Source organism: Dendrobates tinctorius, unplaced genomic scaffold, assembly GCF_039654945.1.
Source record: "Dendrobates tinctorius isolate UK_male_01 unplaced genomic scaffold, ASM3965494v1 ptg000047l, whole genome shotgun sequence".
Classification (NCBI taxonomy): Eukaryota; Metazoa; Chordata; class Amphibia; order Anura; family Dendrobatidae; genus Dendrobates; species Dendrobates tinctorius.
Window position 1 is genome coordinate 3,903,311 of NW_027361715.1, and position 72,089 is coordinate 3,975,399.

The following is a 72,089-nucleotide window of genomic DNA, read 5'->3' on the forward strand; positions in this document are numbered from 1 at the left end:
CAAGAACTAGAAAAGCATAGACCACCACTTTCCCCAAAAGGTTTCAATGTCAGGGCTGGGGTCTGCATTTCCTGCTCGCCGGGCAATCTCCTTACAATAGCCACTTACACTCACTTTCCTGCTTGTCTCTTATCATCAGAGCCAATGAGGGAGCGCACTGTCACTGTACATTAAAAAGAATATTGTACAGTGAAAAGACACTACTGAGTATATGTTGGAATTGACATTTGACACATGCTCAGTAGAGCAAGACTAGCCAAGTCCTTAAAATGGATATCACTGAAGACACTTTGTTTCAAGGTGTGGATTGCCCCCTGATGACATCACATTTATTAATAATAATAATAATAATAATAATAATAATACATTTTATTTCTATAGCGCCGACATATTCCGCAGCACTTTACATTTCAGAGGGGACTTGTACAGACGATAGACATTACAACATAACAATAATCATATAGATCATAACAGATACCAAGAGGAATGAGGGCCTGCTCACAAGCTTACAATCTATGTGGAAAAACGGGAGACACGAAAGGTGGGTGGTAACAATTGCCCTGATTGTATGGACCAGCCATAATGTTAAGTGTGTAACAGTACAGACACAGAGGGCTAATGGATGCATAAAGCATGTTGGAACATGATGTGGGGAACCTGGTTATGGTAAAACCTTTGGCTATGCCACACAGGGATAGATTAGGTTAATGTGTTGAGGCGGTAGGCCAGTCTGAATAAATGCGTTTTCAGGGCACGCTTAAAGTTTTGGGGATTGGGGACTAATCGTATTCACCTGGGAAGTGCATTCCAAAGAATTGGCGCAGCATATTTATAGTCTTGGAGACGGGAGTGGGAGGTTCTGATTATTGAGGATGGTAACCTCAGGTCATCAGCAGAATGGAGGGCACGGGTAGGGTGGTATACTGAAACAAGGGAGGACATGTAGGGTGATGCTGAGCCATGGAGGGCTTTGTGGGTGAGGGTAATAAGTTTATACTGAATTCTGGAGTGAATGGGTAGCCAGTGTAATGACTGGCACAAGGTAGAGGCATCGGTGTAACGATTGGTGAGGAATATGATCCTGGCTGCAGCATTCAAGACAGATTGGAGGGGGAGAGTTTGGTAAGAGGGAGACCGATTAGAAGAGAGTTACAATAGTCGAGACGAGAATGAATAAGAGAAACAGTAAGAGTTTTTGCAGAGTCAAAAGTGAAAAAAGGTTGAATTCTAGAAATGTTTTTGAGGTGCAGATAACAAGAGCAAGCCAGTGATTGGATGTGGGGGGCAAAGGAAATCTCGGAGTCAAGTATGACCCCAAGACAGCGGGCATGTTGCTGGGTAGTAATAGTGGAACCACATGGAAATGGCAATGTTGGGTATAGGTACATTAGTAGAGGGAGGAAACACCAGGAGCTCAGTCTTTGACAGGTTCAGTTTCAGATATAGTGAGGACATGATGTTAGACACAGCGTTTAGACAATCGCTGGTGTTTTCAAGAAAGGCTGGCGTGATTGTTTGACCAATAGGGGCAGTGTACAAAGAGAAGAGGAGGGGGCCTAGAAACGATCCTTGAGGAACCCAACAGTAAGGGGAAGATGAGAGGAGGAGGAACCAGCAAAAGATACAGTAAAGGAGCGGTCAGAGAAATAGGCGGTGAACCAGGAGAGAATGCTGTCCTTGAGGCCAATGGAACGGAGCATAGTGAGGAGGAGCTGATGATCCACCGTGTCGAATGCTGCAGAGAGATCCAGGAGAATTAGCATGGAGTAGTGACCATTAGATTTAGCTGTTAGTAGATCATTAGAGACTTTAGTGAGGGCAGTTTCAGTAGAGTGTAAAGAGCGGAAACCGGATTGGAGAGGGTTGAGAAGAGAGTTATCAAATAGATAGCGGATAAGATGGGAGTGGACCAGGCGTTCCAGGAGTTTAGAGATGAAGGGAAGATTAGAGACAGGTCTATAGTTAGCGGCACAGTTTTGGTCAAGGGATAGTTTTTTAAGTAGTGGATGTATGATGGCATGCTTAAATGAGGAGGGAAAGATACCAGAAGAGAGAGGTTAAATATTTTAGTTAGGTGAGGGGTGACAGCAGGGGAAAGGGACTGGAGGAGATGTGACGGAAATGGGTCACTGGTGCAAGTGGTTGGGCGAGAAGATGCAAGGAGCCTGCTTACTTCTTCTTCTGTGACTGGTTCAAAATCAGAGAGTGAGCTAGATGCAGTGGGGGAGGGAGGACAGTGCATGGTATGAGGTGATAGGGAGATAATTTCCTGTCAGATCTGGTCATTTTTTCTTTGAAGTAATTGGCCAGATCGTCAGCTCGAAGCTCCGTGGTAGGGGCCTGTGCTCTTGGGTTGAGTAGAGAATGAAAAGTGTCAAAGAGACGTTTAAAGTTATTGGACAGTGAGGTGATGAGGGTGTTGAAATAGGTTTGTTTTGAGAGGTGAAGGGCAGTGTTGTATTTTCTAAGCATAAACTTATAATGGATGAAATCTTCGTGTAGATTGGATTTTCTCCACAGACGTTCATCGCACCTGGAGCACCACTGCAGGAGACGTGTTTGCAGGGTGTGCCAGGGTTGTCGCCGTCTGTGTTGTGGTGTTCTATTTATAGGGGGTGCAAATTCATCCAGGACACTTTGAAGTGTTTCATTGTAATGCTTCAGTGCAGAATCAGGACATGAAAGGGAGGAGATAGGGGCCAATGAACACTGCAAGTTCTTTATAAGTTTCTGAGTGTTAATGGCCTGTATGTTTCTATAAGCATGGACAGTGGGGGGTGACCTGAACGGCTTGGCAGTTCTTGTTAGAGAATGAAAGAAGGTTGTGGTCAGAGAGTGGGAAAGGGGAGTTTGCAAAATCATCCATTGCACAAAGCCGAAAGTAGACCAAGTCGAGGGAGTTTCCGTCTTCATGCATTGGAGAATTAGTAAGCTGTGAAAGGCCAAACGAGCAGGTTAGAGATAAAAGGTGAGTAGCAGATGGGGAGAGGGGAAGAGCATTGGGGATGTTGAAATCGCCCATTTAAGTATCTCAGCATGCACTGGGGATTCTTAAACAAAATGGCAGCAAACAGGAATTTAGTAAAATAAAAGCAGTTAGAGTATACAGAGAACAGTAGGGAATTTTTAATTAAAGTATGTTAGAAAAGCAATTAGATTAGTATGTTAAATAGACATTTAGGATTAAATCAATGTTAAGTTCAGACCACCCCTTTAAAGTGCTATTCCCAAGATCTCTCAGGGTTACCTTTCTTTGGGAGCAATGTCATACTTTACAGACTCTTTACAGTTATCATATCACAGTCCCTCACATCAGTTTCCAAGTTATCTCTGGATTGGCACTCGGTTTCACACCCAGGCATTAGCTTCTAGATTTCTAAGGTTCTCACTTTTGGATAATCAATTTCTTAAGCCTCACAGGCAGATTGTTCTCTTCTGCAGTTGCATACCTCTCCTCTCTATTGACTCAACTTTCTTGTGCAGTTGGACTGTTCTCCTAAATCTGGGACAAACATCATTGACTGCAGACTGGAGTTTTTATATGTTTTCAAGTGTTTTTCTAAGCAGTGGAAGAGCACTACTCACCCTAACTTGCTAGCTAACTGTGATTCAGGCATTTCTCTATTTAGTACATCTTCTTCCTCACTGCTTTCCTGTACTATCTGCAGGTAACTGTTCTGGACCTGAATAGTTACTATATATCCAGAAAGTACAAGTAAGCAGTGAGGAAGAAGCTGTATTAAATAGAGAAATGCCTGAATCACAGTTAACTAGCAAGTTGTGGTGAGTAGCGCTCTTCCAGTGCTTAGAAAACCTAGAAACGTTGGCAGCAGATTAATCAGGATACTCTCCAAGCATGTGACAACAGAGCTTCTTTATTCAGGAACAATATGCTTAATAGATCAGGAATAAATCATTTGTGCTTCTCTATCTGTGCAGCATCTGCAGCAGGTTGCTTCTCTCATACACAGACACAGGAAAAACAGGAAATACAGTCACATGCTCTCCCTGTGTGAGCCTCTTTTTTTTTTGTTCTAACTTTATAAACAGCATACAAATCTAGCAACTTAACACTCATAGACAGTAAAGGAGTTGTTTCACCAAACATATTCCAACAGAAAACCACAGGAAAGCATATAAAAATTCCAATACTTCCTTCCATGCACTTACTCTCCCAAATGCTGTCAAGATGGGGTGTTTGACCTGACCCTGTCTATCCAGTGCACAGTTCAATGCTACTGCAAGCTCTTTACTATTCACTTGCATAGGAAAGAACTTGCAGTCAGACTTCCATTAATCTGATATTGATAGGTCATCAGTAAGGAAATCCTGGAAAACCCTTTAATAATTGGTATATTCAGAGTAGACAAAATGTCCTTATTTTACTTTTACATCAAGTTACCAGAGGTGCTTCAGACTTCAATTACAATGTAGAATAAATAATATTATAAGAGTTTAATTTAAAAACCCAGAATTAAACAAATATTGGCCAGTTTGTTCTTACAACCATGAAGCATCCCTCTCATTGTTATTATTTCTTTTTAATCTACTGTCTGAATGTTACTCCATCTTATCAGGATGTAATAAATGTACCATCAGTGCAGATGGTGACTGGTGTGTAAATAATTCCGGGAACCTGAAACATTACTTTAACAAAATGGACTCTTTTAATATCCTCACCTCCTATTAAATGGACAAAATGAATTTTCATTTTGAGAGGAAACATGCTACATTGTCTGGAAATACCAAGGCAAAAATGAACTCGCAGGTTTCCGCGACCGTCTGTCCTGTCATCTCTTGTATATTGGACCCTTTTCTGTCAAACATTGCAGAGTTGCTTATTGATCTGTGTCTGGTATAAAAAATAAAGGTCATTTTGATCAACTTGCTACAAAACCAGAAAAAAAAAAAGAACTATGCTGACATTTCATTACCTGAGATAGGAAAAAGTAGGCATATGTTAGCGATCTGGACAATTCAATATCTCAGCGTGCTGCATCTGTAATTAACAAAGGAATCCGTTCTGTATGGAGCAAAGGGGAGGGAAAACAGGGCACATTCTGCGGGTTCTGGCCTAATGTTGTAATCTGGCTCCACTGATCTTATTGAAAGCTTTGCGTTTATTACAGGTTGGATGCTGGTATTTAAAAGCCTCAATTCAACGATCAGAATGGCTCCATTTCCTCCATACAACACTTCAGAACATACTAACTAAGCTTACCATGCAATCTACGACGTAAAGTCCTTGCGACATTAGCAAAGTGTTCTTTATATCTAGATCAACCAATGAGCCACACTGCAACAGTATGTTTTGATTACTTTTTTACACACAGAAGTAAGAAGGAGACAGAGAATTTACCAAACCATATTTGCAAAAACTAAATGGATTATAACTTGCAGATTTGTCAACCCTTCTGACAGTCCAAGAGGTCCACCATTTTATCTGGGACCCTCCTGGATGTTCCAGCATAGTTGGAAAATATGACATTACTAGTGATGAGCGAGTATACTCGTTGCTCAGGTTTTCCCGAGCATGCTTGGGTGGCCTCCGAGTATTTTGGCGTGATCGGAGATGTAGTTTCTGTCCACGCAGCTGCATGATTTGTGGCTGTTGGACAGGATGAATACATGTGAGGAATGCCTGTTTGTTAGGGAATTCCCACATGTATTCAGGCTGTCCAGCAGCCGCAAATCATGCAGCTGAGGCGACGAAAAGTAAATCTCCGAGCACACCAAAATACTCGGAGGACACCCGAGCAACGAGTATACTCGCTCATCACTAGTAATGTCATATTTGCCAATGTGGCGCCACCAGGAGTATGGTCGCCACAGTGGCATTGCCTTCCTCCAGGGAGGGTGATGTCAGGCTTGGAGGCAATGAAGGGTCTCTCTAACAGTTAACCATGTCATACAACACAGTTCTCACTCCAGGCCAACAGAGGGAGCTCTGAACCAGGATTGGGGGAGGAGTGCTCTCTTAGGGCTAGGAAGGGAAATGAGGAGTTAGTGTGAGGAGGGCAAAGAGTGTAGACGTGTGGAGAGAAGCTGGAAGTTGAGCTGAGGATAGAGAGCTCCCTCCCGGTGATAGCGCATGATCTGGAGCCTGGTCTCCACGGTTGTATGAATACTGAAGGTCCTGCAACAGAAACCAGAGGAATAGGAAGTTGTAAATGCTCTATTCCCAACTAAGACTCGGAGGCACAACAGCGACGGGTGAGCCAAGAGAGATAGAGGGCTACAGCTGTCTGCCATACGAGGTAGTTCTAAGAGAAGATAAGAAGGAGGAACTTCAGTGTAACACGTACTGCATGTACCTCAAGCCAGCGCTAGGAAGGAGACTACACAACCATCTGATATAGAGATCCCTGAGTTGCTTCCTGGCTAGCCTGCTCCTGTGCCATCTGTAACCAGGACCCTGGACTGCGTTTGCCAAGTAAAGGTAAAGAAACTGCACCCTGTTGTGTCCTTGCCTCCTTCCTGCAACATCCTCAGCACTGCTACATCTCTGTGCCAAACACTGCACCCTCTTCCTAAACCTTTAGCTACACTGCCCTGGGACCAACAGCCCTACCTGTGGAGGGTTATAACATCATTTCTGCACTACACCATCTGTCCCAGAGGATCTGCTTCCAGCGTCGGCTTAACACCTCCCTTGCCGAACACCACAGGTGAGCTGAGAGACCGGCCCGGTACCGAGTACCCCACAGCCCTTGGAGGGCGACCCACCAACTATGCTGGAACATCCAGGAGGGTCCCAGATAAAATGGTGAACCTCTTGGACTGTCAGAAGGGTTGACAAATCTTCAATCTATAATCCATTTAGTTTTTGCAAATATGGTTTGGTGTTGTGAGTTCATTTTCCCCTTCACTACTGAGGCCCGAGGAACTCCCTCTTCTGGTGAAGAAAGGTAGTGAGCCTGATTGTCAAACACCTGGGGCTGATGATGATGACTGGCTGAGTGGAGTTAATGACTGGATATAAGGCTGCCGACGCCCTTCTGGCCTGCGGGTGATTTCTCTGTGGACTTCTAGGAAACCAGTCTGATTCCTGCTCATCTAAAGCTAAGATTTCTGCTTTGCCTTTTTGCATTAGTGTTTTGTTTTCCTTGCTTTTCTGGATTCTGCCATTCCCTGCTGGGGTGAGCTGAATCTCCTTTTGCCTGTTGCTCTGTCTTCAGAATATTACTGAGTACTGACATAGCCTTTTTTGAAGCCTAGCATCTTCAGGGCCTTTTTTACTGTCAGTTTGTTGGCTCTTATTTTCATAGGGTTTTTTCACGGATTGCAGACAGCAGCCTTCCTGTCCTTTCCTATTTAAGCTAGCTTGGGCCCCATCTTTGCTCAGTCTATCTTTCTGTCTGTGTTTTGTTCTTTCTTCTTGCTTCACCGTCATTATATGTGGGGGGCTGGCTTTTGCTTTGGGGTCTGCTCTGGGGCAGTTTAGATTTCCCTTTCTGTCTTTAGGCTATGTAGTCCTCCAGCTGTGATCGAGGGGCCTAGGGCATCGTAGGAGCCCCCCACGGCTACTGCTAGTTGTGTTGATAGGTTCAGGGGTCTGCAATCCGATAGCTGCCAACTTCTCTGGTTTTCTGGACTTAGCTAGCATTTCTATTTTTGCCTCCTACGGTGACTCAATCATAACAGAATCACCCGCCATACCGCAAATCCTAGGGTACTCAATTGCAGGAAAGAATTGTATAAAAAAAAAAAAAAAAAAGTGTGTATATTTTTTCCTCTATATCTCTGAGGCCGTAGGGGGAATTTTTTTTTCTCTCAATGGAGATAAAGCAATTGTCTGATCGTGTGGAGCAGCTCGCTGCGGAAGTGCGGGGAATTTCCGCCTACCTTGCTCATTCACATGCTGCTGAACCAAAGATTCCTACACCTGATGTGTTTTTTGGGGATCGGTCTAAATTTTTGAATTTCAAAAATAATTGTAAATTATTTTTTGCCTTGAAGCCTAACTCGTCAGGGAACTCCGCGCAGCAGGTTAAAATTGTCATCTCTTTGCTGCGTGGCGATCCCCAGGATTGGGCGTTTTCTTTGAAACCAGATGATCCTATTCTATCCTATGTGAACGCATTTTTTCAGGCCTTGGGGTTGTTGTATGACGAACCTAATGCCATTGATCAGGCGGAAAAGACCCTGCTGGCATTGAACCAGGGTCGTGATTCTGCAGAATTGTACTATCAAAAATTCCGAAAGTGGGCAGTACTTACTACCTGGAATGATAATGCCTTGGCTGCTCTCTTTCGGAAGGGGTTGTCAAAAGCCGTAAAAGATACTATGGTGGGATTTCCTGTTCCCTCTGGTCTTGACGATTCTATGTCTTTAGCCATTCAGGTTGATCGGCGTTTGCGCGAACGCAGAGCTGCGCGAGAGGTGTTGCCACCTGTTGAACAGATGTCTGAACATATGCAATGTGATAGAGTTTTTTCCAGAGAGCAGCGTCAGGAGTTCAGAAGGCGTAATAAGTTGTGTTTTTTCTGTGGAGATGCCTCGCATATTATTTCTGTCTGTCATAAACGCGAGAAACGCCTTGCACACACGTTTTCTGTTGGTGGTGTTCAACCTAAGTTTCTTCTGGCTATTACTCTGATCTGCTCCCTGTCCACATTTTCCGCCAAGGCTTTTGTGGATTCGGGAGCAGCTCTAAACCTAATGGACTTGGATTTTGCTAAACGTTGTGGATTTCCGATGACACCTCTGCAGACGCCTATCCCTTTGAGGGGGATTGATGCTACTCCTTTGGCTAAAAATAAACCTCAGTTTTGGACCCAGGTGGTAATGCGGGTCGCCCCAGACCATCAAGAAAATTGCAGGTTTTTGGTGTTACATAATCTGCATGATACTATTGTTCTGGGGTTTCCCTGGTTACAAATTCATAATCCAGTTTTGGATTGGAAATCTGTGTCTGTGGTGAGTTGGGGTTGTCGGTGTGCCTTTAGTGAGGCTCCGGTGTTTTCCACCTCTCCTCAGTCGCATGATGTTCCTGATTATTTGGCGGACTTTTATGATGTATTTAGTGAGAATGAGTCTGCGTCTCTGCCTCCTCATAGGAGTTATGACTGTGCAATTGAACTGAGCCCGGGGTGTAAATTTCCCAAGGGTCGGCTCTTCAATTTATCTGTACCCGAGCACGAGGCTATGCGATCCTATATTAAGGAGGCGTTGGAGAAGGGTCATATTAGACCATCCTCGTCACCCTTAGGTGCCGGTTTTTTTTTTGTAGCCAAAAAGGATGGATCATTAAGACCTTGTATTGATTATCGTGCACTCAACAAAATTACTGTTAAATATCAGTATCCGTTACCCCTGATTTGGGATCTATTCTCTAGAGTTAGAGGTGCTTGCTGGTTTACCAAGCTTGACCTCAGGGGGGCGTATAATCTTATCCGCATTAAGCAGGGGGATGAATGGAAGACGGCGTTTAATACTCCGGAGGGACATTTTGAGTACCTGGTGATGCCTTTTGGGCTCACTAATGCCCCTTCTGTCTTCCAGTGCTTCATGAACGATATTTTCCGAGATTTTGTCGATAAATTTTTGATTATCTATCTGGATGATATTTTGATCTTCTCCAAGGATTGGGATTCTCATGTGGAACATATTCGGACTGTGTTCCGGATCTTGAGGGAGAATTCCCTGTGTGTCAAAGGATCTAAATGCCTTTTTGGAGTACAGAGGATTTCTTTTTTGGGATTTATTTTGTCCCCGTCAACTATTGAAATGGACCTGGCCAAAGTACAGGCCATTTACGATTGGGTTCAGCTCACTTCTTTGAAGGCCCTCCAGAAGTTTTTGGGTTTTGCTAATTTTTATCGGAAATTTAGAGCAAAATTTTCTAGTATTGCCAAGCCATTGACTGATTTGACTAAGAAGGGTGCTGATGTGTTAAATTGGTCTCCGGAGGCTGTTTCTTCCTTTCAGGAGCTGAAGCGAAGATTCACCTCCGCCCCGGTTTTGCGGCAACCTGATGTCTCACTTCCGTTCCAGGTAGAGGTGGATGCTTCTGAGATTGGTGCAGGAGCTGTTTTGTCCCAAAAGGATCCTGTAACATCTAAAATGAATCCCTGTGCTTTCTTTTCCCGAAAGTTCTCTCCATCTGAACGTAACTATGATGTGGGGAATCGGGAACTGTTAGCCATGAAATGGGCATTTGAGAAGTGGAGACATTGGTTGGAGGGAGCTAAGCATCAAGTCGTGGTCCTCACTGACCACAAGAATTTGATTTACCTAGAGTCGGCTAAGCACTTGAACCCTAGACAGGCTAGGTGGGCCTTGTTTTTTACACGTTTTGATTTTGTGGTTTCTTTTCTTCCTGGAACTAAGAATGTCAAGGCTGACGCCCTCTCTAGGAGCTTCTTTGCTGATTCTCCTGTGGTGACCAAGCCTGCTACCATCTTAGGCGAAGGGGTAGTTCTTTCTGCCATCTCGCCCAATTTTAGACGTGCTCTGGAAGAGTTCCAGGAGGACAAACCTGAGCGTTGTCCCAGTGGAAACTTGTATGTTCCTGACCAGTGGAAGAAGAGAGTGATGTCTGAAGTTCATTGCTCTGCTTTGGCTGGTCATCCAGGTATTTTTGGTACTAGAGATCTGGTGAGTCGGTCTTTTTGGTGGCCCTCCTTGTCTCGTGATGTCAGGAATTTTGTGCAGTCCTGTGGGACGTGCTCCCGGTCTAAATCGTGTTCTCGCTCTAGTGGGTTGTTGATGCCTTTGCCTGTCCCCAAGAGGCCATGGACCCATATTTCAATGGATTTCATCTCTGATATGCCTGTCTCTCAAAGGATGACTGTTATTTGGGTGATTTGTGATAGGTTCTCTAAGATGGTTCATCTTGTACCACGCCCTAAGTTGCCATCTTCCTCTGAATTGGTGCCCCTGTTTTTACAACAGGTGGTTCGCTTGCACGGGATTCCTGAGAACATTGTATCTGACAGAGGAGTCCAGTTTGTGTCTAGATTTTGGAGAACTTTCTGTTCCAAGCTGGGAATTCAGTTGTCCTTCTCCTCTGCTTTTCACCCTCAGACCAATGGGCAGACAGAGAGAACAAACCAGACCTTGGAGTCATATTTGAGATGTTTTATTTCTGCTGATCAGGATGATTGGGTTTCATTTTTGCCCTTGGCCGAATTTGCTTTAAATAATAGAGCTAGTTCTGCCACTTTGATGTCACCTTTTTTTTGTAACTTTGGGTTTCATCCTCGATTTTCTTCAGGGCAGGTGGAGCCCTCTGCCTGCCCAGGTGTTGACACTGTGGTGGAGAGAATGCACCAGATCTGGGACCAAGTGATGGATAAGTTATCTCTCTCCCAGGAAAAGGCCCAGCGGTTTTCCAACCGACATAGGACCATTGGTCCCCAGTTTAAGGTTGGTGATATGGTGTGGTTATCATCAAAAAATATTGCTATGAAGGTGGCTTCTCCTAAGTTTAAGCCTAGATTTATTGGACCTTACAAGATTTTGGAGATTATTAATCCGGTCTCTTTTCGTTTGGCTCTTCCTGTCACATTTAAAATCCATAATGTGTTCCATAAATCTTTGTTGAAGAGGTTTGTTGAACCTGTTGTTCCGGGGGTTGCACCTCCAGACCCTGTATTGGTTGAAGGTAACATGGAATATGAGGTAGAGAAAGTACTGGATTCCCGTCTGGCTAGACGGAGACTCCAGTATTTGGTTAAGTGGAAGGGTTATGGTCAGGAGGATAATTCCTGGGTCTCTGCCTCTGATATCCATGCCAAAAGATTGGTGCGTGCCTTTCATCGGGCTCACCCTGATCGTCCTGGTGGCGTGGTTGAGGGTTCGGTGACCCCTCCTCAAGGGGGAGGTACTGTTGTGAGTTCATTTTCCCCTTCACTACTGAGGCCCAAGGAACTCCCTCTTCTGGTGAAGAAAGGTAGTGAGCCTGATTGTCAAACACCTGGGGCTGATGATGATGACTGGCTGAGTGGGGTTAATGACTGGATATAAGGCTGCCGACGCCCTTCTGGCCTGCGGGTGATTTCTCTGTGGACTTCTAGGAAACCAGTCTGATTCCTGCTCATCTAAAGCTAAGATTTCTGCTTTGCCTTTTTGCATTAGTGTTTTGTTTTCCTTGCTTTTCTGGATTCTGCCATTCCCTGCTGGGGTGAGCTGAATCTCCTTTTGCCTGTTGCTCTGTCTTCAGAATATTCCTGAGTACTGACATAGCCTTTTTTGAAGCCTAGCGTCTTCAGGGCCTTTTTTACTGTCAGTTTGTTGGCTCTTATTTTCATAGGGTTTTTTCACGGATTGCAGACAGCAGCCTTCCTGTCCTTTCCTATCTAAGCTAGCTTGGGCCCCATCTTTGCTCAGTCTATCTTTCTGTCTGTGTTTTGTTCTTTCTTCTTGCTTCACCGTCATTATATGTGGGGGGCTGGCTTTTGCTTTGGGGTCTGCTCTGGGGCAGTTTAGATTTCCCTTTCTGTCTTTAGGCTATGTAGTCCTCCGGCTGTGATCGAGGGGCCTAGGGCATCGTAGAAGCCCCCCACGGCTACTGCTAGTTGTGTTGATAGGTTCAGGGGTCTGCAATCCGATAGCTGCCAACTTCTCTGGTTTTTTGGACTTAGATAGCATTTCTATTTTTGCCTCCTACGGTGACTCAATCATAACAGTTTGGTAAATTCTCTGTCTCCTTCAGACATTACACAACCTTTCCTAAGAGAGCAAAGAGCACTAGGGGCCAAGGTGCTAGGTAGAATTGGTGCAAATTGGTTGGAAGTACCAGCTTTTTTGGCCACGTTGGTGATCTGTGGTCAGTACACTGGAGCTTTGAAAACAGGCTCTTCTTTGATTACCTGGGTTGGTGCATCACGCTGTAACAATCACGTTGCAATGTGCTGAATAATTGAAAGAAGCGGGTTATAGGTGGCTCTCAGAGCTCCAATAGTTTGGGTCCTATACATTGATTATCACCAGCTCTAGTGTTAGGCTCTACTTTCCCTCAAATGTAATATATTTGTGAGTCAAAACTCAAGGACCTACAGAACAAGAGCCACTACTCAATAGCTATATTTGTGGTCAAAGAAATACATCTCTATATATAAAATTGAATGTGTGTGTCACCAACCAATCACGAAGCATCTTTCATTTCACCAGAGCTGTTTAAAAGAAGCTGAGCTGTGATTGGTTGCTATGAGCAACAGTTCTCTCACTTCAGACAACACCTCAGCAGACACTGACTGGGTGGGAGAAATCTAGCATCCCCGGGAAGATAAGCTCCCAGCCATTGTCTGCCCCCCAAAAAGGAGCAGAGAGCACATGACAGAAATGAATTCCCCCTTCCATTCCCATATACCCATCACACATCCTCTATCCCATAGGCACATCTTCCCTCTTAAAGGGATCTCCGGTATGGAAGTTAGGGCAAATCCATCCAGTGCTTTGGTTTTGACCCCAGGCCTCTCTTAAAGGGATCCCCAGTATGGAAGTCAGGGCAATTGCCTTCAAGTGCTCTGATTCTGACCCCAGGCCTCTCTTAAAGGGATCATTGGTATGGAAGTCAGGGCAAATCTATACAGCGCTTTGGTTCTGAAGCCAGGCCATTCTTAAAGAGATCCCCGGTATGGAAGTTAGGGCAATTCCACTCAGCGGTGTGGTTCTGACCCCAGGCTCTCTTAAATGGATCCCCGGTATGGAAGTCAGGGCAATTGCCTTCAAATTCTCTGGTACTGACCCCAGTCCTCTATTAAAGGGATTATTGGTATGGAAGTCATGGCAAATCCACTCAGCGCTCTGGTTCTGATGCCAGGCCTCTCTTAAAGGGATCCCCGATATGGAAGTTAGGGCCATTCCACTCTGCGCTCTGGTTCTGACCCCAGGCAGACTGGATGATGTGGGATATTAGGGGTAGTAGTCCAGTGGCTCTGGCTGATGGGATGATGTGGGATTTTAGGGGGAGTAGTCCGGTGGCTCTGGCTGATGGGATGATGTGGGACATTAGGGGTAATAGTCCGGTGGCTCTGGCTGATGGGATAATGTGGGATATTAGGGGTAGTAGTCCGGTGGCTCTGGCTGACGGGATGATGTGGGATATTAGGGGGAATAGTCTGGTGGCTCTGGCTGACGGGATGATGTGGGATATTAGGGGTAGTAGTCCGGTGGCTCTGGCTGACGGGATGATGTGGGATATTAGGGGTAGTAGTCCGGCGGCTGTGACGGGATGATGTGGGATATTAATAGTCCGGTGGCTCTGCCTGATGGGACTATGTGGGATATTAGGGGAAGTAGTCTGGTGGCTCTGGTTGATGGCACGATGTGGGATATTAGGGGTAGTAGTCTGGAAGCTCTGGCTGACGGGATGATGTGGGATATTATAGTGAATGTGGCTATGAGGAGTGGGCGGGGCTATACACTCAGCTTTATATATATAGATATAATCATTGTAATTTGTTATAACTAACCGTAGTTAGTTACCATGCCCGGGCAGCGCTGGGCTCTTCAGATAGTTCCTACATAAAGCTGGGGCTATGTGGCAGTGATGAAGATGAAGACGTGCTGACCATGAAAATTGAGTATGACCTGTCATATATTTTTGCCATGACACAACCATCAGAAAACATCCAGTAATTTTTGGTAGCCTCATGCAAGTTTCTCATCATAAGTCAAAATTTAATTCACATGCAACTTAAGTCTTTCTTGAAAACTCTCTACTCTTTGGCTATTGTGTTTTACATCCAAATTGGAGCTCTATAATAGTAGTGCAACAAGTTACAGAATTGTTTGTGGTTGCGCAACTTGTCTGAGACTTGCTGATCCACAAGTCACTATACAGCCTTTGCTGAAAAATGTTTAAGCTGCCAGGAAAAAACAGTAATAGTGTGGCAAGATGGATGGAGAGACTAACTAACTATACATGAACACCGCCATCCACTGGACCAAAGTAACTCCCCACCTCCCATTGGTCAACCCGGATTATGGCGATCAGAGCAAACGACGGCTGGAGTGTCTCCCACCCATTATGAGCAAGATCGATTTATTTGACAACAAATCATCCCAGAAGTTGAGAACTGTGAATGTCTGATGAAAGAGCTATTGCCTGTGGAATGGCAAGTTAAAGGAGAACTGGGGTGTAAGAAGGAAGACCGGGCTGTGGGCGCTGACAGAGCACCGGGTCGAGAACTGCTGGGGCAGCACCTTTTGTTGCAGGGGGAAGGAAATTGAGGACGCAGAGGACCCATGACCTGCAGAGAGTGGGTGTGGTAAGCCAGGGGGAGACAAGGAGTCGAGTGTGGGAAAAAGCAGAGAGTTCCAGCCGTAGGGAAGGGAGAGCAGGGACCTGCTGTGCACCGCAGAGAGAAACAGACTACAGAGCAGAGACCCAGAACGGGAGCAGTGGGGACTCCCGGGTACCAGTGAGTGTGCAGCGAGATGGGCACCGAGTTAAGCATCGCGGTGCATTTAACCAGATACCAGCCAGCGTACCGAGAGTCGGGCGCCAAGTGAAGCATTGTGGTGCGGGCATCCAGGTATTGGCGGGTGCACAGGAAAGCACACGCTGAGTAGAGACATGTGCAGAGCTTCACTCTTTGGCACTTCAGTTCAATGGACTAGGGGCTCAGCGGGCAAAACCAGTGACCGCTCGCTGCCACCAGAAGCATGTGTTGAGCGAGGAAGCCTGAAGACGCAGCACAGGCCTCCACCGGCATCCCATCACCCATCGGACTGCAAGCGTGTAAAGGACAGCGGAATCACGATAAGTTGAACCTGATAAAAAGACTGTTGAGTAAAAAATAACCCTTACACTGTTTAAGTTGTTAAACCCTTTGTTGGCTCCCTGCGAGGAGAACCCCTATAGTGTTCATTAAACCACAACCTTGTTAACCCTTGCTCTGTGCCTCTGTGTTACTGCATCCGTTTACCTGCTTTACAATAGTACAAATTAATACAATGCTGCAATTCTTTGTTTTCTTGATATAGAAAAAGCGCAGGATAGTTGCAGCTCAGGTAATCTTGACTCTAATGGTGATATATTACTTGGCTGGTGTGCCCATAGCTTACCCACATGCACTTGCACACAAAAGACTTGAAGCACATACATACTTATGCACATGGGCAAGAAGGAACATACATGATTATATTATTAGGCTACTAAATGTATAAGCACAGAGGCAATTGTACCAAAATAAAAAATTACAGCAGAAATTACCGTATTTTTCGCTTTATAAGACGCTCCGGATTGTGAGATCTCAGCACTGAAATCTCATTTCTCGAGATCTTGGTCCTGAGATCACATCTGCGCATGCGCCGGTGGCCATTTTTTACCGGAACCACCGCACATACAGGGAACCGTGGAAATGCCGGGGCTCTGGCCTGTCGCAAAATGTCGGCAGAGCCCCGGGGCAGCGCCGGACACACACGCAGCACCGCTGGGCACCGGAGGCACCCGCAGTACCAGCCAGCATCCGCTGAACACCCCCTGATCACGGCATATGGTAAGGCATGTTCGCTTTGTAAGACGCACCCCCATTTTCCCCCCAAATTTTGGGGAAAAAAAGTGCGTCTTACAAAGCGAAAAATACGGTGTATTTTTGAAGCCCCAATAGTCTACTAATCATCTAGTATGTCCTGGACAATCACAGGTTTTATGACCCAAACAAAAAGTATATTTGGATGTTATTATGTTGTTAATTCAAGTCAATAAACCCACAGTCAGGCCTGGACATGCAACAATAGCACAGATTCTAAAATGTGACCACATTACAGCTGTCTGAATGATGCCTAAGTGGCATCATTTTATGAATTAATCAAAGCTTACAGGCATTTGGTAGTGTTGTGGATGGATTTACTTTTGATTTGGGCAGATTTACCCCTGTGCATACTGTGACCTGTCCTAATTAGACAGAGTCTTATTGAGCGCTCAAAGAAGGAAAGACGCCAGACTTGGTTGGCAGCAATACCTCCCAGCAAAACTCTGCAAGTTTATTGAATATACTTGGTTTTATCAATTGTACAGAAAAGGAGTGGCTACTCATTAACATAAAGGCTTCACTTCTTAGCTAATTGGTCAGTTTAAATGCATGAACATATATGGGTGTCCGACCTGGGGTTATTTAGACACCACGTGATTTACTGTCCGGAGTCTTGCACTTGTCAGCAAGTCTCCAATATCGGCCGGACCACCTGGCCTAAGTTCCTCATTCCCTATGTCTGCTAGATATTTCTCAAATCACAAGACAATGAGATGACTGGGTAGCAGGTTATTTCCACCAACTAGTTATAAGGTTCAAACTGTGAATATGTATCTGTGTGCAGTATATATGAGTATATAGCAGTATATAGCCTATATAAGAGTACATGAGTATATAGCCTATAGCAGGCAAGTGAGATCTATATGAAATACATATACATATATATTTCCATAACAGTAGCCTAAATAATGTAGGATAGGTGTAGATGTTTGAGCCGTGGGGGTCCTACTTCCGGAACACCCAACATTTGCCCTATTTTGTTTGATCGGATGCATTTTAATTGAGTATTTTAGAAACAATACAAGCAGTAAAGGAATAGTAAAAAGTATGCCAACAAAGAACATCTCATATCCCATTAAAACAAAAAGAACCCCACACCCTTAAGGCCCCTTCACACATAGCGACGCACCAGCGATAACGATCCGACCTGGCAAAGATCGCTGGTGCGTCGTTACATGATCACTAGATAGCTTTCAAACAGTCCAATCTCATCAACGACGCAAGACAGATCAGCGATCTGCATAACGACCTCGTTGGTCGTTGAGTACCTTTCACACAACTTAATTGTAACCGATTCAGACCTGTATCGCTGAGCTCTGTGTCGCTAACGACGTCGCTCATCGTTTTTTAAGCTTCAAACACAGCGATGAGTGTTGGCCAGCGGGACGCCAACGATAGAAAAATGGACCTGCTCATTCTAGCTCGATCAGCGATAGCCAGCGGGGGGTCCGGTTGCCGCTGCATTTCACACTTAGTGAGATCGCTAGCGATATCGCTGTTGCGTCACAATATCGGTGACGCTCGAGCGATATCGCTAGCGATCTCGCTATGTGTGAAACCCCCTTAACCCACAACATGGTTCCTGATGACAATCCTGCTTAACATCCAGTCAATTAAGCCATGCAATAGACCCTTCCTTTCCAGGTGGTGTGATTCACACCATTTATTCCTCAGAATGTAAAAAAGAAAAGAGAATTTAAACCCGACACAGACATATATAAGAAATGTTAAACATTCAGCGCATAGCCTAACAACTTCAGACTGTGAGGCAGTGACAGACCGGTGATTGGAGAACTCTCAGTGAACGTATGGTACATACATCTCCGACTCTGATTCCAACACATGGAATATATATTGTGAGACAGTGACAGGTGTCATACGCGAGGGTCTCTATGTGTCCCCCATGATGCACATAGAATCATATTAAGGCTGCTGGAGTGCATCGCAGTCACAGATATAGCTGTGCTTGCAGTGCAAAATAAAAGTAACTTTTGTCTTGGGCAAGCTATTTGCCCAAGGCCGATTTAAGAAAACCCGGTATGGGCTTTTATTTTTGGAGCAATCTACAGGATGGTAGTGTAATAACCTGCAGGTACGGAGGATGTCGCCACGAATCCGAGACAGACCAAGAGTTAAAGGTTTATTTACAGGAAATTTTCACTCCACGCAGGGAGGAGCAGTAGGGGGTTAAATGAGACAGAGTAAAACAGTAAGCAGAAAAATGGAGGTGAAGGAAGCAATAAAATGGTAATGCAGTGTTTAAATGGTTAAACTCAGATAATTATAACTTATCAGTCCGGGGGAAAGCTTGATTGAAGAGTCTACTTCTCCCACGTCGGAACCGGCAACAGCGGCGCGTGCAGTCTCTAATGTCTCTTCTCAAGATGAAGTTGGGACCTCCAGAGTTTAAAACAGGGAGCTGGGAGCTGAAGTGGAACCTGGGTCTCCCTGGTCTGAGTCTCTGTATAATACCTCGCCTGTCTCACCGCAGGAGCGATACTGCGCACACTGTTAAGTCTCTTTACCACACTCAGGGGCTTCGGCTCATCAATGCAGTCCCTGGGACTGCGCGCTCATGCGAGTGTCTCTGTACTGTCAGGGGGAAGTCTCCTCTGGTCACGGAGACTACCGGGTCCACGTACTCACATACGGCGCTCACAATGCTTTGTCCTTCAGTCTCAGTCCTCAGACGGAGGACTCTCTCTCCCCCGGGAGCATGGTGTAGCAGCGTGCTCTCTGTCCCGTGTGCTCTGCTTTCTCACCCTGATGTCGCACCATTTCCTTTCCACAGCCCCCTCTTTCTCGTCACCGCCACCACAGTCACAAGGTCTGGTCGGTCCATGTCAGAAAGTCTTCCCCCCGGCAACCCTGCTGTCTGGCTAGGTGGTTCTGGACATGAAGCTGGAGAGGTAACCACTTTTGAGCTTTTCTTCCTCTTCACCCCCTAACATTAGTGGGACAGGTCACTCCCTCCAGGCTGGGTCTTACAAGTGGCCCCCGGCCACAGATTCCATTTTAAAAACCCTGCAGCAGAGGGTTGGGTTTGTCAGTCTTGGTTTGCAAACTGCAGAGCAGTTGGCTCTGCAAAGCTTAAGCCTGTGTGAAGTAACACGGAGCCAAGCGGAGCCAAAAGGACTGGCACCCCTCAGCGTACATGGCGGTGCAGTTGCCCACAGCAACAGGTCTTGAATACGGACTGTCTGGTTTCCTGGCTGTGAACCGGAGGCTACCATTTGTTTTCCGCTTGTGAGTACGCTGAATATTAAAGAGACTGCTTTGAACTTTCCTGTGGTCACTGCCTGTCTGTCAGACTGCACCAAGCCTGCTGTACTGCAAGACTTTTACAAGGGTTAAAGTCAAAGCTCTTGTGGGCTCTTCACTACATGGTCGGCATTGCTGTCCCAAACTGCCCCCTGGGTAGCTATAGATCTCTTTATCTGGGACCAATTTTGAGATTGAACATGTACAGCCCTCTTTAAGTATACTGACCATGTTAAAGAGTTTATCCTGTGAATGAATGTAATAACACTCTAGGCCATGTCAAGGTCATAGGGGCAAAAGGCCAGTGGAGGTCATCATGGGGCCCACAGTTTTTCAAACTTTTGCAGGGTACCCCATTTTTGAAATACAAATTTCTCAAGGTAAAGCAAGTTGCTGAACCTAGGAATAAATTCCGTAAGTCTAGAAGAGGTTTATACTTCCAGTGGGTGGCAATTCATTTTTTAGCTTGATAAAGCAATCTTAGGATGAATTCATGAGTCTCCTCGGCTTACAGTTTGGTGACATACGCTAATAAACATACAGCAGGGTGCGAGTGAACAGTACAATCAAACACCTTAGCAATCAGGTAGATCACTGACGACCAGAAGTCTCTAAGCCGGGAGAAATTCCACATCACATGAAATAAATCAGCGTCAGGAAGTTTACATTTATGGACATGAACTATATGGAAAAATAGTAATAATGACTTGCATATAACACCCCACAAGTGGATGGAAGATGTTAACATGTAACAAATCTTGTTGTGAAATATACCATGATGCAGTAACAGATTAAATCAAATATCCCATGGAAATGGATCTAAAACCACCAAGTTCACATCTAGAACAAAAAATGCAAATGTTGAAGCCAAGACAATGAGACCCAAAATCAAATTATCAGGCGATCCTAAATGTACATGAGGTTTTGGTCAGACAGGCAAGGAATGTCCACACAAAGATTCATGGACAAAGGAAATTTCACCCAAATTAAAATGCCCAGATTGAGCAATACTTAGCTAGATATGCATGAGTAGGGTGTTCCTGCCTTAAATCGATCAAACAACGGGGAGCCTGTGTGATACTGACTGCTGAGCCGTGTATCTAATCCTCTCCTGTGTGATACTGTCTGCTGAGTCGTGTATCTAATTAAGCGTGAACTATATGGCGGTATTATGTGTGATCTACAGGGGTTGGACAAAATAATGGAAACACCTGGAAACATCAACAAAAGTTAGTTTAATATGGTGTAGGTCCACCTTTTGCGGCGATTGCAGCCTCAATTCTCCGAGGTATGGATTCATACAAGGTGTGAATTGTTTCCAAAGGAATTGTAGCCCATTCTTCAGTTAAAACACCCTCCAGTTCTTTGAGCGACGATGGCGGCGGAAATTGACGTCTAACTTGAATCTTTAAAATCGGCCATAAATGCTCAATAATGTTGAGGTCTGGGGATTGTGGGGGCCAGATGAGATGCTCAACTTCATAACAATGTTCCTCGTGCCATGCTTTAATGATTCTAGCTGTATGAATTGGTGCATTATCATCCTGAAAGATGGCGCTCCCCTCTGGGAACAGTGCTTGAACCATAGGATGCACTTGGTCGCCCAAAATGCCTAAATAATCTTGGCTGTTAATTCTTCCATGAAAGGATATCATTGGCCCGGCGGATCTCCACGAAATAGCACCCCAGATCATCACAGAACCTCCACCAATGTTTTACGGTTGGGAGAAGGCAGTCTGGATGGAATGCTTCTTTCGGCTGCCTCCAAAGATACACTCGGCCGGAGGTCGGAAATTGGGTAAACGATGATTCGTCTGAGAATATCACATGTTTCCACTGCTCGAGGGACCTATTCTGGAGGTTTGTACACCAGTCTAAACGCTTGGAAACATTTGTCATTGAGAGCAGCGGTTTTCTAATTGCAGCCCTTCCAAGGAATCCAGATTTGTGCAGCTCCCGATGAACAGTTTTTGTGGAAACTGGGTTCTGTAGGTGTTCATTGAGCTCAGCAGTGATTTTCGGAGCCGTGGTCTTGCGATCCTCTCTCACAATTCGCTTTAGAGTCCGACGGTCTCTCTCAGTCAACTTCGACTTTCGGCCGGACCTGTACTTTGCTGCGGACGTTTTTCCTTCTCTTTCAAATGCAGTCATTACTTTGGAGACAGTGCCTCTTGACACGCCAAGCATTCAGGCACTTTCTCCTACACTAGCACCTGCCATACGAGCACCAACAATTTGGCCTCTTTGAAAATCCGAGAGCTCTGCCATTGGTATCAGGTTCTCATCAATGTTCTTACAATTCTGCAAAACCAACAGTTAATTTACATACACATATCACATGACACAAATAATCAACTACAAAACATTACCATATGTCACGGTTTGCATGTGGGTCGCCCTCCCAGGGCTGCGGGGTACTCGGTATCGGGCCGATATCAGTGGGATGTGTCACAGCAGCGGTGACCCGGATCGTGGCCCTGGGCGCCCAAGTAATGGCGATATGTTAATGGTGAATAGTTTGTGACGCCACCTGTGGTGCTCGGCACGGGAGGTGTTAAGCCGACGCTGCAGACAGATCCTCTGGGACAGATGGTATGGTGCAGCAGTGATGGTATAGCCCTCCACAGGCAGGGCTGAGGTCCCAGGGCAGTGTAGTTGTAATGGTTGTGGAAAGACTCAGGTCGTGTAAAGGATGGTACTCAGATGTAGCGGTGCTGAGCGGGTTGGCGCAAGAATGAATGGAGGACACCGAGGCTTGCAGTTCCAAGGCTTTACTCACAGTCTGCAGTACACAAGGATGCCTGCCTCCGAACCGTGTCCTTCGGGTCAGAGACTCAGCCAACCTCCAGGTCAGATGGAAAGCTCCCCTCCAACACTCCGCCAACATGTACCTTTCCTGAATGACTCCTCTATTGCGCCTTAAAGTGTGAAGATCTCCAGTACCGTGGTACTTCGGAGTTCCTCCTGTCAGATGTTAGCAAGAACTCTACTTGTACGGCAGACAGCTGTAGCCTCTCTCGGGGACTCCTCTCTCTTGAGTCCTGGCTCACTATCCAGTTGCTGTTGTGCCCCAAGTCTTAGATGGGAGTAGTGCATTTACAGCCAACTACTCCACCGGTGTCTGCTGCAGAACCTTACATGTCCATACAACCTCAGGGACTGGGCCCCCGCCTTGCGCTGAGAACCTATAGGCAGGGTTCCTCTTCCAACCCACGTCCTCTCTGTTCTCCTACTCCTTCATTCCGTACTTGTCTTTCTCTTATGGAAGCTTAGATTGCAGTTCTACGTCTTTCTCCTTCTTTCCTTTCCATTCCCGTGCCAGCTGGCTCAGGTCACTGAGGCAGCTGCAGCACTCCTTCCTCCATCCCTTCTTCCAGGGATCCCCACTCCTCCCGAGTGGCTTCCTTCCTCTCTGGCCTCCCGTCAGACTGACCTATAATCCTACACTTTCCCACTCTTTTGTGTATCTCAACTCCACCCACCTCCCAGCACATCCAGTGTTCCAAGCAGAGAACCACCAGAGGTGCTCTGCTACTCTCTAAGCACTGAGCCGCAATGTGGTTGTGCAGAACTACCCTGTTGTGTGGGGTGCGAGTGTGGGAGTGTGGAAAGGAGTTCCCACCTTACCTGGATGGTGGGGCACTACACCTTAGGAGAAGGTGCAGTACCTCTGTGGCAACTGAGCCTCAGGGGCGCCACACATGTTTATAACATGTTCGAAGATTATGATGCCAAAACGTTAGGTGTTTCCATTATTTTGTCCAACCCCTGTATATGGCGGCATTATGTGCGAACTACATGGCGGCATTAGGTGTGATCTATATGACGGCATTAGGTGTGAACTATATGGCGGTATTAGGTGTGAACTATATAGCGGTATTAGGCGTGAACTATATGGCGGTATTAGGTGTGATCTATATGGCGGCATTAGGTGTGAACTATATGGCGGTATTAGGTGTGAACTATATGGCGGTATTAGGTGTGAACTATATGGCGGTATTATGTGAGAACAATATGGCAGTATTATCTGTAGAAATGGTGAGGCAGCTGAAGAGAGGGGTCTCATTTTTATAGTTACTATATGGCTACATTTCCTCCCAGTCTGCTTCCCAGCATCACCCCACACTGCGCCTGTCGCCTCGCTTTCACACATCGCCAGGACAGGATCTGAGGAGTGGAATGGGGTCATTGCATGCAAAGTCTGGATCAGAACAGGCCACCAATCAGCAGAAATGTTTCCTGGATTTCTGTGGAGCAGTGTATAAAAGACAGCGCTCTATGTACAATCCCTGGCTGCTCCGCGCACCAAACAGGGTGCCCCCCCATAGACCTGCCCCTGCTCTCCTGAAATACTCTGTGCTGCCATCACCCTGCTCCCTCCACCATATATCTCCCAGAATCCTTGCTGCCTGCTATCCTCGGTGACTGTCTACTTGTCAGTATAACTTAGCAGTCACCAACAACATGGCTGCTCACTGTGTTCCTAGATGTCATCCTTGCTTATCCCTTAGCAAACAGCCAGGAGGGGAGGAGAGGAGTTCCATCGCACTTATGTCAGCAGACTCAGCCCATATTTACTGCAGGGCACTAATGTGAGCTAGTTGCACACTAGGATTTTGTAAAATTTCAGTAGCTGCTCTCCCTAGTGTTTAAAAGTGGAAATACCAAAACTTTTAAAATTATTTTTCATATTTTACTAAATTATTAACAAATGATAGTATTTTTTAAGAAAACTTAAGCATTAATTCTTTACATTTTTTCAATTGTTGGAAAAATTTTTTTTATGGCACCTTCCCTTTAACTAGGAGTCAGTCAATACTAAGTCACACTCACAGTTATCTCCAGATATTTAAATGAGGGAACTATCCTTAGCTGTACAACATCTGTCTGTGCATTGAGGGGTTTCCTGCCAACCATCATGAGCACAGATTTTCTCCAGTTATCAGAAAGTCCAGACATCCAACCATGTTAATTAATTTCCAGCTGACCAGTTACTAATGAAGAGAAGGACATCATTCGCATGTAGTGGAATTTTTCATGATGATCTCATAGTCAAATCCTTGAACCCCTACAGAAAGATGAATCACAGCAGCTAACGGTTCTTTTGCAATATCAAATAATAATGGGGACAAGGTACATCCTTGCAATGTAGCGGCTGATGGTTGTTGAGGTCTGCTGGTCCGCATTTTTGCGCAGTGGGATTCCCACAAAAGGCATGTTATTGCACTTTTTACCTCGACTCGAAAGTTGGCAGATTACATGAGTTGGCTTATCCTTTGCAGTGTCAAAAAGGCCCAGGTTAAGCAACCCTTGCCACTCCTTGCAAGGTGCAGATCCACAGACACTGCTGGTCAGAGGCACAGTTGTGACTGAAGATTAATCGCTCATCGTGGCTGCATCACTACGTGTCTGTGACGGACGGCTCGATTTAACCTCCTTGTCTTCCTACTCAGATGACCTACTCAGCTGTGTGCCTCCATGTTTACGCCAACTGGGATATAACACCTCATCATCATCCTCTGTGTTATCATATTCCTCGCCATTGGAGTCACCCTCCTCCTCTTGCCCTGACAGCACAGTACAGTCCATGTGAGCCTCAGATATCCGAGTCTCCTCAGGATCACCTCCCCCCAGGGGTTACCATCTGATGATGAGGGTCAGAATGCTGTTCAGACCATACTTCTTCCTGCCCCAGATCCAAGCTAAAAAAAATTTGGGGCATCGGTGCAGATTTCCAACTCTTGACTCTGCATAGCTTTTGAGTACACTTCTGATGAACATGTGAATGTGTGAACAGCTCTTCAGACTCACCCATTTGTGGTTCCGTACAGTCAGTTGAACTGTTGGATAGTTGAAAAGAGTGGGGGAGCAAGGGGAATTTTGGTGCCACATCTGTGGACTGTACTGGGTGTGATGTTGAGGTGGAGGAAGAGGAGGAGAGGCGACTTGCGCTGCACTTGACATCCACTCGAGTACATGCTCTTTCTGGGCATCATCGACAAGGCGTACAGCTGCATGTCTGCCAAAGAAAGGTAGTGGTGTAGCCTGTCCAGTAACATAAGTTCAGTTGTCTTTGCATAGGACGTGACGTTGCTTCACTAGTAGAGTTGAGCGATACCGTCCGATACTTCAAAGTATCGGATCGGAATGGATCGGCCGATCTTTAAAAAAAGTATCGGTATCGCCGATTCCGATACCGGAAGTCCCATTCAAGTCTATGGGACTTCCGGTATCGGAATAAGAAAAACCCTGTTTTTGCCTTGTACAGCCTCTCTGGGGTCTGTACGGGCCTTTCGGGGGGCTGTGCCGGCCTGCCAGGGGGTCTGTGCAGCCTCCGGTGGTCTGTGCCGGCCTGCCGGGGGGCTGTGCAGGCTCCGGTGGGCTGTGCCGGCCTGCCGGGGGGCTGTGCCGGCCTGCCGGGGGGCTGTGCCGGCCTGCCGCGGGGCTGTGCAGGCTCCAGGGGGGCTGTGCCGGCCTGCCGGTGGTCTGTGCAGGCTCCGGGGGGCTGTGCCGGCCTGCCGCGGGGCTGTGCCGGCCTGCCGGTGGTCTGTGCAGGCTTCGGGGGTCTGTGCAGGCATCGTCCGATGGGACTACAAGTCCCATCGGGCGATGCCTGCTACCATAACAGTGATTGACACATTAGCCAATGATGGGACAGTAGTAGTCCCATCATCCGGCTAATGTGTTAAATGTTTAAAAAAAAAAAAAAAAAAAATATTACATGCTACATACATACAACATGCATACTACATACATGCTACATTCATACTACATAAATACTACATGCAACATACATACTACATATATACTACATACATACTACATGCATGCTACATACATACTGCATGCTACATACATACTACATGCTACATACATACTACATGCATGCTACATACATACCACATACATACTACATACATACTACATACATACTACATGCATGCTAAATGCTACATACATAACACATATATACTACATACATGCTACATACATACTACATGCTAAATACATACCACATACATACTACATGCATGCTACATACATACTACATGCATGCTACATACATACTACATGCTACATACTACATATATACTACATGCATGCTACATACATACTACATGCTACATACATACTACATATATACTACATGCATGCTACATACATACTACATGCTACATACATACTACATATATACTACATGCATGCTACATACTACATACATACTACATATATACTACATGCATGCTACATACTACATGCTACATACATACTACATATATACTACATGCATGCTACATACTACATGCTACATACATACTACATATATACTACATGCATGCTACATACATACTACATGCTACATACATACTACATATATACTACATGCATGCTACATACTACATGCTACATACATACTACATATATACTACATGCATGCTACATACATACTACATACATACTACATGCATGCTACATACATACTACATGCTACATACATACCACATACATACTACATATATACTACATGCATGCTACATACATACTGCATGCTACATGCATGCTACATACATACTACATACATACTACATGCTACATACATACCACATATATACTACATACATACTACATACAATACATTCATACAATACATACATAGACATACAGTACATATAACATAGAGTAACATACTTACCAATACTTGTCACATTGTTCCCCGAAGCCATTGTCTTTTCCGGAATAAATATTAACATAACAAACCACAAAAATACTCACCCACGATCCGAAGCAGTCCACGAGTGTGTCCCACGACGATCTTGGGTAGAGAACGGCAGCATCAGCTGTTGCTGCCGTTCTCTACGGGCTGCAGGAATCCAATGACGGAAGGTAGGTATCCTTCCGCACTGTATTCCTCCGCCACTTAAAAAAAAAAGTCCCTAGTCTCACTTTATGCCATTGCTGTGTGGGAATTTCCCACGCAGCAATGGCATAAAGTGAGACTAGGGACTTTTTTTTTTTTTAAGTGGCGGAGGAATACAGTGCGGAAGGATACCTACCTTCCGTCATTGGATTCCTGCAGCCCGTAGAGAACGGCAGCAACAGCTGATGCTGCCATTCTCTACCCAAGATCGTCGTGGGACACACTCGTGGACTGCTTCGGATCGTGGGTGAGTATTTTTGTGATTTGTTATGTTAATATTTATTCCGGAAAAGACAATGGCTTCGGGGAACAATGTGACAAGTATTGGTAAGTATGTTACTCTATGTTATATGTACTGTATGTCTATGTATGTATTGTATGAATGTATTGTATGTATGTAGTATATATGTGGTATGTATGTAGCATGTAGTATGTATGTAGTATGTATGTAGCATGCATGTAGCATGCAGTATGTATGTAGCATGCATGTAGTATATATGTAGTATGTATGTAGCATGCATGTGGTATATATGTAGTATGTATGTAGCATGTATGTAGTATGTATGTGGTATGTATGTAGCATGTAGTATGTATGTAGCATGCATGTAGTATATATGTAGTATGTATGTAGCATGTAGTATGTATGTAGTATGTATGTAGTATGTATGTGGTATGTATGTAGCATGTAGTATGTATGTAGCATGCATGTAGCATGCATGTAGTATGTATGTAGCATGCATGTAGTATGTATGTAGTATGTATGTAGTATGCATGTAGTATGTATGTAGTATGTATGTAGTATGTATGTAGTATGTATGTAGCATGTAGCATGTATGTAGTATGTATGTGGTATGTATGTAGCATGTAGTATGTATGTAGCATGCATGTAGTATATATGTAGTATGTATGTAGCATGTAGTATGTATGTAGTATGTATGTGGTATGTATGTAGCATGTAGTATGTATGTAGCATGCATGTAGCATGCATGTAGTATGTATGTAGCATGTAGTATGTATGTAGCATGCATGTAGCATGCATGTAGTATGTATGTAGCATGTAGTATGTATGTAGTATGCATGTAGTATGTATGTAGTATGTATGTAGTATGTATGTAGTATGCAGTATGTATGTAGCATGTATGTAGCATGTATGTAGTATATATGTAGTATGTATGTAGCATGTAGTATGTCTGTAGCATGTAGTATGTATGTAGCATGTAGTATGTATGTAGCATGCATGTAGTATATATGTAGTATGTATGTAGTATGTATGTAGCATGCATGTAGTATGCATGTAGTATGTATGTAGCATGTAGTATGTATGTAGCATGTAGTATGTATGTAGCATGCATGTAGTATGTATGTAGTATGTATGTAGTATTTTTTTTTTTTTTTTAACATTTAACACATTAGCCGGATGATGGGACTACTACTGTCCCATCATTGGCTAATGTGTCAATCACTGTCATGGTAGCAGGCATCGCCAGATGGGACTTGTAGTCTCATCGGACGATGCTTGCACAGACCCCCGGACATCAGCACAGCCCCCCGGCAGGCCGGCACAGCCCCCCGGCAGGCCGGTACAGACCCCCACAGGGTGCACAGACCACCGGCAGGCCGGCACAGCCCCCCGGCAGGCCGGTACAGACCCCCACAGGGTGCACAGACCACCGGCAGGCCGGTACAGACCCCGGGCAGTCCACACAGCCCCCCGGCAGGCCGGCACAGCCCCCCGGCAGGCCGGCAGAGACCCCCGGAAGGCCCGAAATGACGGCGCATCATGATGCGCACACACCGCGCATCATGATGACGTCAGGCTGTCAATCATTTTGAACTTCCGATTCCGACGCCGAATTCCGATATTGAAAAAATATCGGAAGTCGGTATCGGAATTCCGATACAGCAAGTATCGGCCGATACCCGATACTTGCGGTATCGGAATGCTCAACACTATTCACTAGTGCTTTCACAAACATTACCACCTACCCCACATACACCTTGAACACCAAGCCTAATTTCCTTTCCACCATGGCCTCGCTTTTTCCCAGTCAGGTTGCTCTGATAGTGTGGTAGGAACACAGTATTAGCAAGCAAAAATTAGATTTGAAACTTTTCTCCACCTCTGCAAACAGCTGAATTTCAGCGACAGTAAATTCAAAGTTGAAATATGGCGTGTTGTATGGTGTTAGTCACAGAAAAAAAATGAAGTGTGGATGAGGCCTGTATAACAAAGAAGTTATGCTACAAACAATTTTAAAGTCAGGTCCCATACTGCATGACGTTAATAACAAGAATATTTTGTGGCCTCTGGATCAGGTCTTTACAGCCAAATTTCAACCCAACCAAATGACAAAGTGTGATTCAGCGGGTTGGCTAACTTTTTGCAACAGAAAAATTTTAATTTATAATGTTCCTTAGGTCTGCAGACAGGTTCATATCACCGCCACACAGGCTCGGATTGGTAATATAACCAACCGGGCATTTTCCCGCTGGGCCGCTGTCATGTGGGCCGCGGGCGGCAGCGCCTGATCATCTGGCCGTTTGCCAGCTGATGCGGCCACTGGCCTGGCTGTTGCTCCTGCCGCTGGCCCTCTACGGGCAAGGCGGTTATAGTTTCCAACCCTCCCGCACTGCAGAGAGATAAGCTGCCATCCCCCCCATGCACCCCATCCTCGCCGTAGCATGAGACCTCCCCCCCGCAGCCACTCACAGCGTCGCTTGCCTGCTCTCTTCTCTGTTCACAGGACCTGTGATGAAGTCACAGGAGGGGAGGAGTCAGGGGTCACATGATCAGGAGCCTTTGTCCAGACCCCTGATCATGTGACCCCTGGCTCCGTCCCTCCTGTGACCTCATCACAGGTCCTGTGCGCTCAGCCTTGCCTCTTGGTGTCTGCAAGACTCTGCTGTGCTGTTGTCATGGTGCTGGATGAGGTAAGTATGTGTGGGGTCAGGAGGGGTTTACAGGGTAGATGTAGCAGAGCTGTGTGTGTATGAGGTGTACGGAGTGGAGCCGTGTGTGTATGAGGTGTATGGAGCAGAGCCGTGTGTGTGTACGAGGTATACGGAGCGGAGCCGTGTGTGTACGAGGTGTATGGAGTGGAGCCGTGTGTGTATGAGGTGTACGGAACAGAGCCGTGTGTACGAGGTGTACGGAGTGGAGCCGTGTGTGTACGAGGTGTACGGAGCGGAGCCGCGTGAGTACGAGGTGTACGGAGCGGAGCCGCGTGTGTACGAGGTGTACGGAGCGGAGCCGCGTGAGTGCGAGGTGTACGGAGCGGAGCCGCGTGAGTACGAGGTGTACGGAGCGGAGCCGCGTGTGTACGAGGTGTACGGAGCGGAGCCGCGTGAGTGCGAGGTGTACGGAGCGGAGTCGCGTGTGTACGAGGTGTACGGAGCAGAGCCGCATGTGTACGAGGTGTACGGAGCAGAGCCGCACGTGTACGAGGTGTATGGAGCAGAGCCGCGTGTGTACGAGGTGTATGGAGAGGAGCCGTGTGTATGCAAGGTGTATGGAGAGGAGCCGTGTGTGTCCGAGGTGTAAGGAGAGGAGCCGTGTGTGTATGAGGTGTACGGAGCGGAGTCGTGTGTGTACGAGGTGTATGGAGAGGAGCCGTGTGTGTACGAGGTGTACGGAGCGGAGCCGCGCATGTACGAGGTGTACGGAGCGGAGCCACGTGTACGAGGTGTACGGAGCGGAGCCGCCCGTGTACGAGGTGTACTGAGAGGAGCCGTGCGTGTACGAGGTGTATGGAGCGGAGCCATGTGTACGAGGTATACGGAGCGGTGCCAAGCGTGTACGAGGTGTATGGAGCGGAGAGCTGTGTGTGTACTTGGTGTACGGAGTGGAGCCGCATGTGTATGGGGTATACAGAGCGGAGCCGTGTGTGTACGGAGTGGAGCCATATGTGTACGGGATGTACGGAATGGAGCCAAGTGTGTACGAAGCATACAAAGCGGGCTTTTGCCACGGACACAGGAGTACGCGGCGGAGCCCCGAGGAGCATTTTAAAACACACACATGATGGTCCACCTGAAGTGATGTGCTGGAAGCTGACCGGAAATTAGATAATTTCTTGAGGAGATTGTGACGGAACCAGGAATGCTTCAGATCCATCACCGTGTCCTCCTCCGACAGCGCAGACAGCAGGATCGCCTTGGAATCGGGGATGCCGGCCATGTGAGCGGATCATGATATGTCCTGCACCGGGAGGCTCAGGTGGGCACTACAATGGGAGCCGGGCTGCTATAGTATCTTTATAGAATCTTTCTTTATTTCTTTCTCTCTTTTTCTTTCTTTCTCTGTTCTTTCTTTCTTATTCTCTGTTCTGTCTTTCCCTCATTTTCTTTCTCTCTCTCTGTCCTTTCTTTCTCTCTCTAATCTTTCTTTCTTCTTTCTCTCTCTCTGTTCTTTCTTTCCCCTTTTTATTTTTCTTTCCTCTCTTTCTTTCTCTCTGTTCTTTTCTTTACTTCTTTCTTTCTCTCTCTGTTTTCTCTGTTCTTTCTTTCTTTCCACTCTTTCTTTCTCTCTCTGTTCTTTCTTTCTCTCTCTTTTTTCTCTCTCTCTCTGTTTTCTCTCTTCCTTAGTGCCAGTCAGTGTGCCAATAATGCCAGTCACTGTGCCCTCAGTACCAGTCAGTGTGATCAGCAGTGCTAAATGGGTGCGATTAGGCGTGGACATGGGTGTGACTAGTTGCGAAATGGATGTGGCCGAGGCGTGGCCCAAATTTGCAGCGGCGTGCCGCGCGCGCCGCAGTCTTTGTCCCTCTTTCACTTCTTCAAAATTTGGGAGGTATGATAGGGGCAGCTATGACCATGGGGTCTGGTTGCCCAATGGATAGCAGCTCTGCCAGGAATTCTGTCACTGTGCGTTCAAAAGGGGTCAGAGCTTTGGGATGAGTACTGTACCTAAAAGCAATAAATAGGACTGAGCTGAAATACTGGGCATAGCTCTGACTACATGTTATATAGTCGTGTTAATCTCCTCTCACTTCTTGTAACCTACAAGTGTACAAAGATATTATATAGTCACCATGTGACTAGTGGGCCTGTGTAACTTCAAATGCAAGGGCTGAATTTTAGTCCCAGTCCGGCCCTGTCACCACAAAATGACAACCTGGGATACAGCAGGCTGTTTCACATTTAGCAACAGAAAAAAATTTAACTTTTTTTTAATGTGCCTTAGGTCTGCAGACAGTTTAATATCACCACAGCACTAAATGACAAGGAGGGATACAGCAGGCTGTTTAGTATTTTTTCACTAGCTACATGTGAATTACATTAGAATGCTATACTCGTGCATGGAGCACAATACTTCTATAATTCTGCCCTGCTGGCTTTCTTTGTGGACCTCAGTATGGCCAAAAAAGGAAAAAAGTGCTGGAAGGTAACTTGAACAGCGACACAGGACACTAGCTACCTACAGTGTCTGATTGATCTACAGCTCTGGAAAAAATTGAGAGACCACCACATCAAAACCCTTTCATGGGCCGCCCATTCTCCAGACCTGAACCCCATTGAAAACCTCTGGAATGTAATCAAGAGGACGATGGATAGTCACAAGCCATCAAACAAAGAAGAACTGCTTACATTTTTGCCCCAGAAGCAGTGTGAAAGACTGGTGGAAAGCATGCCAAGACACATGAAAGCTGTGATTAAAAATCATGGATATTCCACAAAATATTGATTTCTGAACTCTTCCTGAGTTAAAACATTAGTATTGTTGTTTCTAAATGATTATGAACTTGTTTTCTTTGCATTATTTGAGATCTGAAAGCACTGTTTTTTTTGTTTTTTTAATTTTGACCATTCATCCTTTTCAGAAAAAAAACAAACAAAATGTATAGCTTGGAAATTCGGAGACATGTTGTCAGAAGTTTGTAGACTAAAATAACAATTTGCATTTTGCTCAAAACTATACCTATAAAGAGAAAAATCAGACAAGCTGAACATTTGGAAGTGGTCTCTTAATTTTTGCCAGAGCTATTTGCGGGAATGCAACTCCTGCTGCGACATATATATACGGCGCATGTCAGGAAGGGGTTGTAAACTATTTTTGATATATAAGCCAAGATATTTCCCTGTGAAATATATGAAGAGTGCCACAGTATGAATGGGCATACTTACAGTCCCATGCCTTACGGGGTCAATGTCCTTCTATGTTACTCGGGAGGATTTTTTGAGGAAAGACTTCTACTATGGACAAACAGGATTGAATTACATTTTTCTCACATTGCCCTATGGTCCTTCAAAAATATAGCTAACCAGACCCCTGGCGTGGAGTTCAAGAAAAGAAAACAAGGATATGTTAAGATTTATCTGCCCAACAGATTTTCCCTACGATCATGTTTTAACCCCGTGTGCACATTCATCCGAATTCCACTTTGTCACCCACCTAGTAAGTCATCTTCGGCAAGTGGGAAGATTCTTGCCAATAGACCTTCTCTACATCTGCGCAGCCACAGCTATATTTAATGACTGACAAGCATTGAATTAGGCTGAAATAATTGTTTCTCTCTTTACCAAGCAATGAATCCGGAGCGCCTGACCAGCATGTATGAATGGCGTAACATTTTTTTTCTTTTTAGGGTGAAATCAGATTCTTTTCTCTGCACATATTAAATAAATTGCATGCCTCAATAGCTTTTCTTAACAAAAAACTGGACTTTTACCAAAAGCAGAGTTTTGCCAGCTCAGACAATTAGCCTTTGTTGCCTTAACAATAGAGTGACTGGCACATTTCAAACTCAAGCGTATCTTTTTATTCGGCTCCTCAGTCCTTAGAGCTGATAAACGGGAACAATAGCTAACAGCTGGGCAAGACACACATTTTACTCTGTATTTTGCAAGCAGTAAACATGAGCGAAAGCCAGATCACATCTTCTGTCTGAACATACGTTTTTTGTGCTGATTTTTTTTTTCTTGCTTTTTTGGAAGAAAAGGAAACAAAAATGACTATCCATATTTTTAATCAAACTTGTGATATTTATTAATGTGCAGCTGTCCTATTGTATAAGGAGCTTTCTTTCAAATCCCGGGCGTTGACGCCGAAGCAAAATCGTTGACTTCTTTTTTTGTTTATTGAGAATCCTCTTTAAAATGAATCATTCAAACTTCAGCATCTTTAGTTTTATTTATTTGCGAAGCGGAAAAAAATTACGTTTGGAGACAAGGGAAGAAATAATAATAATAAAAAAAATTCTAAATTGTTTCGAGCTGTCAATGTGATTTTGTCCACCTGTGTGACGGGAGTGGACGGGGGGGATATTGAGTTGGAACGTGTCAGTCTATAAAGGTGGGAAACTTCGAGTAAATGTATTTTTGATGTACATACAGATTTAAGCTCCACCATATTACTTTAGTAGCAAAGATTTACCCATTTATTAAGAGGGAGGTTCAACCATGTCAATTTCCATTGACTCGGAGCTAAGGAAATCACTTTATCATCGTTTATTTGGTGCGAAGACAGTTCGTATTTGGCTTTGATTCCTCTTGGGCCTGTCAGCTGTCATAACTTCATCGTCTTTTGAGCTTAAGCCTTGGATTCCGAGATCCCTGAGGTAATTGCATAATGGGTTGGCACCGTATACTCCCCAGTATGCTAATTGTATGCATAGGGGGATTGTGTATGTGGTGATGGACTAGATTCAATGGCTGGATGTTCTCACACAATGACTCTGTTGATGGTTATAATACAATTCAGATTAGGGGATAATAGCAATAAAAGAATAAGCAGCCGTGGGAGATTTGTAATGGGCAAGGAAAGAGGAGGGGGGTATGGAAGAGGTAAAACTCCGGATTAGATGAGCAGACACGCTAATCCATATATACTTAGAAAGAAATCTATATGCAGACCTATGTAAAAGTTTTAGGCAGGTGTGTTGAAAATGCTGCAAAGTAAAAATGCTTAAAAACTAGAAGTGTTAATAGTTTATATTTAGCAGTTAACAAAATGTGAAGTGAATGCACAAAAGCAAGATCTAAATCTAATTAATGTTTGGTGTGATCGCCCTTTGTCTCCAAAATAGCTTCTAGGTACAGTTGCACAAAGTCAGGGATTTTGTAGGAAAATAGCCAGGTGTATGACTCACCAAATATGCCAAAAAGGTGATCATGACAAAGGGTATTTGAGCTAGATTTAAACCTTTCTTCAACCTCTCCCTTTAGCCCCTTTTACTTTTAATGAATAACCACACCACACTCCAATGTTGGATTTAAGTGACCACAGCAGCCTTTTATTAACAATTTAGAACATTGTAAGCATAAAACGTCCTTAAAGAGGGATGGCCCTCGAAGCCCCATGCCTATAAACTAGGTCTAAAGTGACCACCTCGGACCAGGTCGCATCTTACCTCTAGCCGCCATTCACCAGCTCAGAAGCACCTATTAATCAACCCGGCCAATAAACATAAAGCCATTATCCACGGGCCCTCCAATCCATTACCCAGGATTTAATCTCCCGCCACCACTTAATTCGACCTAGGGAGGGTCCAGAATCTCCCAAGGCTCCACCCCCACCGATCCGCCATCATCCAAATCCATCAACTTTGAAGACCTCCCCCCATGCCTAACTGATATGATGTAAATGACACAAACATCATGAATTACAGCAAAACGCACACGTACCAATAAGGTACAGGTGGTCCATAATGTCCAAAACTAATAATAAGGGAGGGTGGGAGATATTTTCTCTTGTTAAAAGATACCTAAAATGGTTGTCTCACAGCAAATGGCTGTCCCTTATAAACTCTTCTCCTCCCTCTATAGCACCACCTTCCTGACATCACCCAATATATCCCTCCTACATTTCTTTTAACCCCATCCCCACCACAGTTATTCTGCTCCCTATATTCCTACTTTAGCTCTGTCATGAAGGCCTTTGTCCATGGCCATGGACCCCGTACAGGCTCTCTTGATCATCATTTTGACATGTAAGTTAAAATAGAGTCATTTCATGACCAGACTGAGTACAGCAACAAGACACAAGGTAGTTACACTGCATTAGCAAGGTCTCTTCCATGCAAAGAATTCAAAGCAGACTGGTTTCAAGATAGGGATCCAAACTCTTTTGAAGAAGCACCAAGAAATAGGCAATGTTAAAGGGAATCTGTCGCCAGTTTTTGAGTCTATGAACAATGCCATCACATTTAACTGCTCTTGTACTGCATTCATCAACATGTCTATCAGCTCCTGACTCCCCCTGTATAACCCCAAAAATTCCATTTGATATGCTCCTGCTCTGTATAAACATCAGGGTGATCCGGTCCAATGGGTGTCATCGCTGCGGTGTCTGCCCTCCTCTTTGCTTCTAATCACATTCTCCTGCTTTGATAGTTCTCCAAAATGTTTGGAACAACCTTGCTGCCAAGTTCCTTCAAAAATGTGTGCAAGTATACCTAGAGGAGTTGATGCTTTGATGCTGTTTTGATTATTCACTTTGCATTTTGTTAATGGATAAAAAACTATTAACATTTCTATTTTTTTTTTAAAGCATTCTTAATTTGCGGCATTTATCCACACCTGCCTTAAAATTTTGCACAGTGCTGCATGTATATATTTCCCAGCCCTAATTGTGGCGCCCCTGAGGCTCAGTCGCCACAGAGGTACTGCACCTTCTCCTAATGTGTAGTGCCCCACCAACTAGGTAAGTTGGGAACTCCTTTCCACACTCCAACACCTGCACCCACACACAGGATAGTTAAGCAATGGATCAGATTGTGGCTCCATGCTTAGAGGATAGCAGAGCACCTTTCATGGGTCCTTGCTTCGTAACATGAGATGTGCTGGGAGGTGGGTGGAGTTAGATATAAAAGAGTGGGAAAGTTTAGAATTACAGGTCAGTCAGACGGGGAGTCTGAGTCAGAGAGCAGGCTGACAAGAGGTCAGCCTGAGGGGAGCTCAAGGCAGAGGAAGACAGTCAGTCAGGCGAGGCTGAGGACTGGTCTTAGTGGAACGAGCTCCCTAGGAAAGGAACAGAAAGAGAAAGATGTAGAACTGCAACCTAAGCTTCCATAAGAGAGAAGGAACAGCGCGGAACAAAGGAGTAGGAGAACAGAGAGGAGTTGTGGGTTGGAAGAGGAACCCTGCCTATAGGTTCTCAGCGCAAGGCCGGGGCCCGGTCCCCGAGGTTGTATGGACACTTATGGTTCTGCAGCAGACATCGGTGGAGTAGTTGGCTGTAAATGCACTATTCCCATCTAAGACTTGGGGCACAACAGCATCTGTATAGAGAGCCGGGACTCAGGAGAAAGGGAGTCCCAGAAGTAGGCTACAGCTGTCTTCTGTACAAGGAAGAGTTGTTAGGAACATCTGACAGGAGGAATTTCAGAGTACCACGGTACTGGAGTTCTTCACACTAAAAGGTGCAATAGAGGAGTCGTTCAGGACAGGTACATGTTGGCGGAGTGTTGGAGAGGAGAAGCCTAACTTGCCCGGGAGGTTGATTGAGTCTCTGCCCCGGAGGACACGGCACGGAGGCAGGCACCAGTGTGTACTACGATCTGTGAGTAAAGCTTTGGAACTACAAGCCCTGGTGTCTTCCAGTCATTGTGCACCAACACCGTCAACACCGCTACATCTGGGTGTCCTCCTCTACACTACCTGCGCCTATACACTGCCCTGGGGTTACAGCTTCACCTGTGGGGAGCTACACCATCTTTGCTGCAACACACCATCAGCCCCAGAGGATCTGCACGCAGCGTTGGCTTAACATCTTGCTTGCCAAACTCCACAGGTGGCATCACAAACTATTTCATCACATAAACTATATCACAAACAACCATTGATTTGGGCGCCCAGGGACACGGACCGGGTCACTGCTGCTGTGACACATCCCATTGACACCGGCCCGGTACCGAATACCCCACAGCCCTGGGACGGAGGGCGACCCATGATCTAATTACAAGTCTTAAGGTACATTTACTCTACAAGATAATCATGAATGAGCATTGTTAAAAATGCTCGTTTCATGCTTATCCTGCCTTGTTAGCAGGCTGCCAATTGTTCCATGGGTAAAATGATCTTTTGTGTAGCATAAAAGATCATCGTTCTTGGAGGTGCATCATCCTGTGTAAACAAGGAGTCACACTGCCATTAACCATGGGACCCCGTGTGCACTGAGCAATCTAGTATACATAGCTCACTACGCATTTGTTTACTTTGGTCTGCCTGAGTAAACAGGCATTAAAATGAGTGCCGATTGGTAAAAGTTTACAGATCGGAGGCCATATTGTGCTGCAGATTGGTCCATATAAACATACCTTTACTTATTTTGCAGTTCTTTACTACATAACTAGTAGCTTAGTGAGTGAACACCTGAGTGAAAAATTTCAGGCAAATAGCTCCTATTCCTCTTTTGTCTATCTTGATTAGTGATGAGCGAGTATACTCGTTGCTCAGGTTTTCCCGAGCATGCTCGGGTGTCCTCCGAGTATTTTGGCGTGCTCGGAGATTTAGTTTTCATCGCCTCAGCTGCATGATTTGCAGCTGCTGGACAGGCTGAATACATGTGGGGATTCCCTAACAAACAGGCATTCCTCACATGTATTCAGCCTGTCCAGCAGTTGGAAATCATGCAGCTGAGACGACGAAAACTGAATCTTCGAGCACACCAAAATACTCGGAGACCACCTGAGCATACTCGAAAAAACCCGAACAACGAGTATACTCGCTCATCACTAATCTTGATTATTAGCTGTAGCTTTGGAATGTCGGCCTGTTTTAAACAGTTAATAGCACACCACCACTGTATGTATGGTCACTAGATATGGAAAGTCGGCCTGTTATAAACAGTTAATAGCACATCTAGAGGTGTATTCAGGGGGGGGCAGCCGGGGCATTTTCCCTGGGTGCAGCCGGCAGGGGGGCGCAGATGGGCCGCCTAATGCAGCGGTCCGCAGTGTCTCCCCCCGTGGCTACATTCTGCCGCCCCCCATCCTGTGAGTCAGTAGTTCTCTGTGTCGGCTGTCAAACTGACAGCCGGCACAGAGAAGCTGCAGCGCCGGCTCCCAGGGAACAATTGTACTGGCGTCTATACAGACGCCAGTACAATTGAAGCTCTGACAGCAGAGTCAGAGCGACTCCAGCAACGTGATCATGTCATGTGATCGTGCTGCTGACGTCAATCGCCGGCTCCCAGGATGCTGGTGGTAAGTGTGCCCCACTGTGGAGCTGAAGAACCACCAAAGATTAAGGGAGGGGGGGCACTTTTATGTGTGAGGGGAATTGGCTTGGAGATGGGGGGTTATTTAATGGATGGGGGACGCTTTATGTGTGTGGGGGCATTTAGAGTGGGAATGGGGAGTTATTTAATGGATGCGGGGCACTTTATGTGTGTGGGGGGCATTTAGAGTGGGGATGGGGGGTTATTTAATGTGTGAGGAGAATTGTCGTGGTGATAGGAGGTTATTTAATGGATGGGGCACTTCATGTATGAGGGGGATTGAGAGTGGGGACAGGGGGTTATTTAATGTGTGAGGGGAATTGGCGTGTGGATGGGGAGTTATTTAAGATGTGGGAGCATTTGGAGTGGGGATGGGGGGTTAATTAAGTGTGGGGGCATTTGGAGTGGGGATGGGGGGTTATTTAATGTGTGGGGGGATTTAGAGTGGGGATGGGGGGTGCTTAATATGTGGGGGGAATTGGCATGGGGATGGGGGGTACTTAATGTGTGGGGAGATTTGGAGGGGGGATTTAATGTGTGTGGGGGGATTTGAAGTGGGGATGGGGGGATTTAATGTGTGTGGAGATTTGATGACACAATGAAGAGTATGTATGTATGTATGTATGAGGAAACAGTATGGGGGTGAGTGAGCGGGATGGGTGCAGACAGTATGGGGAGCGAATGGGTAAATGTATGTGGACACAGTATGGGGAGTGAGGGTGATGGGATGTGTGCAGACAGTATGGGGAGTCAGGTATGTGTGAGCAGACAGTATAGAGAGTGAGGGGGTAAATATATGAGGAGACATTATGGTGAACAGGTGGGATGTTAGAGGAGACAGTATGAGGAGGGAGGGGAATAGTGTGAGGCGACAGTATATTGCAGATATTTTTATTAAGGAGCATGATAATGACACTTTTGTCTTTAAGGGTATCGTGTGGAGATTTGTTGCAGAAGACCGGAGAATATGGAAGTCTGCAGAGACGGCTGTGGATGAGAAAACTCATCATGGGGTCTGGACATGAAGAAGAAAAGAAGGAGAACAACTCCAGAGACAACAGCATCTATAAGGTACCTGGATGTAAATGTTATTTGTGCTACTGACTAATTCTCATGTTTTTATTTGTTAGGAGCATAAAAGGGGTTGTCCAGGATTGTGTTGAGTCTGCAGTCATTCTATGTGACTGCAGACTTCTGAATTCTCACAGTGCTCACTGAACGCTGTTAGGATTTATTCGTGCCGGTAATTTACATACATGCGGTCACATGCTGACTGGACATGTGTGGCCTCACTCAATGAAAATGAACGGAGTGAGGCTGGGCACGTCTAGTCGGAATGTGGCCAAAAGTATATAAATCACATGCTTGTACTGACATGACCGTATACTCTTGCCACCGGTATGGGAGAATCCTAAAAGTGTGCAGTGCATTCGGTGAGAATTCAGAAGCTGCAGTGTCAGGATTCAGCTCTGCAGGTTCCAGTAGTCATCACATGGACACTTCACTCATATGCGATTTTCATACTTATGGTCCTGTGACAATGAGCTTCTCTTCCTGCTTCTCTCAGTTTTTCATTGAACATTGAGAGCATTAGGGAGAGCAGCTCGTCGGTACATGGCAAAGTGTGCAAATCGCATGTGTGACAGGGGGGGGGGAGGGGGGGCCAAACCGAATTCTTGCCCCGGGTGCCAGAAAGCCTAGATACACCTGAGCACACCACCACTGTATGTATGATCACTAGTTTTGCCTAACTGTCAAAACATCTCATCTGGCTCATAAATAACATTTCCAGCATAGTGGATGGCTGGTCATAGCACTAAGCCAAGTGGCCTTGGCAGCTCAAATCAGAACCCTTATTTTAGTAAATTAAGTTGATTGACTGAATAAAATCTTCACTCTGCTGAGTGCTCTGATTTAACTCATTCTATCCAGAGGTACAGGACTGTATCATATCAGTAGAGATGGGTGAACCCGAACAGTAAAGTTCAGCGTCCGTACTGAACACCTACTCTTCGGGCATGGACACCGTACAAGGACTTATCCAGGAAGTCTGTGTTACTTTTCGGGTTTGCCCCCGAATACAGGGTGTTTGTCACTGACAAACCTGCAACCCTCAGCTGGCAGCGTTAGCAAGGATGGCTTATTTTTGTTTTACTACAGGAGACCAGTGATTCAATTTTTCTGGGCGGATGCAGGATGCTATTTTTAGGGTGCCATGGTCACTTACAAGCCTGAGAATACCAGCTACCAGCTGTCTGCTTTAGCTTGGCTGGTTGTTAAAAATGTAGGACACCAAGCCGTTCTTTCTAATTATCTATTCTTGATAAACAGCCTTGCTAATGCTGACAGCTGAGGGTTGCAGCCCCCAGATGTGAGTTTTTCCTGGCTGGTTACCAAAAATTCAGGGGAATTCACGCCGTTTTATTTTTAGTTATTTATTTAGAGTGCGGGCACCGGCAGATGAATACTCCCAAACATCTAGGGGTCCGCCCATTTCTACATATCAGTCCCGTTCTGCATTCAAAAGTATTGCCAACTATTTAAAAAAGTATTCTGGTAGATTGGTGATTTTCAAGGTAAGCCACTCGCCCTATCCCCATACCGTAGATCCAATAGTCTTCAGTATAAAGTTCTTATGTTTTTAGATGTAGCACCTTGGAGGAATACTGCGCCCACAGTCAGAGTTTGAATTAAAAATAGGCATTTATTAGAGATGAGTGGAATACAAATTCAAACACTTTGCAACTCAAAGTTGGAGGATCGCCAAGAAAAAAACTGGTCACCAGCTTGGTGAACCATACAGGACCAGCAAATGGCAACTCCCCTCTCTCTCCCTCACTACTCAACTTGACGGACTCCCCGCTACTCACTGTCTGCTCTCTTGTCTCTTCTATTAGCCACTGCATGCCTCATCTGCCTGTGCTTTACTGTAGGCCAGGACTTCCGGCCATGATCAGGCCTCGATGGTCTCTGCATGTTGTAATGTTGTATTGTTGGGATAGCTGGAAGAAAGCAACCATGTTTTTTTTAAGTCTCCTACAACTTCTTTAGTCTTTACCTCCAACCTTCCATCCAGTGCCCCCCTTAATTTACAACATTGTACTTGATGGACGTATAGAATTATTTTCACTCTTACTGGGCTTCAGCTCACAGTCTATTGGAAAATTTATCTAAAATGACCGCAGTCGAATTTTGAATTTTCCAGTTTTATGAATTCTATTTTTTACATAACATTTAGTGTCTTTTCTGTTAGCTGGTGAGATGGGTGGTGAGAATCTGCTCCAATGCATAGCTAGCTAATATTAAACTATTGTAATAAAGCTATTTCTGTTGATCTGACAGCAAAAATAAAATCCTTATTTTAGCTTAACTTTTAGTTTAGCATCTGGAGCCCACTTCTATGTCATCATATTCAAGGTTATTGTGATAGCAACATAGAATATATACACTTCATCTGCATAGTGGCACATTGGAAATCCAGCAGCAGCCTGAAGTGCTGCTCCACAAGCCATGATAAGGTCTCCACGGCTGAGCCTTGTTCTTGCGTTATCATATGATTAGGGTGAATATGTAAATTTCTTGCCACTTCCCAAATAATGCACATTACGCCAGGACGGTGTTGATTCCGAGTGTAAAATTGATTAATATTTGTTTTCAAAATGACACTCAGTGATGTATGGATCCTTTTTACAACTTAAATTAATACCTTAAAGAGATGAATTGCCTCTACAAAGGATGCTAAAGTTCACAACGAAGGAATTTGCATATTTATATTACAGGCGACTGATAATAATTGTCGAAACAGATTGTAATGTGGTCCGTTTTTCATTTTAATCTGTTTGTACTCAATAGCAAGATCTCATTAAATTCCAGTAACAGGAGCCAGTCTGTCATTTTCCTATATGGGGCAGTTGCCTGTGCCGAAATATCTAAATAATCCATGCATTTTAGTCCATTGAATTCAATGGCAGGTAATTTAAACAATTACATTTATTAACCAGTAAAAGAACGTTAATCTGTCAATAGATATGAAAGAATCCCTTTTATCCGTTTTGCATATTAATATTTGTAGATGTAATAATTTTCAATAATAACTAATTGAATCTGTAGTGTTGGTATCCCTGTACACTTCTACTCTCCCCCCAGCAGGGAGGTTGACTCACTTACCGCCGTGGTCCCCGTCCCAATTTTCCTCCTCCTCCGACTGCTGCCCGGGGTCTACGCATGACACAGAGATCCCTGTCCTTAGGGCACATGCTCCTTCCTCCTTAAAGGGAGCCATTAGCACCGTCTTAAAGTGTTCCTAGCCAATGACACTTACTATTTAATGCACCTCCACCTAAATGGAGGTGCCTGAGCAATGTGGTTAGTCTGCTCTCAACACGCTTTCTAGTTGTTAGTTACCCAGTACCTGCCAGTCAGTTTAGCAGTCCTGTACCTGTCTGCCCATACGTGCCTCATCTCCCTGTATTTCAGTTATACTTGCCAACACATTCCTGCCAAAATATCAGCCATGCCCACCTATCTGCATACCAGCCTGTGCCAGCCGACCCCATCTCTATACCAGCCTGCACCTGCCAGAGCCTATCTGTATACCTACCATACCAGCCTGCACCTGCCAATGCCTATCTGTATACCAGCCATTCCTGAAAGCATCAGTAATTAGTATTTACTGTGTTCGTGCCATGCCTGCTTGTATCAGCTGTACTCTCCAACCGGGCCATTCCAGCTACTTGTCCCTTGGGAATCAGCTGCCGGGACCCCACCATCAGGAGTTCTAGTGAAGAGTCAGTTGTTCACCTAATCATGCCCCACCAGGCTCTCTTCGGACAACGGCATAGTGGTTCCACCACTCCTGTTACAAGATCTGATTATGTAATTCCCCTAGTTTGAAATGTTGGGTGGTGGTAATGTGTTAGTAAAGGAGGAATTTTGGATTAAAATATATCAGCTATTTATAAATATTTTGAGATTTCTGCAAAAATGGAACCTTGACTGTGCCCTTGGCTATAAATCACAATGCATTTTTCATGGGGCTCATGCAGATGACTATTTTTGGTCTGACAAAAACTTTGCATTGCTGACCAACGTCATTCTATGGGACCATGCAAATGTCCAATTTTTTTGCGCAGTCCGTCTGAGGAAAAAAATCACAGCATGCTTAATTTGCATCCAATATGCTAATTGCACTCAGCCATATAAGTCAATGAGTAGGTAGAAAAAAACTGACTACGCTCAGACATCTAATTTTCATGGACTGACAGAATGGAGAAGATGGAGATTTTTTTCCCCATCTCCATATCTGAGAAAATCAGATCACACTATGATCATAATCTGATCAAACTCTGATCAGAGTGTGATTAGCATAATTGTCCCGATTCTCTCTGATGAGAGAAAATAGAGTTGTGTGACCCTAGTCTCAGATTGCCAAGTACTGATGTATTTTCAATGGGGAGAAGCAGAAATTTATCTCCCGAAAGAACAGAAAGATCTTGCATTCATAATTATACTAGCTGATGAGATGGCGTCACAGATCCCATAGAGTACAATAATGCTCGTGTAACCTTCTATCAGGCAATATTTTTAAGATCATCGACATCTTGCTAAAGGCGCCATCATCCTATGCTTCTTTTTTATATCCTGTCGTCCTTGTCCTGATGTTGATGGAATGTGTATGGAAAATTCAAATGCCACAGAAGTACAGTGCCTTGCAAAAGTATTGGGCCCCCTGGAACTTTTCAACCTTTTCCCACATATCATGCTTCAAACATAAAGATACCAAATGTAAAGTTTTGGTGAAGAATCAACAACAAGTGGGACACAATTGTGAAGTTGAATGAAATGTATTGGTTATTTTAAAGTTTTGTGGAAATTCAAAAACTGAAAAGTGGGGCGTGCAATATTATTCGGCCCCTTTACTTTCAGTGCAGCAAACGCACTCCAGAAGTTCATTGTGGATCTCTGAATGATCCAATGTTGTCCTAAATGACTAATGCTAATAAATATAATCCACCTGTGTGTAATCAAGTCTCCATATAAATGCACCTGCTCTGTGATAGTCTCGGGGTTCTGTTTGATGCACAGAGAGCATCATGAAGACCAAGGAACACAACAGGCAGGTCCGTGATACTGTTGTGGAGAAATTTAAAGCCTGATTTGGATTCAAAATGATTTCCAAAACTTTAAACATCCCAAGGAGCACTGTGCAAGCGATCATATTGAAATGGAAGGGGTATCATACCACTGCAAATCTACCAAGACCTGACCATCCCTCTAAACTTTCATCTCAAACAAGCAGAAGACTGATCAGAGATGCAGCCAAGAGGCACATGATCACTCTGGATGAACTGCAGAGATCTACAGCTGAGGTGGGACAGTCTGTCCATAGGACAACAATCAGTCGTACACTGCACAAATCTGGCCTTTATGGAAGAGTGGCAAGAAGAAAGCCATTTCTTAAAGATATGCATAAAAATTGTTGTTTAAAGTTTGCAACAAGCCACCTGGGAGACACAACAAACATGTGGAAGAAGGTGCTCTGGTCAGATGAAACCAAAATCGAACTTTTTGGCAACAATGCCAAATGATGTTTGGCGTAAAGGCAACACAGCTCATCACCCTGAACACACCATCCCCACTGTCAAATATGGTGGTGGCAGCATCATGGTTTGGGGCTGCTTTTCTTCAGCAGGGACAGGGAAGATGGTTAAAATTGATGGGAAGATGGATGGAGCCAAATACAGGACCATTCTTGAAGAAAACCTGTTGGAGTCTGCAAAAGACCCGAGACTGGGACGGAGATTTGTCTTCCAACAAGACAGTGATCCCAAACATAAAGCAAAATCTACAATGGAATGGTTCACAAATAAACGTATCCAGGTGTTAGAATGGCCAAATCAAAGTCCAGACCTGAATTCAATCGAGAATCTGTGGAAAGAGCTGAAAACTGCTGTTCACAAACGATCTCCATCAAACCTCACTGAGCTCGAGCTGTTTGCCAAGGAAGAATGGGCAAGAATTTCAGTCTCTCGATGTACAAAACTGATAGAGACATACCCCAAGCGACTTGCAGCTGTAATCACAGCAAAAAGGTGGCGCAACAAAGTATTAAGTTAAAGGGGCCGAATAATATTGCACCCCCACTTTTCAATTTTTCAATTTCCACAAAAATTTAAAATAACCAATAAATTTCATTTAACTTCACAATTTTGTCCCACTTGTTGTTGCTTCTTCACCAAAAATTTACATTTGGTATCTTTATGTTTGAAGCATGATATGTGGGAAAAGGTTGAAAAGTTCCAGGGGGCCGAATACTTTCACAAGGCACTGAAGTAATATGAGGCTGCTATTGAAATGAATGGGAAACCATACTGGTTATGTCAATGTCAAGTTAAGCAGGAGCTATTCCACTAGGGTTGTGCTCCAATGTGTATAACAGAAGGAGGAGCCAAGCAGGGACGTCCCACTAGGAGGCAGGAGGTCTACATGCCCTAATAGGACACAGGCTCATGTCAGTGCCAATTCTGGCTACCGCAATCTTGTTGCCTGTGAGGTACAATGGATGACGCAAGTAGAATGAAGCTGAACTGTCGGGACACCAATACATTCAGTATCTCTACACGTTAATCAAATTCAATAGGAATAGAAAAATGCAACTACTTTTCTGCCAAAATAGCCTCTTTCCTGTCAGTGATATCTCCCTCACATTACAGCTCAGCTTAACAAGAAAAAATAGTTATTCATCAGCCTCCTTGATTCGATTTTCATCCATTTGCGGTCCATGAATCCGTTTTTACCATCAGTTTGAGGTCATTTTTTTCCTCATAGAAAAAAAACTCATTACCAAGTTTCTCCTACCCATTAAAAGGTAAAAACATGGGCAGCACTAAGATGACACACAGATGGTGCTGTTTTTTTATGGACCCATTGACGTGAATAGGAGAGTTTGATCCACACATTTGAAGAGAAAGTGTGACTTTTTTCTCCCAATCAATCGAAAAAACAAAACCTATGAACCCTAACATAGACTATGATGGATAAGTGTTTTATCGTAAAAAAACACATACAGAACATTTATGTATGCTTTTTTTGAAGTAAAATTAACCTTCACACTAACCCCTTGTCTGCACGTTAATAGCGTTTGAGAGGTTTCCTTTAAGGCCGGGGTCACACTTGCGAGAAACTCACAAGAGTTTCATGTCTCAAGACCCGGCACTGCCACCGGCACTCGGACGGAGCGGCTCAGCTGCATAGAAATACATGCAGCCACACACTCCAGGCCCGAGTTCCGGCGGCAGTGCCGGGTATTGAGACGCGAGACTCGCGCGAGTTTCTTGCAAGTGTGACCCAGGCCTAATTGTCAATCTTCACTCTGGAAGATTCCAGTTAAAGTATCAACTGCATGAACTTCAACAGCAGGAACCCTGAAGTCAATGTTTTAGGAAACCATTCTATATCAACTGGTCTTGCCATAACTGGTTACCAATCTCTTCCCCGTTATGTTTTATAATCAAGGTGAAATAAACAATGGAGTTTTATTTGCAAGTCATGCCCCTTACAAATTTTGGCGGAACTGGATGACCAGCTCTTATGTATTTATGTCTACTGACTGTCTCCCATCAGGTGGTGTCAGGGGGGAGAAGCAGACATTCCCTTATGATCTGGACCAAAATGAGAGACGATCAAAACCATTTAAGATGTCAACTGATAAATAATTGAGATCTACACTTAGAATCTTCAGTAAATGAGTTTCTTTTTTAATGATGTTCTCTATGAGAACATATTTTGGGTAATATCTCACTTTATCTGCTCAAAAGACAATCTAAATTTAAAGAGAATCTGTCAGCAAGTTTTTGTTAAGTAATACAAGAGCAGCACAACGCAGGGTCTGACACCCTGATTCCAGTGTTGTGTCACTTACTGGGCTGTTTGCTGTAGTTTTGATACAATCCTTGTTTGTCTAATGTAGATGTAGACTTTTGGGCTGTGTATAACCCAGCCCACACCACTGATTGGCAGTGTCCTGTGTACACTGTAAACAAGCTGCCAATCAGTAGTGGGGGCGGAGTTATACAGATCAGTTGGACTGCTTGGGATGCAAGATATAGTCCTGGAGTGTTAAGCCCCCGTCACACACAGTGATCTCGCTAGCGAGATCGCTGCTGAGTCACAAGTTTTGTGACGCAACAGCGATCTCACCAGCGAGATCGCTGTGTGTGACAGCAATCAGCGACCGGCCCCCCTGCCGGGTATTGCTGATCGCTGTTGAAATGTCTGGACATTTTTGGGGTCGCTGGTCTCCCGCTGGTCAGCACGCATCGCTGCGTGTGACAGGCGTGAGACCAGCGACCAGCGAGCAGGAGCTGGTAACTAAGGTACACATCGGGTTTCTAAGGGGGCACGCTGTGCCTAAAAACACGATGTGTACCTTAGTTACCAGCGCGCTGATGCAGGGAGCTGGTAACCAAGGTACACATCGGGTTTCTAAGTGCTGCGCACCCCTTAGAAACCCGATGTGTACCTTGGTTACCAGCTCCCTGCATCAGCGCGCTGGTAACTAAGATACACTGCGGGTAACTAAGCGACTTGCGTCGCTTGTTACCTGTGTGTCGCTGGTCCTGATCGCTGATGAAGCTGCCTGTTTGACAGCTCACCAGCGATCATGTAGCGACTCACCAGCGATCCTGACAAGGTGATATCGGTGTCGGGATCGCTGTGAGTCGCTATGTATGACGGGGCCCTAAGTGATACATCCCTGTAATTAGGCTCGTTTCCCCTACATTATGGTGGTCTCAGATTAAATATCAAAAACCTGCTGACAGATTCCCTTTAAATAATGGTAGCAACTAGGAAGGGTGAATTACATCACACAGCTTCGAGACTTGAAACAATTAAAGCACCACTCTGGCGTTTTATTTTTTTCTTGCAATGCTGGAGTGGTGCAACTAATCTAAGTTCTCTGCCCCTGGACTTATACTTACCAGCCACCATATTCATCTTTTATCACCACCTCTCCTGTCGGTTTCCAGCAGCTGCCAGATGGCTCCAGTGTTTGCTGGGTGATCCGGAAGTCATAACTCAATGTACGTCTATGAGAGCCGAACAAGGCCAGAGCGAGGTTCCCTTAGACTTATATTGAGAGCTTGTGACCACTTCCTCTGACATCCTGTCAGTCAGAAGTTGAGGTCACAAGATGGCGGTGCGTGCCCGGAGTGGCTAATGGAAGAGCTGAAGACAGGAGCTGATAAGTATAAGACTAGGATTAGGGAACTTAGATTAGTAGCACCACTCCACTCTCTCTCCTGCAGAGTGTAAGCTCTTATGGTCATCAGGGTCCTCTCTCTGTCCTGTAGAGTGTAAGCTCTTATGGTTAGTAGGGTGCTGTCTCTCCTGTAGAGTGTACTCTAAGGGGTATGGTTTCTCCTTGTGGAGAGTGACATAACAGCTCTGGCTTGTCAAGGTAAGGAGGCTTATTCGCTGTGCAATGCTCCTCTGGGAATTTTTATATGCAAATTGCCTCTTCAGAAAGAAAGAGGACTTTTACTCTGTAGGATCGCTACTACTAATAGGTGGCGCTGTAGAGTAAAAGTCCTCTTTCTTTCTGAAGAGGCAATTTGCCTGTAGAGTGTAAGCTCTTATGGTCAGTGAGGTCCTCTCTCTCCTGTAGAGTGTAAGCTCTTATGGTCACTTGGGTCCTCTCTCTCCTGTAGAGTGTAAGCATTTATGGTCAGTAGGGTCCTGTCTCTCCTGTAGAGTGTAAGCTCTTATGGTCAGCAGGGTCTTCTCTCTCTCCTGTAGAGTGTAAGATCTTATCATCAGTGGGGTCCTCTCTCTCTCTCCTGTAGAGTGTAAGGGTCCCATCACACATAGCGACTCACCAGCGATCCCGACAACGATATCACCTTGTCAGGATAGCTGGTGTGTCGCTACATGATCGCTGGTGAGCTGTCAAACAGGCAGCTTCACCAGCGATCAGGACCAGCGACACGCGGGTAACAAGTGACGCACGTCGCTTAGTTACCCACAGTGTATCTTAGTTACCAGCGCGCTGATGCAGGGAGCTGGTAACCAAGGTACACATCGGGTTTCTAAGGGGCGTGCGGCACTTAGAAACCCGATGTGTACCTTGGTTACCAGCTCCTGCTGGCTGGTCTCCCGCCTGTCACACGCAGTGCTGCGTGCTGGTCAGCGGGAGACCAGAGACCCCAAAAATGTCCAGACTTTTCAACAACGATCAGCGATAACCGGCAGGGGGGCCAGTCGCTGATAGCGGTCACAAACAGCGATCTCGCTGGTGAGATCGCTGTTGCGTTACAAAACTTGTGACTCAGCAGCGATCTCGCTAGCGAGATCGCTGTGTGTGACGGGGGCTTAAGCTCTTATGGTCAGCAGGGTCCTCTCTCTCCTGTATAGTGTAAGCTCTAATGGTCAGCTGGGTCTGCTCTCTCTCCTGTAGAGTGTAAGCTCTTATGATCAGCAGGGTCCTCTCTCTCTCTCTCCCTCTCTCTCTTCTGTAGAGTGTAAGCTCTTATGCTCAGCGGGGTCCTCTCTCTCCTGTAGAGTGTAAGTTCTTATGGTCAGCAGGGTCCTCTCTCGTCTGTAGAGTGTAAGCTCTTATGGTCAGTGGGGTCCCCTCTCTCTCCTGTAGAGTGTAAGCTCTTATGATCAGCAGGGTCCTCTCTCTCATGTAGAGTATAAGCTCTTGTAGTCAGTAGGGTCCTCTCTCTACTTTAGAGTGTAAGTTCTTATGGTCAGCAGGGTCCTCTCTCTCATGTAGAGTGTAAGTTCTTATGGTCAGCAGGGTCCACTCTCGTCTGTAGAGTGTAAGCTCTTATGGTCAGAGGGGTCCTCTCTCTCCTGTAGAGTGTAAGTTCTTATGGTCAGCAGGGTCCTCTCTCGTCTGTAGAGTGTAAGCTCTTATCATTAGAGATGAGTGAATTTGTTTGGATTTTGGCCCTGAATCTGATTTTGACATATTCGGGCCATATTTGAATACTATTCGGGACCAATGTATATCTTATGTTTGGTTCCCAAAATATTCGTTAATTTCTACTCTCATTAACTCTAATGAAATTCGGCTGTGTTTGATGAATATTGCAAAAGCAATATTCGAATCCGGTCATATTCAGACCGAATCCAAACAGATTTGCTCATCTCTACTTATGATCAACAGGGTCCTCTCTCTCATGTAGAGTGTAAGCTTTTATCGTCAGCAGGGTCCTCTCCTGTAAAGTGAAAGCTCTTATGGTCAGTGGGGTCCTCGCTCTCTCCTGTAGAGTGTAAGCTCCTATGGTCAGTGAGGCCCTCTCTCTCTCCTGTAGAGTGTAAACTGTTGTTGTCAGTGGGGTCCTCTGTCTCTCCTGTAGAGTGTAAGCTCTTATGGTCAGCAGGGTCCTCTCTCTCATGTAGAGTGTAAGCTCTTATGATCAGCAGGGTCCTCTCTCTCATGTAGAGTGTAAGCTCTTATGATCAGCAGGGTCCTCTCTCTCCTGTAGAGTGTAAGCTCTTATGATCAGTGGGGTCCTTTCTCTCCTGTAGAGTGTAAGCTCTTATGGTCAGTGGGGTCCTCTCTCTCTCCTGTAGAGTATAAGCTGTTGTTGTCAGTGGGGTCCTCTCTCTCTCTTGTAGAGTAAGCTCTTATGGTCAGCAGGGTCCTCTCTCTCTCCTGTGGAGTGTAAACTCTTATGGTCAGTGGAGTCCTCTCTCTCCTGTAGAGTGTAAGCTCTTATGGTCAGCAGGTCCTCTCTCTCTCCTGTAGAGTGTAAGCTCTTATGGTCATTGGGTCCTCGCTCTCTCCTGTAGAGTGTAAGCTCCTATGATCAGTGAGGTCCTCTCTCTCTCCTATAGAGTATAAGCTGTTGTTGTCAGTGGGGTCCTCTCTCTCTCTTGTAGAGTGTAAGCTCTTATGATCAGCGGGGTCCTCTCTCTCCTGTAGAGTGTAAGCTCTTATGGTCAGTGTGGTCCTCTCTCTCTCCTGTAGAGTGTAAACTCTTATGGTCAGTGGAGTCCTCTCTCTCCTGTAGAGTGTAAGCTCCTATGGTCAGTGGGGTTCTTTCTCTCTCTCCCATCCCCCACATGCATTTTCTGTTCAATTCCAAGCTTTTTAGTACTGAGATTTGCGTAAACTTAGTAGCTGATAATCAGTTTTTTTGGACAAGTAAGCAAAGTCAGCAAATTTGAATTTCAAAATATCTGCTCATCTCTAGCTCTAATTCTACTTGCAAACCAAACAAATTACATAGTATGTGTATATGCTATAGAAAAAACAGAACACAATGCAGTGTTATCCAAGTAGAATGAAATTAATAAAAGTGCTCTCTTGATGGAATTGTGTTAGACACAAGTACTATAATGGCTTAGTAATTAGCTGCTGCCATGGCCACAAAGGATAGCTTCCAAGTCATTCAACTTCTTCCTCAGGACAACCGCATGTGGTTGTCCTGGGGAAGAAGTTGGTTGGCTTTGAAACTCGTCGACGTTAAACCACTTTGAATTATCTTCTTGTCCGTGTGAACCTTTACTGAAATTATCGGCATCCTATTTCTACTAAAGCACATTGTAGGGGTTTGTACTCACTCAACTGCGGTTGTGGTAGGCACACGAAGTGGTATTGCTCAAATGTGCTGGCAGGTTTATTAAGACTGCATAAACTACTCAGGGAAGCAAAAAAAAAAAAAAGAACAGCCTTTTCCAGCACAGCGTGAAAACTCAAAGTAAAAAGTCCATACAATATAGCAGGTCCGGCCACTCAGGTTAGTGTCCGGTTCTGTAGGCTTTAGCACAGACCAACGCACAGGAGATCACCACATCTACAGACCCAGACGCTGAATGAGACACTAGGTGTCCATTTTATCTGCCAAACCACACCCCTGGGGTTGGGATATGTGAGCAGTCATTCCCACCCATCTCTTTTGACTCCTCGTAAAACCCGGCCCTGAAATGGCCTAATAACTCTCTCATCATTATATGTGCTGGAGAATCCTTTCCAAGCTCACATCACCAAAGCTACCAACCGCGATTACACATATGTACCCTCAAGGACCCGTCCGGCGGCCATCTTACAACATGTATACTCACATCTAATCTCCAGCAAACTTTGTCATATACACTCACTGGCCACTTTATTAGGTACACCATGCTAGTAAGGGGTTGGACCCCCTTTTGCCTTCAGAACTGCCTCAATTCTTCGTGGCAGAGATTCAACAAGGTGCTGGAAGCATTCCTCAGAGATTTTGGACCATATTGACATGATGGCATCACACAGTTGGCGCAGATTTGTCGGCTGCACATCCCTGATGCGAATCTCCCATTCCACCACATCCCAAAGATGCTCTATTGGATTGAGATCTGGTGACTGAGGAGGCCATTTGAGTACAGTGAACTCATTGTCATGTTCAAGAAACCAATCTGAGATGATTCGAGCTTTATGACATGGCGCATTATCCTGCTGAAAGTAGCCATCAGATGTTGGGTACATTGTGGTCATAAAGGGATGGACATGGTCAGCAACAATACTCAGGTAGGCTGTGGCGTTGCAACGATGCTCAATTGGTACCAAGGGGCCCAAAGAGTGCCAAGAAAAAATTCCCCACACCATGACACCACCACCACCAGCCTGAACCGTTGATACAAGGCAGGATGGATCCATGCTTTCATGTTGTTTACGCCAAATTCTGACCCTACCATCCGAATGTCGCAGCAGAAATCGAGACTCATCAGACCAGGCAACGTTTTTCCAATCTTCTACTGTCCAATTTCGATGAGCTTGTGCAAATTGTAGCCTCAGTTTCCTGTTCTTAGCTGAGAGGAGTGGTACCCAGTGTGGTCTTCTGCTGCTGTAGCCCATCTGCCTCAAAGTTCGACGCACTGTGCGTTCAGAGATGCTCTTCTGCCTACCTTGGTTGTAACGGGTGGCAATTTGAGTCACTGTTGCCTTTCTATCAGCTCGAACCAGTCTGCCCATTCTCCTCTGACCTCTGGCATCAACAAGGCATTTCCGGCCACAGAACTGCCGCTCACTGGATTTTTTTTCTTTTTCGGACCATTCTCTGTAAACCCTAGAGATGGTTGTGCGTGAAAATCCCAGTAGATCAGCAGTTTCTGAAATACTCAGACCAGCCCTTCTGGCACCAACAATCATGCCACGTTCAAAGGCACTCAAATCAACTTTCTTCCCCATACTGATGCTCGGTTTGAACTGCAGGAGATTGTCTTGACCATGTCTACATGCCTAAATGCACTGAGTTGCCGCCATGTGATTGGCTGATTAGAAATTAAGTCTTAACACACAGTTGGACAGGTGTACCTAATAAAGTGGCCAGTGAGTGTATGTGAACGGTAAGGCCATACATTTTATAGCTGCCATCAAACTCAATTTCACTCAATTTAGTAACCTCCTAGGAATAGAAAAATTAAAAACAAAACTTTGCAAATTCATTGTAGCAAGTGGAAGACAAAAAACGAGAAAATACTTAAAAAACCATAATGAGATGCTACTATACGACTGAGCTAGGTAATTAATAACCATCAAGCAAACTGCATTAGCCCACACAGTCGTATACAGGTTCGATAGAACCAATCAGTTGGTCTGTATCATATTCGAGTTGAGGGCAGGAGCATTGGGATTTGTCAACAAGACGATCTTTAATGCATAATTCCGAAAGTCTACCAAGAGACCAATTCACAAAGGGAAGCCAATCAATGCTCAGGCCAGCAGTCTTCGTGCAAGGTATTGTGCATTCTAGGATGTGATAATATCAATTATAATAGAGAGAGTTGTCATCCATCTGACTTTACCAGGTCTGGGTCAGAAGGGGATGTGACGCCTCACTTCACATCAATTATTACATGTAGCAGCGAGGTTGCAAAGCAATTCCGTTTGATAGCTTTCCTCAATAAATAATTATATAGTTATTGTGGAAAAGGCATCTTAGAAATACAATAGCTGCGATTGTCATCAATTTCCCCTTGGTTCTATCAATGGCTCGGCTAGATTCTGTCATCCGCTAGAAACCAGTAGAACGCGCTCATCTCTCAATTTTTCATTCCCTTCATGCACAGGTAGGGTGTAATAGGGCTGGTAATTTTCACAATACAAACAATCATTAAATGTCATTTCAGTGAAATAGTTCACTGGCAGAAGTGCGTTTTGCAGCTGACAGATGCAAGATCATCTCCATGAAATGTTTCAGGATTTCTACTAGCACGATGTTGATTGACAGCTTGGCTTTTCTGGAGGATGGAGACGCTTATTCTACATGATGTTTTATTGTAGAGGGAATTCCAATTCTGATTTCATAGATAAATAAAATGGAAAAACTCTAATCTGTTTTTTTATTATTATTATTATTATTTATATAGCGCCATTGATTCCATGGTGCTGTACATGAGAAGGGGTTACATACAAATTACAGATATCACTTACAGTAAACAAACTTACAATGACAGACTGATACAGAGGGGAGAGAGGACCCTGCCCTTTCGGGCTTACATGCTACAGGATGGTGGGGAAGGAGACAGTAGGTTGGTGGGTTAAAAATAGGATGTGGGATTTGAACCCACGTTTTCTATTCCATAAACCAGTTGCTTAACCACTCAGCCAACAACTCAACTGTTTTGTCAAATTAATTTGTTTCCTGTGATTGCTCTGATAGCCATGTATGACTTATAATTCTAGTTGAAAAATAACTGCATTATTACTAATTTTAGTCCTTACGTTCGCAGGGAAGTTTTACTGCAATTCTCGGTTTTGCTAACACGTTCCAGATTTGCAGCAAGTTCAGAGGAAGTTGCAGGGAAAATTGACCACAAATTGTGCAGATGTGCTGCTGTGGCTACCCTAAAATAAAAAAAATAAAACATAACTTTGTACACTTGACTTTCAGTGATGACGTATCTTCTTCACTTGTGCTCACTAACCAGCAGGGGACCAAAAAAGAGTTGTCACAGAAGGGCCAGCAAGGAAGTATTAAAAGGAAACCTCTTAGGATCATGTTTTTTATTGTCTCGACTTCTCTAAAGCATTTGACACTGTCCCACATAAAAGATTGGTAAGTAAGATGAGAAAGCTTGGGCTAGGGGAAAATGTGTGTAGATGGGTAGGTAGCTGGCTTAGTGATAGAAAACAAAGAGTGGTTATTAATGGGGCATACTCAGATACATTAGCTGCACTAAAAATAGACTGAACTAGATGGACATAAGGTCTTCCTTCAGCCTTCAAAACTATGTTACTATGTTACTATGTTTTTCTTAATACTGGATTTGTGCATTATGCTGCCCATCTGCAGGTAACCAACATAATCATGCTAGCTTATTTAGGGCCAACATATTCAGCAGTGCTTTACAGACATCATCATCACTGTCCTCACTGGGGCAGAAAATCTAGATTCCCTATCAGTATGTCTTTGGAGTGTGGGAGGAAACTGGAGAACCCCAAAGAAACCTACGCAAACACGGATAGAGCATACAAACTCCTTGCCGATGCTATCATTGGTGGGATTTGAACCCAGGATGCTAAGTTAAGGCTACAGGACTAAGGCTTCTTTTACATTTACCGTGTTTTTGTTGGCCATATTTGCGGCCCCAATAGATTTCTATTGGGCCGCAAAATCGGCCTACAAAAATTAGTTGGAGCGCCGTGTGCCGTATGGCCATGAGGGCCGTGTTTGCGTCCGCGAAAAAAGATCGAGCCTGCTCGATCTTTTACACGGCTTATGGACATGATCCCCATTGAAAATCAATGGGGCCGCAAAAACAACGGAAGTTGTTATTGCGGTGCAACGTCACGTCCGGTTTTGCGCCTTTTTTTCCCAATACTTCCATAGTATTGGAAACCTGAAAAATGGCGCTCCGCAAGTTTTTTGCGGTCCATTATTGCGGCAAACCGTGAAAATTGTGGCGATACGGGCAGTAAAAAAAGCCCGCAATAACGGGCCGCAAAAAACCCGGTAAGTGTGATAGAAGCCTAACCATTGAGCTTTTGTATCACAAAAATAGTAAAGTTACCGGCAACAAATCCCTTGCTGAATGCTGCTAAATTATACCTCATGTGTGCACACTGACCTTCCGGGTAAAAGAATCCTTTATTCAGTCTTAGTAAAACAGTTTCAGAGGGAAAATGGTGGAAAACTTCTTAGGACAACGGCCGTTTTCTCGCTAAGGACCCGTTGAAGCACAATTAGCTCAAAACGGACATTGTCCTAAGAAGTATTCCACCATTCTCCCTCTGAAACTGTTTTACTAAGATTGAATAAAAGATTATTTTACTCTGAGGGTGAGTGCCACCTTTTTCTCTGCAGAACTAACCATTGAGCTAATTTGCTGCTTGTTGAACTCAATGGGTAACGAGTCCTGTACCATTCTGAAACATGAGTTGGCAAACCATGGCTTAAAAAATCCAAACTACATAAGTTTGCATCTATGGCATTTGTTTAAAAATCATCCACTTAATGCTACTGTATTCCACTGTGGTTAAAATATCTGAAAATAAGCCTTTCCTTAAGGTCTGATTCACACACACCCTTGTCAAATGTGAACAGGGATGCATGGACCAGCCATGAGTCTCCTAACTCCAACTCAACAGCCTCATATATGCATATGAAACTGTTGAGTTCAAGTCTGAAGATGCGAGAATAGTCTATACAGTGAAACATAGGTGTATGAATCCAGCTTTTTGGTATGTTCCCATAGGGTGGTTATGCAGCAAATTTGCCAGATAGAAAATTTTCAGTGCAGTTGCAGTAACAGAAACGTGAAAAAGAGAACAAATTTCTATGTTTAGGGCATTTCAATAGTTATTTTAAGTAGATGAAAGTTATCACTGAAAATATACAGCAATATATTGTATCATCAATTTGTCTTAGCAGATTTTCAAAATTAATGACTGCCATATGCATAGTTGTTTGAAAAAGGGTTTGCCCCTTCCTGATTTCCTATTCTTTTGCATATTTGTCACACTTAAATGTTTCAGATCACCAAACAAATGTAAATATTAGACAAAGATAATACGAGCAAACACAAAATGTAGTTTTTAAATGAAAGTCTTTGTTATTAATGGAAAAATAAATCCAAACCTACAGGGTCCCATGTGATTGCCCCCCCTTTAAACCATAAACTACCTGTGGTGTATGACATCTTTGGGAAGCTGAGTTCAATTTCCATAGTCACAAGCAGGCCGGATTACTGACACACCTGTTCTCAGTCAAGAAATCACTTAAATAGGACCTGCCTGACAAAGTGAAGTAGACCAAACGTCTTCAAAAGCTAGCATCATGCCGCAATCCTGAGAAATTCTGGAACAAATGAGAAACAAAGTAATTGAGATCTATCAGTCTTTAAAAGGTTAGAAATTAATTTCTCAAGCTTTGGGACTGCAGCGAACCACAGTGAGAGCCATTATCTACAAATGGCAAAGCATGAAACAGTGGTGAACTTTCCCAGGAGTGGCTGATTGACCACAATTACCCCAAGAGCTCTGCCACGACTCATCCAAGAGGTCACAAAAGACCCCACAACAACATCCAAAGAACTGCAGGCCTCAGTTAAGGTTTATGACTCCACCATAAGAAAGAGACTGGGCAAAAATGGCTTGTGTGGCAGAGTTCCAAGAAGAAAACCCACTGCTGAGCAATAAGAACATAAAGGCTTTTCTCGGTTTTGCCTGAAAACATCTTGATGATCCCCAAGACATTGGGGAGAATACTCTGGAGACTGACAAGACAAAAGTTGAACATTTTGGAGGGTATACAGTATGTCCTATTATATCTGGCATAGAAATAACAGCATTTCAAAGTAGGAACATTAAACCAACAATAAAATATGGCGGTGGTAGTGTGATAGTCTGGGGCTCATTGCTGCTACAGGACCTGTAAAACTTGCGGTGGTAAATAGAACCATGAATTCTGCTGGCTAGTAAAAAATCCTGAAGGAGAATGTCCGGCCATCTGTTTGTGACTAGAGATGGGCGCATGGTCAGTCCAAACAGTTAAAAAAAAGTTCACTTGAATAGAGGGCCCGAACATCCAGTGTTTGCCAAGCTGTTATGTGCATGACAGCATAGAAAACACTGCTTCTGATCTGCTACAAAATCATTACCACCAGTCAGAGAGCCACGGTTCCCACGCTGTCAAGTGACAACATGAGCACGCAGCTATGATTGGAGGTGGAAATTTTGCCCCTGGTCACTGGCGGCTGATGGGACTACTATTTCCATCAGCCTACGCCTGCTGCCACTAATAACACTGAGAGAAGGCTACAGCTGATGGGAGTATTCATCAGCTGGCAACTGCGCTCTAAATAAATAATTAAAAAGAAAAAAATGGTGTGGATTCTCCTGTATTTTTGATAATCAGCCAGGCAAAACTGACAGCTTTTTCTCACTGTGGTAGCAGTGATATCACCGAGGTCACTGCAGTTCATTGGCCCAGCTAGGAACGCAGCCTCAGTGACCGGCGGTAACCTCGATTATTTCACCGCTAGTCACTGATGCTGCATTCATAGCATTTCATTCTCCCAGTAGTTCTCAGCCTGGATGGTGACATCTTGACACTGTCCAGGTTGGGAACTGTTTATACCCAGACATGGATCACGGCATGGGACAGTGGGACAGAACAAAGGACAGGTGAGGGATATTGTTGTTTTTTTATTTTTGTTTTATTACAGGAGACAATGGCTTTAATGGAATAGACATTAGGTGAGTATAACTGTGTTTGTTATTTTTAAATAAAAAAGGAAAAATGTGTTTTGTTTTTTTCAAATAAAAGACTTTATACTGGCTGTGTGTTTATTTACAATATGACTATAGGATTAGTAATGGATAGTTGTCTTATAGACGCCTCTCTATTACTGAACCGTGGGCCTGATGTAATCAGACAATACAAAGGTGACATCAACCCCATAAATATGAACCCGACTAGCCAGCTCAACAGAGCAAGTGAGAATCACCTTTTTTGGGCAGCTGCAGGTTGCTATTTTTAGGCTGGAGGGGCCAGATATCCATGGCCCCTTACCAGCCTGAGACTAGCTGCCCACAGCTGTCTGCTTTAGCTTGGCTGGTTGTCAAAAACATAGGGGACCCGTGCCCTTTTTTAATTACTTATTTAAACAACTTAAAAAAAACAGCATGAGCAACAGCTCTATTCTTGATAACCATCCTTGCTAATGCTGACAGCGGAGAGTTGCAACCCCCAGCTGTAAGTTTTTTCTGGCTTCTTATCAAAAATATAGGGCAATTCACGCTGTTTTTTGATTTCATTGTTTACTTGGAGTGCAGGTGCCGGCTGATGAATACTCCCATCAGCTGTCGCCTGCTCTTGCTGTTATCAGCGGCAGCAGGTGTTAGCTGATAGGAGCAGTAGTTCCATCAGCCAACGCCAGTGACCAGAGGTAAACTTTTTACCTCCAATGACAGCTGCTGGCTCACGCTGTCATTTGACAGCATGGCAACCGCAGCTGTCTGACTGGTGGTAATGATTTTACCACCAATTAGAAGCAATGTTTGCCACGCTGTGATGCACATGAGAGCAAGAAACTCCCAGTGTTCAGGGGGTCGAACCCAAACAGTAACACAAACGTCCTCATGAAGTACGTGTTTGGTGTCAGTGCCCAAATAGTAGGTGCTCGGTACGGATGTCAAACTTTACTGCTCGGGTTTGCCAATCTCATTTGGAGATCTCAAACTGAAGCCCACTTAGGTTATGTAGCAGGACAATAATAAAAAATGCACCAGCAAATCCACTTCTGAATTGCTTAAGAAAAACAAAATTAAGACTTTGGAGTGGCCTAGTCAAAGTCCTTAATCTAATTGAAATGCTGTGGCATGGCCTTAAAAAGGTGATTCATGATCGGAAACCCTCCAATGTGGCTGAATTACAACAATTCTGCAAAGATGAGTTGTCTAAAATTCCTCCAGAACATTGTAAAAGACTCATTGCCAGTTATATCAAACACTTTATTGCAGTTGTTGCTGCTATAGGTGGTTCAAGCAGTTATTAGGTTTAGGGGCAATCACTTTTTCACACAGGGCCTTTTAGGTTTGGATTTCTTTTTCCCTTAATAATAAAAAGACCTTCATTTAAAAACTGCATTTTGTGTTTAGTTGTGTTATTTTTGTCTAATATTTCAATTTGTTTAGTGATATGAAACATTTAAGTGTGACAAACATGCAAAGGAATAGATAATCAAGAAAGGGGCAAACACTTTTTCACACAACTGTATGTAATTTTTGTGTGAGTATGCCTATGGACTTGTGCACACTGGAAGGACAGGAGCATGGGCCCTGTACTACACTTTGTGTTTGATAATCTCCTCATATTCTTCTAAAGTAACAATCCTTCTAGTGTAGGAAATCCCTGTGATTTGAAATGTAATTCAACAAGTGGAGATATTTATCACTAAGGGTTGCGGTGATATTATGGTACATTGTGGGCACTGAATTGTTCCTGTATCAGGTATGTATATAGCATGGATGCATAAGGCAATGTGCCCGAAGCCTAAAGAATGGCTTTCTTCTTGTCAAACTGCGCTCAATGAATTGTTTCCATTCTAGCATAAATGCTAAAAACAACGGCGTCCGATGTATAAATTGCAATGTAATAAATGGTACAACAGCTGCAACAATAGCACAGGTCAGCTGAATATGATGGTTGATCTTGTGTATTTTGCAAAACTCTGTTAATTGTGTATATATGTACTGTATATATATGCTTGTATGTGGGTATATATATATATATATATATTCAGATATATACTGTATATATATATATATATATATAGATCTGTATTTATATATATCTCATAACTGTAAAAAATCATGGATTGCACATCCAAAAATCCTACATTGACCTAATGCTGCTAAGCAAAAATTGAAAAAACTGAACGTGAGGTTCTTAGTTGAACATTCTGATCAGACTGCGAATCTCTCAGTGGGTCCCTAAGCTAAGAGGTGCGGCGCCCGTGAGCAACCAACATCGGAGCAACAGCGCACCGGCAGGTAGAGCGACCTTGTGTCCTACAGCACCCTTGCTATAAGGAAAAGACCCCATGAATCCAAATCACACCACCCCACCGGTGCAGCAGCACAGCACCAATAGCCGCTAGATAGCACCAACACCAAGTCAATGGATCGCCTTCTATGTGTTCGCACAAAGGGGTCTGAGAGAAAAAATAGGCAGAACCTCTCTTGCAGTGTCCTTCTAAATTATAAACACTGGGGTCAAATGGGGGGGGAGGCTCATCTGTGAAAAAAAAAGAAGGGATAGAATCAGAATGCAATATATCAATGGTGTAAAAAAAAAGACACATCCAAAAATTATATATTGATCCAATGTCACTAGGCAAAAAATGTACAAACCTGAACGTGACATCAGATCAATGTATAATTTTTGGATGAGTGTTGGGTCCATGTCTTCTTTTCCTACAGTTATGGTATGGTATATATATATATATATATATATCCAGCTCCATATGTACTGCGAAAATATAGACAGTGAGGCTGTCACGTGCATATCAACAGAGAACGCCATTAGTTGCCAAGTATTTATCACCATTGGGATGTGTTACAAGAAAACAATAAAGGAAATGAGAACACCATGTTGAAAAAAGTAATACCAAATGTAAAAACACCATTCAATGGCAGGTACAGGGCTGCAGCTGTCTTCTTAGACCACTAATAGACTACACATCATCAATCATTTTCTAAGTAGACATAGTAAACCACCCACTCTACTCATACATATGAAACAAGGCCCCCTGGGGCTTCTCACATATATACGGCTTCTACCAAATATTTTACTCACATATTTGTATCACATAGAATATCTTCAAAATGATTACTTGAAAGAAAATCCGGACAGTGTACATTTACACTAAACAGTTTCAAAATGCACCAATTTTATCACCATGGCTCATGATTAATCTGGGGCTAGTTTACAAAACCTTTTAGTTGACTCATGTTTTGACCACCGATCCAAAAAAGCTGGTGCATTTACTATAGCAAATGTCTCCTTGTAGAAATGAATGGAGACAGCATCCAATTCTCCATTACTGATAGTGCTAGAAGAGACCACGTTCTTGATACAGATGCTGGTGCCAGATGTGGGACTTATATCTATCAGGACAAATATCAAAATATACCCTTTTCTCACATTCCCAAATAGCTCAGTGTGTTATGTTCATTCTCAAGTGAAAGGTCACTGGTTCCAATCAAAAAGCAGCCATGAAAAAGATTTCCCAAGAAAACAGAAGCAGCAGCATCCAGCTCATCAATAGCGGACTCTCGGCCAAGAAAACTGCATCATGTCAGTGCCATGACAGTTGTAAGAATATGAAGTGATGTCTGTCCATCCATTCAAAAGCCAAGAGGTAGACGTCCATTCAAAGTACTAGAGTCAACAAGCCGGCTCATCACAAGGTCTATCGGTTCTGGTGCAACAAACACGGCAGTGGAGGTAGGTCTTATGTTTCGTAACAGTGATATCACAGGAATCCATGCAAGCACCATATGACGTAAGGTACACAAGTTTGGAATGATGGCTCTAATAGGGATGAAGAAACCTCGACTTCAATATCGTCATAAGAAGCGTTGGCTCAAGTTTGCAAAAAAGTACAAAAAGTTAACAGTATAAGATTGGAAATGGATGATTTGGAGTGATGAGACAAAAGTCAATAGACTAGGCTCTGATGGGTGCAAATGGGTCTGGAAGAAACATGGGAAAAAGGGGCTAAGGGCTAATTTATTGAGAAACTGAGGGAACTGTCACGTTCAGAGGAGGAAGCTTGATGACATAGGGTTGTTTTACAGCCAAAGGTGTATTGGATTGATGGTGGTCTCAATGCTGAGTATCCTACAAGATGAGTTGCTTCACACTTGAGTACTGTGGGTATGAAAAGGACAACATGGTGTTCTAGCGGGACAAGGACCCAAAGCATACATCATGATTGGGGAATAAATGGTTCAATGACAATGACGTAGAGGTGCTGGATTGGCCCCACAGTTCCTAGACCTCAACCCTATTGAACACTTAAGAGTAGAGTTGAAGAAAAAATGGTTCTGCAGGAGGACATGACATTGATGAGTGAGAGGGGTGGAAAACATACCGGATTGCAGCAGGATCTTGCATTAACGTGCACATTTGAAATGTAGGTGATCAAGTGATGGAATCGGAGTCTCTATCAATTCTTTATGTTTCTCTTAAACCAGGTGACAGAGTCCCGGGGAAACAGATGATGGACATCTCCAAGAACTGGTACTAGGAAATGTTCATGAAATTTCTGTTATAGAGCTTTGTTACCATTTGGTTCGGTTCACATTTTTGTTATAAGTTTCATCTATAGTAGAAGTTATCATAATGACAGATCCCAATGGTGTCGGATGGACCTTGCTGTCTTACAGTGGGGTGCGTTGGGGATCTGTCACAATTGCTAAGGTAGCAAATCTGAACCAAACCTTAAGCAATGAACAAAATATTAATCTTTGCGATTTCTTTGGTACCGAACAGTGTTGAAAAATGTGCATCTTTTCCCAAAATATAACAAAAAAGCTGCTGTTGGTCGATAAGACTTGTCTGCTAATGCTAATGCTATTGCACTAATGCCAACGACTCGTGATTAAGCCGGATCAATAAAGAGTCTCCACAGACAGAGACTGGAGCAGAACTTCTGGATGCCGAGTAAATGACACCTAAGTTATCTGTTCAATGTACTGATTTTAATTTACTGCTTTGGATAAGTATGTGAAGAGCAGACAGACCCGTTTGGTTCTGGTTCACATTTAACAGTAGCAGGTGCCGAAAAAGTCTAGTGTTATATTTATGGATGGATTCGCATTTTCCACAGTAGCACAAGAGGAGAGCAATAACCTTCTTTGCTTAGTAAATCATTTTTTGATAGAGGAAACATCTTATTACAGACTATAGTGCTGCTAAAGGTTGTGGGACATGATAACAGGCTTGTTATTCAGGCTAGTGATTGACTGCAGCGGTCACATGCTTTTATTACAGCCATCCTAGCTCAGTGCTGAATGGTTATGCCAATATTAGGGTAGGTGCAGGTAATGGAGAAATGAATGGGTTAAATCTGCGCTGCCTTGTGGAAAAGATGAAGGAAGCCAGTCCGAGTGTAGGTGGTATATTTGTCAACGTGTTTCGAAGTATACATACTTCAGGACAACCATGACAAAAGGGTAGGTGCACATTACCATTTTCAAGGGAAAAAGGTCTGATTATTCGGATCAGAGTGGCATCAGTTTTTCTCAGAGGTGGAAAGAAAAATAAAAGTTTCTCCACCTCCTCCATTATTTCACTCCATGAACATCGGACTGCGCTTGCATGTTATCCGAGTGCAATTCATTGTTTTTCCCAGATCCATACACTTTTGGACACTTGGATCAAAACCGGACGTCACCAAATTTTTGTGCACATCCCCATAGAATAACGTGTCTCTGAGGATTCTCAGTGAAAATCACAGATAGCACTCGTCGCGTGCACGAGCCCTTAGAGCACGTGACCACTGAGGCGGCCGTCGTCATGTATAGGCAGCTAGTCTTGAAAGATTCTCAGGGATGGCAAGATTTGTTTTTTTTCAACCTTTGTCTAGTGCTGGATGTGCAATTGACCTGTATCTACTTCTTTAGGTGGAAAATTCTCTTTCGAGACCTGTTTTTCCTATTTTTTAAGCTGGTGTCTATTACATATCTATACATTCTTGTGAATAGACACTGATGGATATTTTTAAGGGATGATTAATTTGCAGGTTGATAAACAAAAATCTACTAATTTTTCTTTATGTTCTTCATCAAAGTCATCTACCTCCACCTAGCCGGGAAGGATAGCCTCTGATTACACGTGACACTAATGCAAAGTGATCTGACGTGTGGACTGGCTCGTATTATCCTTGACTTAGACTCTCCACATGCAAATTTTGCCGACACTGTTTTCTCTCTCTCCAGCTGGAGGCCCTGTGGGGAACATGACAGTTGTAGAAAAGCTGATTGGGGTCACATTGTGAGGTCAACGGGATTACAGCCAACGTCAACACCAACCCTGAGACAACTTACAGCCAATACTGCAACAAATCAGTACCATGTTCAGGCTGGAAGCTGGAGATATCGTCCCTGGTGGGTTCAAAAGTCAAAGAAGCTCAACAAGGATTGTGTTTATTAGGTGATGCTTACATTGAAGTGTGAATCCCAGAGCTGAAAGATATATGGATTAAAAGGCGCAGGGAACATGTAGCGCTTACAGAGGAACATACGAGGAAATAATACGACACAATGGGACTTGGCTACTTTAATTTTATCTCTGTACGTGAATTCAATAAATGAGTTGGCAAAATTGACGATTTCTGAATTACAAGAATTATCGTCAAAGAACATAAAGGGGTTAATAGAATCCATAAAAGAGTTTAAAATACCAGATCACACTAATTCTGTTTTCCCTTGCCACCGCTGCCCACCCACAGTGCCTCCCATCACATAATTATGCCCACCACAGTGACATCACCATGGACAAAACCGCCGTATGGGTTGTGATCAGCCGCATTGCGTTCAGGTGAAACCCCATGTTTGTCCTGTCACTGTGCCCAGGTATAAATGCAAAGGACTGGACAGAAAACGGTACACTTCATCTGTGAGAGACAGAATGTAGAATTAATAAACAGAAGATAACATTGTATGATTTTCAAATAATTAAATTGCATTTTATTGAAAGTATCTGATCACCTACCAACCAGGAAGAATTCAGGCTCTCACAGACCTGTTAGTTTTTCTTTAAGAAGCCCTCCTACTCTGCACTCATTACCTGTATTAGTTGCACCTGCTTGAACTCATTACCTGTACAAAAGACACCTGTCCACATACAATCCATCACACTCTGACCTCTCCACCATAGCCAAGACCAAAGAGCTGTCTAAGGACACCAGGGACAAATTAGTAGACCTGCGCAAGGCTGGGATGGACTACAGGACAATTGGCAAGCAGTTTGTTGAGAAGGCAATAACAATTGGCACACTTATTAGAAAATGGAAGAAACACAAGATGACTGTCAATCTTCCTTGGTCTGGGGCTCCATGCAAGATCTCGTCTTGTGGGGTAAGGATGATTCTGAGAAAGGTCAGGAATCAGCCCAGAACTGCACAGGAGGACCTGGTCAATGATCTGCAGAGAGCTGGGACCACAGTATCAAACATTACTCCTTGTCAGGTACAGACTGGGGCTGACACTCAGTCCTGGCATTTGAAATCACATAGGCCCATGCTGTCCCCGTCCCCAAGCACCAGATGGGATATATCACTAATATTACCCTGGATTGACGAAAGCAAGATTTACTACAAGACCAATATTTCTGATGACACCCATGGCCTGCTGGGGTAAGTGACTTTGTGTTCTGTCACAGCTCTTAAAAGGAATCTGTCACCTCATTTTCGGCCCATAAGCTGCGGCCACCGCCATCAGGGGCTTATCTACATCATTCTGTAATGCTGTAGATAAGCCCCCGATGTAACCCTCATTTTTCTTGCACCGGAGCCATTACAGGAAGGGAAGAAGAGGACGGCATTGTATGAAGATGGGAGGCACTGGACTGGACCGCGACACCCATCGGACCGGACCGCCCTTCCGGTGAGTATAATCTAACGTGTTTTTCTTATCTTTCAGGTTACATCGGGGGACTTATCTACAGCATTACAGAATTCTGTAGATAAGCCCCTGATGGTGGTGGCCAAATCTCATAGGCCGAAAATGGGGTGACAGAGTCCCTTCAACAGTATGGGTGTATTGAGAACACAGATTCTGTGAACAACGTAGCAAGCAAGGCGGTCCAACCAGACAGCCCCATCTGGCATTTGCCAGAATTGCCAGATGGCCAGTCCGGCCCTGCTCTTAGTACACACTGTGCCTTCAAGGATTAAAATCCTGCAGGATCCCCCTGCTCATGTCAGGCACATTTCTGTGCCTGTATTACATAAAGAAATCCTTGTCTGGCCTTAAATTAAAAGCATTATAGGAATCCATGACAATGATAGTTCAGATCATTACAGTAGTGATGGGTAATGCTAAAATTTTCAGCCATAACGCAGACACAGAAATGCAGCACCATTGAAGCATGTTCACGCGGTTTTATTCTTTCAACAGCCCCAACAGGTTTTTTTCTAGAGGAAGACACTTCAGGAAGTGTCGGCATTTTTTCCCCCATTTTCCCCCTTTTTTACCACTTCATGAGTGCTTTTTCAACATCAATATCATCATCATTTTTGTGGGGTCTTTTTTTACTGGTGATTTTGGGATGATTTTTTTTTTATTCCATTCAATAATGAAGAAATCAGTGTTTATTTAAGAAAAACTCTAGCAACTCACTAAAAAAAAAACCTGGTTGTTTTTCCGGCATCTTTTGAGCCTTCCCAATAGCTTGTATTGTAAGGCTAGAGCTTAATGATATCCTCATTTCTTTTAACAGCTTGGTGTCATTGAAAACCCAAATCAGTTAAAAGACACTAAAAAGACCGAAGAAATGAACAGAAAGTTATTTTTACATAGTAATGATTATGTTTAATCATTTGAGCATTTTAGGAGCACATTTTTCAGGTCGGTTTCGGTGCAGACCCATCACTAAAAAACATTGTGTGCTTAAATCGGATTTTTCACAGCAGAAAAAGTGATGCAAATTGAATTGCAAAAAAATAAAATGGATCTAGCACACAGAAGTAAACCTAGAACGTTTTACACGTATAAGAAAAGAACAGAAAGCCTAACTCAGACATCAGTGATTTTTCTCATCTGCAAAAATAAGGCCCAATTTCAGTGTTTTGGATCAGATTTTCACCAGCGTACGGGTTTTCAGCATCAGTGATTTATTAATTTTATTCAATGTGTAACAAAATAAAAATAATAATAATAATAATTTTTTTTCTATAGCGCTGACATATTCCGCAGCACTTTACATTTCAGAGGGGACTTGTACAGACAATAGACATTACAGCATAACAATAATCACATAGATCATAACAGATACCAAGAGGAATGAGGGCCCTGCTCGCAAGCTTACAATCTATGAGGAAAAAAGGTAGACACGAAAGGTGGGTGGTAACAGTTGCCCTGATTGTTTGGACCAGCCATAGTGTTAAGTGTGTAACAGTACAGACACAGAGGGCTAATGGATGCATAAAGCATGTGGGAACATGATGCGGGGAACCTGGTTATGGTAAATCTTTTGGCTCTGCCACACAGGGATAGATTAGGTTAATGTGTTGAGCTGATAGGCCAGTCTGAATAAATGCGTTTTCAGGGCACGCTTAAAATTGTGGCGATTGGGGACTAATCGTATTGACCTGGGAAGTGAACAAAGGAACAAAAAAAAAATTACGGAAGTTGGTTGTCCATACTGACAATGTGGGAAGCCAATCAACTATGAATAGGACCTATCACTCTCCTGTGACTGCACTTTTTATTTAACACTAGAACTACCGGAGGGGTCATTTTGACCCTTTTGCTATTTCTTTTTCCTATAATTTCTAAAATTTTAACAAATGAGTTCTGACTTTTTGTGACTTTTATTTATTCATGGTAGTGTATATTATAGGACACAAAAATGAATTGTAACTTTTTCTGGGGCCCAGATTTTACAATTCATACCTATAAGTACTGAAGGGGTCAATTTGACCCCTTACATAAAAGTAGTAGCAGGCAAGTCACCTAATAATACAGAGTACAGAAAATCACAGTGCTTCTCCCTAGTTGTAGAGTGTAATTGTATCTTTGCATATCAGGGATGATTCAGCATTTTGTTTTGTCTAAACTTGTCTGAACATGTTTGATCCATGTCTCTTGTAGCGATTTCTGTCTGCACTTCAGTAGCAAACATTACAGTTGAAGCTACAACTCTGCATGTTTGTACAGTGTCGTTTTATTACTTCTGCGATCTTACAAGTCCCTTTTTGCGACGTATATTTGAAGCATGAGTAAGCAGAGGGGTCTGACAAGTGATAAAATTTTGAAATGTCTTCAGAATTTATCTGAAAATGAATCCGAAGAAGTGGCCCATCATCCGCAATGTCTGAACCACAAACAAAAGGACAAGAAATCCGCAAGCATCGAAAATGTGGAGTTGGAAGATGCAACGAAAACAAAACAACTAAAACTTGCACAAGCTGTAACAAACCAGTTTGTGGAAAATGCACTGGGAAAGTGGAAGAAAGTACTGTTTGTGTTAACTGTTGGACACCGCATGCTATGACCATGTAAAAGGAAAATGCGTGCTGTACTTGATCTTACCACTGTTCTTACTAAGTTAAAATAAATGTTCTTTAATTTGTTGGCAACAAAAAAGTTATTTTTACTCCAGAGTCAGTACTTTTGAATGGGGGTCAAAATGACCCCTAATGGTAGTTATAGGTATTATGAAACATGCGGTAGTTCTAGTGTTAAAGAGAGTGTGTCAGTAGGATCAACCCTCATAACCCGTCTATATGTTCATGCAGGTCATAGGAAGCTGAATAAAATGTTACCTTGATATCTCTGATCTGATGTCTTATTCCAGAGAAATCCACATTTTTCTTATATGTAAATGATCTGTTACAATCTATGGGCCGGACACATATCTCCCTGATAATCTGCCTCCAGAGCTTATTTTAAATAATAGGGGGCATTACCAGTGTGAGACATGCAATGAATGACAGTTTACTCTTCAGGTCCAACACTGGTAATGCCCCATTTTATTTAAAATAAGCCATGGAGGCAGATTCATAGGGAGATCTATGTTCAGCCCATAGATCTTAACAGCTCATTTACATAAAAGAACAATGTGGTTCTCTCTGGAATATGACATTGAATCGCAGATATCAAGGTATCATTGTATTCAACATCCTTTGACCTGCATGCCCATATAGATGGCTTAGGAGGGTTGGTCCTACTGACAAATTCCCTTTAAGAAAGGATTGGGCAGTCTCAAAGAGATGAATTTGCTAAATATCACCTATTATCAAAAGTGGTTCCAAGTGTCCCTAAGAGGTCGACTTCAAAAGTTTAGAACATCCGAGTTGTGGGATCCTGGTATGCAGATTGGGATCCCACAACCCACTGTGGTCTCCCTTGCTGTGAAAGAGCAAGATTGGTCACCATTTTAGAACAGCGTAGTAAACCACATGGCAGCGCAGGGTCAGCTCTTGAGGGTTGTGCTCTCCATGCCAGGATTCCACAATCTGGAAGTTCGGAAATGACTTTTGCTAGAAAGTCGAGTCCTTTAGGAAGATATTAGGCTGAATTTGGGACCTCTTTTGGTAA